General features: G+C 37.0%; 1 protein-coding gene and 1 long non-coding RNA gene across 3 annotated transcripts; both read left to right on the top strand.

Moving 5' to 3' along the window:
- The first annotated feature begins 25,693 nt into the window (after positions 1 to 25,693).
- LOC111876215 (uroporphyrinogen-III synthase, chloroplastic) lies at positions 25,694 to 28,575 on the top strand. Its single transcript, XM_023872752.3, has 10 exons — positions 25,694 to 25,950; positions 26,785 to 26,872; positions 26,971 to 27,037; positions 27,166 to 27,269; positions 27,429 to 27,524; positions 27,612 to 27,667; positions 27,747 to 27,832; positions 27,925 to 28,059; positions 28,231 to 28,314; positions 28,405 to 28,575. Exons 1-9 carry the CDS (start codon positions 25,753 to 25,755, stop codon positions 28,286 to 28,288), a joined length of 888 nt encoding a protein of 295 aa, XP_023728520.1. The 5' UTR covers positions 25,694 to 25,752; the 3' UTR covers positions 28,289 to 28,314; positions 28,405 to 28,575.
- Positions 28,576 to 32,838: 4,263 nt separating this feature from the next.
- On the top strand, positions 32,839 to 34,546 carry LOC111876285 (uncharacterized). 2 transcript variants are annotated; one of them, XR_002844960.2, is made up of 4 exons: positions 32,839 to 33,014; positions 33,119 to 33,275; positions 33,609 to 33,654; positions 34,292 to 34,546. It is a non-coding gene; the product is annotated as an uncharacterized LOC111876285 (long non-coding RNA). The 2 variants fall into 2 exon arrangements; XR_006186722.1 differs by having other exon boundaries at positions 32,839 to 33,275; positions 33,545 to 33,654.
- Positions 34,547 to 72,089: the final 37,543 nt, after the last annotated feature.

Genomic DNA, 72,089 nt, shown 5'->3' with positions numbered 1-72,089 from the left:
GGCTTGATCAGTACACACACATGAGGTTTTTTAGATGTTATGATCTTGGGATGTGATGTTATGGATTGTTATGTGATACAATGACATTTTTATAACAATTATGAATGAAAGTGTGTTTTTAAAATTTTAAAAATTGTTTTGAAATTTACGTCGTTACATTGTCGTTATTCTTCTTGAAGATCCATTTGCACCCAACTGTCTTACGACCCGGTACATTGTCAACCAAGTTCCAAACTTGATTGTCATACATGGACTGAATCTCGCTGTCCATCGCCTCTTGCCATTTAGCATCCTCGGGGCCCGCCATGGCTTCCTTGTAGTTGTTAGGTTCATCCAAATTTACCAGTGTGCTATCACTAATAAATGTATCACCTTCTGCAGTAATTGTAAGTCCCAAATCTGCTTGTGTATCAATCAGATCTGTTTGATGGTGCGGAATCCCAATCAAACGGATGATGCCATATCAAAATAGAAGAGAAGGGGAAGAAGAATAATATGAATCTTGTATGATTTGATTAGAATGAAGTTCCTTACACAAGATTCACACACTTATGCTCTTTTCTCTCTCTCTCTCTTGGCCGTAAACTCTCTTTTGTTCATCAATCACTCCTCAACCCTAACACCTATATATAATTGGGGAATATGGGTCGTAAATGGGTTTACGGTCGTAAACTTGTTTACGACCGTAAACACCCATCATGGCCGTAAACACAACTGAAAAACATATTACACGACCAAAAACTATTAACGCCTAGAAAGTAAAGTATAAACCATATTTTACCCAACAATCTCCCCCCTTGGTTTCTAGATTTCTTTTCTAATTGACCCAACAAGCTCCCCTTACAAAGTAGTTGGCTTTTCTTGTCAATCTTCAATGGGAGCTTGGCTTCAACTTTAATCTTTAATTTTCTTCACAGCGTCAAGATGAACATATGAATCTTCTATGAATGACTTCATCTTGAGCAGTTGGATTTTTCTTCAGAATTTGACATTGAACACACATTAGGTGAGGAGGCTTCTTGAAAAGATTCTGGAAAGATGGCGCTTTCAGCTTGAGAATATTCAGAGAGAATAGAGAGATCAAGTCTTCTGGATCACTTGATCAGGTTCATAGATAGCAACAAATTGATTGAGGAGGCTTCAATGCAATCTGTCACATAATCTTCAAGTGCAATTACACCTTGCTTCTGGGGTGGTTGAAAAATTGAATTTTGAAAGAATAATCTTCATTTCTTACTCCTTCGAATGAGAATTCTTCGATGATTACAGATGAAGCTTTGGCTCAGAAATTTTCAATTCAGTCTCCATGAATCTAATCTACATCTGAATTCACATTTCAAGACAAAACAAACTAAAAGAAAGCTTAGCACACAATATTTTTGATTTTTTTTTATATTTTCTGAAAAAGATAAAACATAAACAAAAATATTTTTGGATTTTTGATTTTTCTGAACAGAAAATAAAACAGAAATAACACTATTTTTGGATTTTTAAATTTTTTCTGATTTTTGTTTGATTTTTGAATTTTTTTTAATTCTCCCCCTAAATTTGTGCATAGAGGAAAAGTATAAACAAATTTAACAAAAACAAAAATATTTGGGATCAAAGTTTTGAGACAGTCTTAACTTTGTTTATCAATACCATCACCTTCATGAATTCATCTGGTCAATTGCCGATGTTGTGGTTCACTTAAACACGGAGAATATCGACAACATTTTCTAAATAAACCATTTAGCTGACGACGACCACGAGTATTGTTGTCCACTTAAATTAAGCAGCGAGATCAATAGACAACCTCTAAATGGTTCAATTTTAGTTGCATTAGAACGTGTTCCCCACTTCCCAATATACCCTGGTTATCAAGAACTTCCAAAGAACTCCTTACTTTAGGTGAGTAAACAATTATTAAGGAGGTAGATAGAATTAGATATAGGTGCATATGTTGTGTCCCAGGTCGGATCTCTTTCAATCACGCAGATGGGACAACATATGACTAACCGATATAAAGGGATTGAGAGGTAGAATGTTGCATATTTTGTGTCCCATGTCGGATCTTCTGATCACGTAGAGGGGACAACATATGGCTAACAGATAGAAAGAAATTCATATATAAGGAGGTGCGTAGAATTAGAGTTGCATACGTTGCAATCCAGGTCGGATCTCTTCCAATCACGCAGAGGAAGCAACATATGACTGACAGATAGAAAGCAAGAAAATAATTTCCTACAAACCTACTTTATCAGAACCCCCTCAGTTGCCCTATCAGAACCAGAATTAAGGACATAAGACCTTACATCAAGGAAAATTTGAACCACCGTTCTAGATGCGTATTAATTTAGTGTATCCTGTAGGTTCCCGTGTTTATCTCACTACTCAATCTACTCGACCGTCGTATGGTCAGTCCAAACGAACTGTCACACCCCAAAACCAAGAACGGCGGAAACGTTCTGGGGCGGAGGACGTCATGTACAGTATCACAACAATGAAAAGTAGTAAACAAGCAACAACATCATCCATTGCATTAATAATATAATTATTATACAAGTGTTTTGTCAAATTTTGATAAACACTAAAGCATAAATCAAAATGAAAGATGAGTCTTGAACAAGCTCCATCTTCTCTTCTCCTTGCATCGGTACCTGTCTATGATGACCTGAGGATACAAGTAATTTTGAAAGCGAGTATCAGCTTTGAAGCTGTTGAGATCATAAGTATTTAGTGTCTTAATTTGTATGTAAGAATTTGTAAGTAAATGAATTGTAAGTATTGAAAATGTATATGAACTGTAAGTATGAAAATGTTTGTAAAACAACTGTAAACGTTTGAAAAACTCTAGAAATCCCTATGATTCCTACTATTATATAAGGGTATCTTCTACCAAGACCTAACTGTTCTCAATGTAGTCTTCTACCAAGACTTAATTGTTCTATATGTTCGTCTCTTGTAAAAGTGTGTAAAATTTTTCCCAAGTGTAACTATCATTATCAAAATATAGTTTTTACATTTATAGTTTAAGTGAAAAGATCACTAAATATATGTACAGCGAAAATTAATGTAGTACTAAAACGTAGCGCTATAAGAACTACTGCTGTACTAACTACCTTAAACCGGATTTATATTAAGGCATCATGTGATTAATTGTACCATACTATCGACTGGTAACAACGACATAAGAATGGTCGTAATAAGGTATGACGTTTGGCACCCGCAGACCTGCAGGTCCCGCTGTAGCTAGCAGCAAGGTGTAGGATAGTCAATCCAGTATAGATCTATACGCAAACTCACGCTCTCCCTTCAAGAGACTCTGGCTACAACTCGGGCCATGACATTTAAGGCATGCTCCGATACAGTGGATCACAATTTTATGAACATATTAATATAAGTGTAATGTACGGAAATGTTCGACGTGTGCTAGCTGTAATGTGTGTTCTCTCTCTATCTAGCAAGTATAGTAATGTACTCGTTCTAGTATTGTTGTATATGTTCTCTTCCAAGTATAGTTGTATATGTACTCATAGTAAATAAATGTTCTAGCTGTAATGTATGTGCTCTCTATCTAGCAAGTATAGACTCATGAATGAACTGACTCATTGTATGATATCGCGTTCTAGTAATAGTTCTAGTATCTTCCTAAACTACCCATATGGTAGTTTACTAGTAATCTAACTGGGACGTATGAACATGGATGTATACGCTTGCTACCCAAGGGCATGGGATGAACTGGAAGGACCTTTTATGACTATATATGTACACATGATATATAACTAATATTTAAACGACCTTCGGACGAGTACCCGATATCCCTCCAGACCACATCTCAAGCGCGAAAAGGAAATAGGGTGGATAGCCTTCCTAAGTCTTTTAAACATTTCTTATATAACTATACATATAGAGGCATGCAATTTATAATATAAAAGCATAAATAAGTTTTGTAAAACATTTGAACATAATTATTATTTTCAGAAAAGATCGACTTGATGTCAACCAATAAAACAGTTTGAAGGCATAGGTTTGATAAAACAATTTATGTATAAGGAAACATTTGTTTGGAACACAATTGTAAATAAGTTTGAAATGTGATATACAGAGTAAAATGTACAATGTAATAAGGAGTTTAAAACATATAAAATGTTTATAAAAAATCATTTGAAGGAAACTGTTTGGTAAAACGGCTAATGTGTAGTAAATCATTTGAATGCTGCATATTAATCACATGTGATTGATATAATAACTAGCGTAATTCTACTTATTAATCACATGTGATTGATATAATAACTAGCATAATTCTACTTGTATCCCCCCCCATAAAACATTTAAAAATAGTTTAAAACATTATTTAAGGGGTATGAACTCACCTGCAGTAAGTGACTGGAATTGAACGGAATGTTATCGTAAGGAAGGATCGGATAAGTGTTGGGTGTCAAGTGGAGACTTTAGACACACACAATGATCCTAATTACATATGAAGACATATGTATATAAATAATTAGTGATTAAAACACTAATTATATAAGTATAAACATTTAAACGCGAGGAAAACACTTTTGGTCAAGTGCTAGGAGGCTAATGGGTTGCAACAAAGGAGTGCAATGCCCCTAATGGGAGTTTATGGTCTAATGGCCATATGTTTTGGAGTTTACGGCCCAGGGGAGTAAACTCCTGGCCGTAAACTCTCAACCAAGTCTCTAAATGAAGCATAGAATTATTACAACTCTAGTGGTGAATTGTTTCAAGGCTAAATCAAGTGTTTGGGCTTCCTATTAACTCCTTTGAGGAGTTTACGGCCCTGGGACCATATTCCCTTGGAGTTTACGGCCGTAAACTCCCTTGCGAGGGTGTTTATGGTGTTTTCAAGTCTCAAACATTTCAAGGTTATGATCTATGTTGGGTTCTAGGCATAAGGAAGGAGTTAGGGTGTCATTTGACCCCTTTATAGGTGTTTACGGCCCAAGAACTTGTCTTGGCCGTAAACTCCTTAATACATGTGATTCCTTATGTTTTCTAGGCTATAAACACTTTAGAGTACTTGTCCTAATTTAAGCCTAAGCCTTAGGAAGTGTTTCAAAGCATTTTGGCACCTAAACATGGAGTTCACGGCCCAAGAAGCTCCTTGGCCGTGAACTCACTTTCATCATTGTTTCTAATTGATTTTGGTGTCCTAAACATGCAATGGTGGGTTCTAGTTTTGAGTTCTAAAGCTTTGAGGGTCATTGGAACACTTTAGGACCTTAAAATGGAGTTTACTCCCCAAGTGTTCTTGGGCGGTAAACTCCCAAATCTTGGGGTCTTAATCCGATTTTGATATTTTCTAGTCATATACACACTAGCATACAAGTCTAAGGTAGTTACAAATAACGGGGAAAGGACTAGGTAGCATTTAAGCCACTTATCGGAGTTTACTCTCCAAGAACGTTCTTGGGCGGTAAACTCCCGAATCTCACAGATTTGATATGTAATTGGTGTTTCCAAACACAATCTAAGCTATATAACATAACTAGATCGAAGTACTCACAATTTGGGATAAAAACACGAAGATCCGTGAGAGAGAATTTTGACTTTTCTCTAAATGGAATTCAACAAATGAACCAATTTGGTTCAGAATTCTATTTATAGTCCTGAGATATTTTTGGCAGAAAATATTTTTATTCCTGGAATGAACTCTAATGTCCTAGAGTATTGGAATAACAGTGTTGCACAAAACCCTAGTGCATCCACTCTCCTAATATCTCCTTAAGTGTAAAATCCTGAAAACTGCCAAACTTATACTCGAAATCTGAGTTTTCACTGTAATTGTTCTACTTCTATTGGCTTCAAATGGTTTGTTCAGAATGGAAATTTCAGGTTGTCACACGAACCTATCTAAATCCACACTATCAAATCCTTCGTGCCTACCAGCACATTGAACATAGAGTCTAGACAATTCAGATTCAGTCCCTTATACATGTTTTAGACTACCCGTTATCACTTTATCTTGATATCACTTCCCAAACAATAGCTAATGACGAAAAACTATAAGAAAATAAAAAAAAAATTGTCTTCAAAATGAATTAGTTTAAGATAAACTCAGGAGTATCGAGAAGAAAAACTCAAACCGTAATTCACCGATTGAATTTGCATCCAGAAGGTCTGAGAACAACACATATAGTCTCAGAACAGATCCAAAAATTCTTCACATTGTTAAGCACAAACCCTATGTGTGATCCCTTCCTTTCTCCCCTTCCCGCAAAGGACACATACTCTCAAACAATGTTCTGAGTGTTGTACAGTTGAGAGATGCCTCCTATCATGTACCTAGAACATCCACTATCAACAAATCAAAGTCTGATGATATGCCTCCATAAATGCTCCGACACAGAGCAGGATCAGTTGGTCTTTGGAACTCAGTCCATTTCGAAAATGGGTTGACCTTTTTCATCCTTGCACGGTACTCTCTCCCATGACATATCCTGTTTATCACAAACAGAAGATGATGAAATATTAGAGTCATTAGAATATTTGGGAGTTTTCACCTTTGGTACCCATCTATATTCAGGTTTAACCCATTTCTTGTTCGATCCGATGAGAGCCTTGTCTCTTGCTTTTGAACTTGAAGTTGACCGTTGAGATGACTTTGATTCTGGCTTCACGGGAGCATCTCTTGGATTGGACTTCTTGGTCGGCATACCCTTCTTGTTGTTGGGAGTTGATTTCTTGGCCTTGGGAGTTGAACTCTTGCCCTTCATGGCATTCCAGTCGCCATTGTTTGAACGTGGCCTCGAAGGGTTTCTTTTGGAAAATCTCCCTTTTGGCACGTTCTGTCAACCTTGTGCGTAGCAGGGAATGTATGCATGATTTGGACAGTTACAGGCAATGTGTCCAGGTGTTCCACAGTGAAAACATGTCTTTTTCTTCACTGGGAAGTTGTTTCTTCCTGCCGTTGGTGGCATACCCTTGCCTTGTTTATGGTTGTTCCCACATGCACACTTGCAACAGGCACTCTGTTTAGCTTGACTTGGTGGCCTGTATTTTCCAACAATAGGTTTAGAAGTAACTGAGTTAGAAGGAACATATTCATATTTCAAGGAGTCATTGGATTGTTCAATAGTTTTCTCCTTGTTCTCATATTCCGCTACTTTACCTGCACATGAAGTAGAAACATTAGAATCTTTCATCTCAACACCCTTAGTTGGCCCAAATTGTTCAGTCTTAACTAAAGATGGTTCAGGGGTTTGGCTAAACTGAGTAGGTATTTCTTCTTCATTTGTCTCAAGGGGTGGGTTATAGTTTTCATTGAAGGGAGGTGGTACACCGTGATACCCTAACCCCTTAGTTTGATTATCTTTGAATCATCAATGCAACTACCTCACTCGACACATCAAATTTCTTAAAGTTGAATTCAACATCTTTATATTTTGCTTTTAATGCATCAAGTTCGACAGTCACAGCATCAAAATCTTTCTTAAGATATCTATAATGAATGCATTTGTCATTGTACTCTGACTGTAATTTCTTAAAGTCATTAGTCTTGGCCTTTAATTGTTCTTTCAATGGTTTTAGGTATTTCCTAAGTTGGTATCCTTCGTATTTTAGTTCCTCGTTCTCTCTACGTAGTAATTCATAATGTTCACGTAAATTCTCCAAGGAAATTTCATTGACATTGATTTTTGAAGAACCCATTGTTTACCAAAAATGTGCCCTTTGACTTAAAAGCTCAAAAGTTAACCTTAAAAGTCAAATTTTCAAACTTATAAGTCAAACTGAAAAGCTAAATTTGAAATTTTGAAAGTTAAACGAGAAAGTCGAAGTTTAAAGTCAAAGGTCAAACTTGAAAGTCAAAGTCAAAATTTTAAGTCAAAAATCAAAATTAAAGTCAAAAAATTAAAAACTAAAATTTTGGAAGAAAATGGAATTTAAAATTTTGAAAATAATTTTTTTTTTAATTTTTGGGCTGAAATGTCCATATTGCGAAATTGGGGTCGAAGGATTAATATTTGAGTTAAATTTCGAGAGCTTGTCATAAGATGAATGCTAGAAGAGATGGTAATACGCGTTGTTGATGAATCGAGTGTCCAAGGTTCGAAACTCGGTAGCCCCAAAAATCTCTCCTTTTTTTAATAAGCGCTGAACGAGACTGGAGGTTGCTGAACCAATAAGTGGGCCGTAAACTCCTGCTAGGCTGCAAACGATTGGGCCGTAAATGTCCAAGAAACCCTAGCACCAATATATATACTAACCCACATCATGGCCGTAAACACAATTACACGACTAAAAACTATTAATGCATAGAAAGTAAAGTATAAACCATATTTTTGACCCAACAGTAATATGGAAACCATAGAAGTCAGGTGTAACACTAACTCTACCGGAACGCCTCAGAGGTACAGACGTGTCGATCGGCTTAACAGAAGTTTCCTCCTCAGGTTGATCGCTAGTGTTTGAGGTTCCTTCACCGCTTGACTCTTGAATCTCTTCAAGGTCAATTTGCTTTCTATTGTCTCCTTGTCCTATGAGCTCTATCTCGCGAAAGACTCCTCTCCTCGCAATGAAGACAACATTGTCACCCGGTCTGTAGAAGAGATAACCAAAGGATTTATGTGGGTAGCCGATGAAAATACACCACTCACTCCGAGGTTCGAGCTTGTCGTGAGTCTCTCGCCTCACGAAAGCCTCGCAACCCTAAACCTTGATGTGGTCTAATGTGGGAGCCTTCCCAGTCCACATCTCGTGAGGTTTTTTTTGCAACCTTCTTAGTTGGGACTAGATTAAGGATAGGGGAGGCAGTCTTTAAGGCATACCTCCAAAATGAGATAGGTAACGAATATCGACTCATCATGGAATGAACCATGTCGAACAAGGTTCGGTTGCACCTCTCAGCCACGTCATTAAGTTGTGGTGTCCCAGGTCGCGTCAACTGTGAAACAATTTCACGCTCCTTAAGATAGTCTAGGAACTCGATACTAAGATACTCACCACCTCGATCGGATCGGAGCATCTTTATCTTCCTGCCCAGCTGATTCTCCACTTCTTGCTTAAACTCTTTGAATCTTTCAAAAGTTTCTGATTTATGCTTTATTAAGTAAACATAGCCATATCTACTATAATTATCAGTAAAAATCACATAGAAGCGGTTATCATCCCTTATGGCGGTTCTAAAGGGCCCACACACATCGGGGTGTATGAGATCCAACAAACCTTCACCTCTTTCACAAGTACCAGTGAAGAGTGATTTAGTCATCTTTCCAAGTAAGCAAGATTTGCAAGTGTCATCCGGCCTTAAGTCAAATGACTCCAAAACTCTAGCCTTTTGAAGTTGGCCTATGTGCTTCTTGCTGATATGTCCAAGACGACAATGCCACAAGCATGCTTTATCCAATTCATTGGAAGAATCGATATGCAACACATCATTTCCTAAGTTGTCTACAACATTCACAATTTCATACACACCATTACAACGTAATGCTTTAAAATAAAAAAAACACCATTATAATAAGCATTTATGACACCAATTTCATTATCAAACGAAAATGTGAAACATTGTTTGTACAAACCATGAAAGGGAATAATATTTCTCGCCATATCAGACGAGCAACAACAATTATTCAAATCTATTTCTAACCCACTACTAAGCAATAAAGAGTAAACTCCAATCTTGGTGACAGGTGAAATCTTCATATTCCCCATGATCAAGTTTATATTCCCATGCTCCACATGCACATCAGAACAGATGCGAAATCCACAACCTATGTCAAGCACCCAAGAGTTAGTATGGGGTGAGTTTTTAGATAGAATAGTATAAATACATGCATGGGTGGGTTTAACCTTCCTATCCTTGACACCCTGCAAGTATTTGGGGCAGCTTTGCTTCCAATGCCCTTTTTCATGACAGTAGAAACACTCTGCTTCTTTAGGAGTGGAAATGGGAGCTGCAGAACCAACCTTGAACCACTTGAAGAGGATCCATCAAGAGACTTTCCCTTGCGGCTCTTTGAGGGAGCCTTCCTCTTCTTCACTTTCCCTTGTACAATTTCCAGAACATAGGCAGTGGCAGGAGTAGTAACAACCGATTTTCCTTTGAGACCACTTTCGACAGTCCTCAAAAGCCCTTGAAGTTTGCCAAGTGTGACCTCCTCCTTGTTTATATGATAGGTCATTCGGAACTCATCATAACATGGAGGTAAGGAGTGTAGAATGATATCTATAGCCAACTCCTCAGGGAAGTTCATATTCAACTTTAGCAATCGGTCCACAAACCTTTGCCTTTTCTGCAAGTGGGCCGTGATGGGTTCACCATCCTTCATCCGGGTTGTTATCATGGAAGAGATGATTTCATACTTCTCTTGACGAGCACTTTGATGGTATCTTTCCATCAGGTCCTGGTGCATCTCAAAAGGGTAGAATTCCTCATAGGACTTTTGGAGTTCAGCTGACATAGTGGCAAGCATGATACAAGCTACCTTGGTGGCATCCTTCTCATGTGCCCTAAACTTAGCAATCTCCTCAGGAGTAGCAGAAGACTCGTCGATTTCTTTTAGCTCCTTGTCTAGGAGATATTCCTTGTCCTCATAGCGAGTGACCATCCTGATGTTCCTAATCCAATCATTAAAGTTGGAACCATCAAAGATGACTCTCCCACAAAGGTTCATGAGAAAGAAGGAGCCAGTAGGGTTTGATCGAGAAGCAGTGTTGGAAGACATCTGAAAAGGAAAAAAGACAAGTTTAGATTAGATAAAGAGTCCTTAATAAAACACCTAAATGAAATATTAAGGCTAGGACTCAACATAATATTTTACAAATTGGAAGAGGGATGCCGTAATCCAACTTGCAAAATATTTGAAGGTAGGTAAATGATGATCTACCAATTTCCACCATGAAAAACGAAATATTTATTAAGTTTTAATTGGATTGAAAATCCTAGATCCTTTGAGATTCATTAAACAAGTCAATTTCATGTTTAAATCTTGATTATGCCCTTCAAGTTTGTGACTAGGATACCGAGGATCACAAACAAGGTGTGAATAACCATGCAAAATATGCTTGGTACTCTCGAATTTATCACCCAATCAATGTGTCGGTTAACCACACATGATCCATTGATCTTTAGATAAACATCGAGCCACCCTTTTCCACCCTTACTAGTCCAAGTTAATGTGTCGGTTAACCACACACGCTCCATCAATGACTTGGTAAGGTGCAAAGTGCAATTTTCATGGATTAGCATCAATTTCACATTTTCCTAAAGTAACTAAGATTGAGAATTTAATAAAACAGTCAGTTACTTTATTATCATTATACTTAATGAGAATTATAGTCCTATCCTACCCGTTCGGCTAACGACCCTCCACCAGTGAAGGAAGCGGTGGGTAAGAGTGAACACCCATTAAACTGCCATTTTATAGGCAGTAAACTTATACCCCCTTATAGACCGAATTCGTGAATAAGGCCTACTAACGGTAAGACTGACTTGATCTTATACATATTATTAACTTATAATACTATAAAGTATAAGGGTTGAACTTTAAACTATTAAAATTCTAGGGTTTGGAATTAAAGTATTCTAAAGTGACTTTACAAATTCCAAAACTTGAGGGCAAGTTTTGAAACTTGTCAAAACTTTTCAAGTCCATAACCTATGAGTTTTAATGCCTCTTAAAGAAGTGAATTTTCATTTTCCATAACTTGAGGACAAGTTACAGAGCACATCAAAGGCCATTAAGATCATCAATTAAACTAACAAGCATGCCAAGTAATGTCCATTATCTAGATTAAACTCATATAAACAAGACAATTCAAATCAAACAAATTTCATGTAATTAGCCTAACCATATAAACAAAACATGAAACTTTGACAATTATCTTTTAAATTGGATTAGCATGATCATTACCACATCACAAACAAGTTTATAAGTTCAAAAACAGTGCAGGGTAATGATCCTAGTCCAATTACATCCTTAAAACTCAAAAATCTGCACTCTGGAGCACCAACTCGTCAAGTGCATGAACTAACTCGGCGAGTTGGTCAGATTTGTGAGGGGACTCGACGAGTTCCCTAGTGGAATCAACGAGTCCACTGTCCAAAAAGCAAAAAATTAATTTTTGAAGCATTTGAAAACAAGTAGCATCAAGTATATTGGAAAACAATCCGAGGCTCTGATACCACTGGTGGGTTTTGAGCATTCTAACACTCCTATGGTGTACATGTAACCCTAGATGCTTTGGATATATTTTTTCTCTAATATACATGCAAACTTTCAATTTTCCAAAGCGTCATCCTAACTTGCATACAATGGAGTATCTATACTACAAAATTCTAGTTAGATAACATATATTTTAGTGTAGTTGCAAACCGTGAAGCTTTAGGAGCCTAGCACCAATAATGTGAATGCCTAAAATGGAACCACAAATCACCACCAAAAATTTGGAGGACTTGAGCGAATATTTCTTGCTCGCGAAATTGGATATATATGCTCTTTTAAAGACTCACTAGTTCCAATTTAATGAGCTAGGGGGTTTCTTATATAGTGTGGCTACATTAGGGTTACACCATGCAAACCCTAATGTGCATGACTTTTGAAATTCCTCATGCTCCATGGGTTTTAACCTCCATGGAGTATCCATGGGTCACCACATGGGTTTAGCCCAACATAAGGAATCATGGATCATTAGCCCACTTTATAAGAATGATTGATTTACACAATCAATCCCCATATATTTAATTAGTCTCTTTTGATCACAAAGTTAATTCCAAATTAATTCTTGATCAATACTAATTAAATAATATGATTTCATATTAATATATTATAACTTATAATATATTAATAAACCATAAATAACCTCTTCTCAAAAGTCCATCCTTACAGATTGTTCCGGTGAAGTGCAACCCAAATGGACAATGCTCCTCTCGGGTCAAGTACATATCTAATATAGTTATGGACTTAGACACCTTATCCAAAAAAATTATAGCAAAACAACTTTTCAAACCCTGCATCATTGCAAATTGAAGCTTTTGTTTTCTATAATTAACATTGCTAATTCGCAACTCTTAACGTAATAATTGTCCTCCCACTAGCATAATAATTACATTCTTATTGGCATAACACTTATACTCCCATTAGCTTTGACATGTGCTTAGAAATCAGCTGGACTTCTAGAAATCAATACTTATTAACTTTCTTACCAAAGTTCAGATTTCTGATATAAGATGCTTCAATAAGACTTTATCTAGGCTTCTTAAACTCATACACCTTTCCTTAGATAGCTCACATGTGTGTCTAAACAATTTTAGAACTTACAACAATAAGTCTCAAATGTTTAGACATTAGCCATTTCTCACAATTCGAACTATGAAGAGCGATGCCGTAATCATAATCGAATTTGAGAATGCAAATATCACAATTGCTAACTCTTTAAAATCTACTTAGTGAAAGTGTTTCCTCACAATCATTTTCATGAATTGGAGAGGGACCTTATGACACTTGGATTTTTTTATGGTGTATGTGTTCCTATCCATGTGAATTTGTCAAAAGCATAATCACAAGACAAGGTTAGTGACAAATCCAAACTCATATGGACTGAACTTGTTCAATCTTAATTCTTTGCCACCTGGAAGCACAAGGGCCTACCATTGCTTCCAAGTTGTTATGCAAACAACTGACAACTCATAGAACTAACATGCATAGTCAACTTTAACTAGAATGGGCACAAAAACAAGAATATGTCAACACGATAGGTTACAAACCTCAAGTCGTGTGCTAGTGATTAACAATTGGTTTACTCTTGATTAGTTCTTGAAAATCCTCAAGATCTTTAAGACTCCCACTGACCTCTTGACATATAAGATTCTCTTTGTCAAGAAATATTATTTGACAAACAAATATTCAAGAGTTAGTGCGGTTTCTTATCAAGACAAAACACTTCAAACAATTGGTCTTAGTTGGTATTTGTCTTATCCAAGACATCACAACTTACCAATTTTAAATGTGCAGGAGTAAGAAAACATCTTTTTCTATTCCACATTTGATGACTGTGTTATAAACCTTCTTAAGATTATATCACTCAAGTTACAACCTTGGAGTATGACTCTAAGAGTTGTTTTTGGAACGAAGTATGACTCGCCTTTTGATTTAACCATTTCAACAATTCACGATTCCTCTTCTTAGCCATACAATTGCACTAAGGTGTCCTTAGAGGATCAATTGTGATATGGTTTTCATAATCATTAAGATGATCATAAAACACGATACTAAAGTACTATCCTTTCTTTTCAGATTTGAGAAACTTTTTATCTTTCTGCCTAATTGATTCTTCTTATTCGTTTTGCCATAAATTGAAACTTTTCCAATGGTTTAGAATTACACTTAATCTTGTAAGTATAACCATATTTACTAAACTTTAGTAAATCATGACAAATAGTCTTATCGTTCTTTGTGGTGGACCTGATCAGTGCATAACCAAGTGTACCCAATCCCCTAGTCCTTCACTTGACTCACATATACATATGTGAACAAGGAATTAGTCTTAATTTCCCAAAGATGAAAGTTCTCATTCATCACATAATACAAGTTGCATGATTCCAAGTTTATGGACAATTGAAACTTGGGTGATGAGAATCTTTCCTTATTTGGTAAATTATGACACTACCACAAACGAACGAATCAAATCCTTATTGCTAAAAATAGAAACATACAAACATCAATTTTCACAAATGTCATTGCAAGGAAATATAAATAAGATATAATCAAAATTTCTCTTTATTCATAAAATGCGGAACATTTTTCCTTACAATGCAAGTACATATGAAAACTATGTTTCTAAATATTCCTAAGCAATCTATCATAATTCCTAGCATCAGCTCAAAAATCTGATCATCGAACCATGCGATTAAAATCCATCTCTTCGCGATCAGACTCAACATGCTTTTCCTTCGAGCTTCCTTTGATCTTACAAAACATCAAAATGTAATCTTATCACATCATGTATTAAGAATCTACAAATTGGAACTTAATAGAGTTAGATAATGGAGTTACCTGAAGCTGCATCAAACTTTTTGACCTTACCATCCTTATGGTTCTTCAGGTAGATACGACAGCTTCAAAACCAATGCCCCTTCTCTTAGCAATAGAAACAAATGGACTCTTTGGGAATGGTACACATGACAATCTCAGACTTAGCTTTTCCCTTTCCCTTGGAAAGGGAAATTTTTTTGGACTTCCAATGTTTCCATTGTCAATGTCTATGGAAGTTTGGGAAGTAGATCTTTCAATCAAATTTGCTTTACCAGTGGGCCAAATCATTGCTGATTCAGTAGCAATTAGCAAATAGATAAGATCAATAAGGGACACATCGTAGTCTATTATATAGTAGTCTTTAACAAACTGACTATACGACTCAGGAAGTGACTGAAGAACCAAGTCTATAGCCAACTTCCTTAACACAACGACTCCTAACATTCCTAACTTGTCAATGTGTGGCTTCATCTCCAAGACATGTGCACACACAAACCTTCCATCTTGGTGTTGGCTTGCCAATAGGGCTTGAGTGACCTTGAACTTTTCAAGTCTTTGAACTTGTGGGTTAGTTAGAACTATTGGAGGAGGTGGAGGAAATGAAATTCCACTACAACACAAAGAATGGATTAATCTTTCACCTTGATTGTCTTGTGGAATATCATCTTCATGAGGAAAACTTTTTCCATAATATTTGGGAAGACCATAGTTGTCTGACCTAGACATCTATAATGGGAGATATTCAAGTTAGTTGATTTAAGTCCTTAATATAACACCCAACATGAACTATTAAGGCTAGGACCCAACACAATATTCTACAATTCGAAAGAGTGATGTTGTAATCCAATTGTAAAATATTTAAAATTAGGTAAATGACGATTTACCAATTTACACCATGAAAAACAAAATTGATTATTAAGTTTTAAATGAATTAAAATTCCTAGATCTTTTGAGATTCATTGAACTTTTCAATGACATGTTTAAATCTTGATTGTGCCCTTCAAGTTTGTGACTGGGATGCCGAGGATCACAAACAAGGTGTGAATAACCATGCAAATGTGTTTGGTACTCTTAGTGTTACAGATTACCTAATCAATGTGTCGGTTAACCACACACGCTCCATTGATCTATGATTAACATCAAGCTACCCTTTGCCAAACACTTTCAGTCCCAGATTAGTGTGTCGGTTAACCACACGCGCTCCACTAACGACTTAACAAGGTGCAAAGTGCAATTTCATGAGTTTGCACAAAATTCACATTTTTTCCTAAGTAACTACGATTGGGAATTTATAAGTGTTTAGTTACTTGGTATTTTTCATTATACTTTTAATGAGAATTAATGTCCTATCCTACCCGTTCGGCTAACGACCCTCCACCAGTCAAGGAAGCGGTAGGTGAGAATGGACACACATTAAACCATCATTTTATAGGTGGTAACCTTATAACCCCTTATAGACTAGCTTCGTGAATGAGGCCTACTAACGGTAAGATTGACTTGTCTTATACATATATATATATATATATATATATATATATATATATATATATATATATATATATAATTATTAAACTTTTAATATTATATAGTATAAGAGTGTATTTTAAACTTTTAAAATACTAGATGGTTTAATCTATTAATAAATTATACTCTTAATTTAATTAAATTTAAACCATGTCATTATGGAATTAATAATTTTCTTTTAATTAAACACTTTAACTAATTTAATAAAGTCCATAAGGTGCAATTTGAACTACTCAAATACTTGAAGGTTCTAAATATAAAATCGAAAATTAAAAATTATTTAATTAAATTTTTAATTTATGAAGCTAAGAGTTACACCTTTTTAATTACAAAAGTTTCTTAATTTGAGACTTTTAAAATAACAAAACTTGAGGGCAAGTTTTGTAACTCTTGAAAACTTTTGGTTTTCCGTAACTTATGAGTTAATATGGTTTTTATGAAAAAAATTTCATGTTTCATAACTTGAGGACAAGTTATAGAGGACTTTAAAAACATTTAAGATCAAATATTTCAATTAACAAAATAATCTTGATCAAGTTAAACTTATAAGTCAAGATAGTTCATATCAACAATTTGCAAGAAATTAGCCTAATCATATAAACTAATACAAATCTTGAAATTTTGATAATTATCTTTTAATTAGATGAGGATAATCATTACCATACCAACAAAATCAAATATTATGAACTAAAACATTTTGTGGTAATGATCCTAATCCAAAACAGGCCAAAAAATCCCGAAAATCTACCATTAGAAGCATCAACTCGTCAAGTGCATTAACATAACTCGCCAAGTTGACCTTATACTAAGTGGACTCGGCGAGTTCATCAGTTAGAGGTCAGAAAATCGATTTTTTCAACTTTGAAAATTAAGCCATGCATAAAATATAACAGAAAACAATCTTAGGCTCTGATACCACTGATGGGTTTTGTATACTACAACATCCTATGGTGCACATACAACCCTAAATGCTTTGGATCTATGTTTTCTCTAATTATACATGCAATATTGTTCCCAAAGCATAAAGTCTACAACTAGCATACAATTCACATAAACAACATAAAAATGAGTTATAGAATTACCTCTTGTTGTAGCTTGTAGTTTTAGCATTTAAGAAAGGAGGACTTGAGAGAGATTCTATGAACTCAAAATCAGTTATGGGAACTCCAAGAACACACCAGGTTAACTGATTTTAGCTATAGGGTGACATATATTGTAGGATTTTTAGAGTCATGGTTAAACCCTAATCCATACCATTGGGCTTATTATCCATGATCCATGATCCATATGGACTAACTCTTTATGGATTGTTTCATAAACTTAGTCCATCATGTATCATAAGCCCAACCAATATATATATATATATATATATATATATATATATATATATATATATATATATAACTAATTTACACAATTAGTCCCCATTAATCTAATTAATCTCTTTTGATCACTAAATTAATTCCAAATTAATTATTGATCAATACTGATTAAATAACACGATTTCATATTAATATATTAGAACTTATAATATATTAATAAATCGTAAATAACCTCTTCTCAAAAGTCTGCCTTATCAAATTGCTTTCGTGAAGGCAACCAAAATGGACCATGCTACTCTCGGGTCAAGTACATATCAATTATAGTTATGGGCTTAGACGCCTAATCCAACAATATCCGGTTGAAATAGACTGAAGGTGAGGCCAACACCCAGATATGCTCGGTAGTATCGGGTTGAAATAGACCGAAGGGGAGGCCAGTGCCCAGATATGCTCGAGAGTATCCGGTTGAAATAGACCGAAAGGGATGCTAGCACCCAAATATGCTTGGCAGTATCCGGTTGAGATTGACCGAAGGGGAGGTCGGGACCCAGATATGTTTGGCAATGTACTTGTTGTATGGTATGTGGTATGATGAGGGAACTCACTAAGCTTCGTGCTAATGATTTTTAGTTTTGGTTTTATGTACTTCTTATTTGAAAGGAAAGGAGTCGGCATGATCGCAACACATCACACCATGATTTTCGCACATGAGATCTTTGGGAGTTATACTCTAATGTTGTTTTACTATGACATGTTTTGACTATTGATATATTGGTTTTGATATGGTTTGACACTATGGATGTTTTTCAGACTATTGGTTTTATAGTTACTTAATTAAAAATGGAATTTTTGGTCTTAAATTTTGGGGTGTTACATGTGCCTTTTGGTCAACTTGTGAGGGTTTTGGTCTTGGAATAGGCAAAATGGTATTTTGCCCAAATTACAGATTAGACTTGGCTTGGGATCAATTGAGTATGGAAAAATTACCTTAATTGTTAATTAGGGATATTTGATGCAACTAATAGGCGAAATCTAGTTTCGGCAGTTCGGGTGTGAGTTCTATCAATATTCTATGCCAGGTGACTCTTCTCACTATACTTACATGTGTGGTAGTATATACGTGCTGACCAACTGTGTCTTATTTGTTGTTGCTATGATGTGTTATTGTGTCTTGAGACTTCAGATAGTCTCCAGGGTTGCTGATAACCCACAAGGCGTGTTGTTTGCCCACTGAGACTTTAGGTAATCTCTAGGGTTGTTGATAACCCATAGGTCGTGTTGTTTTCCCACTGAGACTTCGGGTAGTCTCTAAGGTTGCTGATAACTCATGGCTATTTATTTGTGCTGTGTTGTATGTGATATTTTTGGGAAAACTCACTATGTTTTGTACTTCGGTTAGTGGTTTAAACGTTTTCATGTTTTCTCATATTAAAGAAAGAGCACGACTTGATTGCATCGCATCCATGGGAGATTTGTGCACATGATAACTTTTGATGACACTCTGATAAATGTTTTGAGTTAAATAGTTTATCTAAGTTTTTCGTAAATTGTGAAATTAAATAATTACTTAATTTATTTTAAGTGAAAATTTTGAGTTGAATTCTAGGGCGTTACATATACTATAAGGCATGTTTATATACTTATGTTTTGTATCAGTTATGATATCTCAAGCCTTTTATAAATTAGTGAAAAATATTTCTTCAAAAATACTTTTACAGGACCAAATTCCACAATTATAAATAAACTATGTTTCTAAATAAACATAAATAAAAGTTTTAAAATGGTCGTGAATTTGAAGATGTCACACAATGTAATGCATGAGGGGGGGGGGGGGGGGGTTGATACTGAAATTCAAAGGTAGGATCAAGTGAAGAGAATGGGGGAATTCGAGGTCGGGGTTGCGGAAACAAGAGAATTAAGGGGTGTGAGCAAGGTAGATTTCTTTCACCCCTCTTTTGTTGACATTCCTAAACACAAATCTCTTAACCCAATTTATTGTTGCATACAAAATCAAATTAGCTTATTTAAATGTACACATCGTACCACATAATTTGTATTGAGATTGGCTCAAAATGTATTTGATTTCATATAAATCATAATTACTATTATTTTATATAATAAAAGCAAATCCTTAATGAATAAGAAACTTTTTTACTTTAGGATTTTGGCCTCAAACTTTTTATTTTTTATATTTTAACCATAAAATTTTAAATATTAATAGGTTTTGTTCTAAAAAATAAATTATAAAAATTATTCCTATAATTACAAAAAAATCCATGTGTAATTTTATTTTACAGAAATAATTCACATGTTTAAAAAAGTTACAAAAATAATCCTTGTATAATAAAAAATTCAAAAATTACATAAATTGTCCATATGTTTAAAAAAATACAAAAATTGTCTCTGCCTAATAGAAAAATAACTAATTACCTACGAAAATCGGGTTAGTTTAATATATACTAAAAGGAAATGATGGTGAATGTTTCCCCCGATAATTTGCACCATCTATTTTGTAAAATGACATCTTCTACCCCTGCAATATATAAATTTGAGTTTGTTTATGTTTGAACGTTTTTTTTGTGTTTCTTTTTATGTACATTTTCTATGTATGAGTCAGATCATATATAATGTGTTTTTTATTATTTGAACTTTCATTCGTTAACTTAAAAAATCTTACTTACTTCTTTTTGTGTACATTGTACATTCAATTTTCTTTACGTTTCGACATAAATTTTGTGTATGTATTCATGTTTATTTTATGTATGTTTCCTACGTATAAATTTGGTCACATATAATAGGTTTTCATTTGACGGTATGAACTGAAGTAAGTCATGTAAACATAAAACAATAACATGATGAACAAAAAAGTTCCCAAAACCAAACATCTATCAATAATGGACAAACACGTTTGCGTTGCTTGCGAAATTGGGAATGAGTATCTTCTATTATATATTAAAGGGATGTGATACTTCCACGGATTTTTTTAATGCATCCACTGATTTTTTTAGTAAAATGATGAATGTAACCCTCATTTATAATTAGATTATAATTAGTTATTCAAAGATTGATCTAAAGCAAAATAGTCATACCAAAAGAGTACTCCCACTCTTCCTTCTCCGGCACCGCAATCATTTTCTAGTGCAATCTCTATTTTATCAATTCTCTTTCTAGTACCAACTAATATAAGAAAATCGTCATTGTGAACCACCATTTTCTCATCCAAAATCAAGGCATTTTCTTGCCTAAATCACATTCCTTTAAAACCAAATACAAAATACAAAAAGCATAATCAAAATCCAAAAATTGAACTCTGTATATCTTTCTTAAAATCGTAGAATGTTAAACCCAAAATCGAACTCATATTTCTTGTTTAAATTGCAGAACTTTAAACCTAAATTGAACTCCAACTTTCTTGCCAAAATCGTCATAGATCCATCTCCAGATTTCTTGCTTAATTTGCCATAAATATAAAACCAGGAAAAGCTTGAACTTTAAACCCAAAAACCGAACTTGCAGAAGAAACCTAAAATCAGTGAAAATGTTGGAGGGGAAAACATCAACTCAAGTGGGGGAATGAAGGATGAAGAAACAAAGTGAGAAGGCGGTGGTTTCAATAAAGAATCGTCGATGGTTGCAGTGGATGAGATGAGAAGGTTGTTGATAGCGGTGGAGGACAGGGAGGTTGTCGCCAATGGGCTGGAAAAGGCGAGGGAGAGCCAGTTGTTGTCGACGTTTGGAATGGTGAAGGTAAGCACAAGGGTTACACTTGCGAGGCTGATACAGATGTAAAACGTGAGCAATCATGCCTTCAAGAATTTCACTACGAATACATTTTGCATCAACTGAAATAAATTTTCCGGCAATTGTTGTAGCCTCATGAAGATTTCACGGCGTACTAGCCGATGGTGACGTATGCAAGCACAAACAAAGGCTTGTGAATGATGGTTGTTGCAGCCTCAAGAAGTGACAAGGAGATCCCAGGTGGAGGTTGTCGCCTCTTCTTCTTTGACCTAGTTATGGACAGACCGATGATTTTCAATTGAAAGGAAAATTTGCGTTTGAATAGTTAACTACAAGGGCATAACTATCATTTTATCTTAAAAATCAGTGGTTGTATCAAAAAAAATCAGTGGTTGTATCAAAAAATACCGTGGATTTGTCACCTCCCTATATTAAAACCAAATCTTAGCAATAGTACACTTTTATGCTTTAGAGTTTTGCATCAATTGTTTTTGGGTCAAAGACTTTCGGCACAATATTTTTGTATGTTTGCAACAAGATTTTCATATATTAGCAGATTTTGTCCCTGGATTTTTTGGGTTTCATAAGTTGGTCATAAGATGTTTGTATATTAGCAAGTTTGGTTCTTATACTTTCATATATTGATAGGTTTAATCCCTAGATATTTTGGTTTTTAAACTTTGACAACAATACTTTTGTATATAGACATGTTTGGTCCTTAAACTTTCGTATGTTATCATATTTGGTTCCTTGCAAAGCGCAAGTAATACCACTCTAGTTATATATAATAATCGATGACCAAAAATCACTGGCATATTGAAGGAGCCAAAACTTTTTGTGATTTGATCTGGTGGATTAAAAACTTGAAGGGTGCTAGTTAGACAAAAAAAATACAAGGGGAAATTAAACAATTTTTTTTTTATAGAAAACGGAGCTAGAAGAAAATTTGGAAAAAGGGGATTGTACCAGAAAGGAAAGCATTGCTTGATTTATCAACAAGTGGCTATTCGGAAAATTAAAGTCAATCAATAAGTTCCCCAACAACCGCCATGACTTTATATTGGTTTTCTCTCTCCACCGCACTCTCTCCTCGTCTGCAGTTTCCTCACTGCCGGAGCATTCGTTTTCAGTCGTTCAACGTTACAACTTCTTCTTCCTCTCCTTCTTCGCCGACGACTTCATTTCCGAATCATCGAGTTGTTGTTACACGGGAGCATGGTAAAAAGGACAAGCTCATGAAAGCTCTTGTAATTTCCAACTCGAAACCCTATCCCCCTAGAGCAAATCATGAGCCTTTTTATGTGTTTTGGGTACATTTTAGAAGAAAGAGAAGTCCAATCTTGGTTATTGTTGAAGCTCCAACTTGTGGATTCATAGCCTACATTGCTTTTCTCAACTCAAGAAGGTATAAAGTTTGAAACTTGATGATTCATTTGTTAGATCTAGTTATTGTTAACTTTTATGAACTTTCTGTCCCAAAACCTTTGTCCTTGTGACTATGGACTACTCCAGACCATTTGATATGTCCTTTCAGTCGTTTTTAAGTGCTTGGTGTCATAAAAATGAAGCTTGATCCTTTCCTTTCATCCATGCATGAGTTATGGAGTTTTTGGATGTTAGAAGTTAGCATTTTGGGATTAAGCTCTCTTTAGCCATGAAAATGCATAAAGTTGGAGACTTTATGGATTAGAACTCCTTTTAAGGTCAACTATGAGGTTGGAGTAAAGTGTCTTAATAATTAAGAGCTTGAAATTAAGATGTGGGTTTTGGTTGAGTACGTTGAGCGTAAATCTGTTTACGCCCAACGTAGCCAGGTAAGACCCTGTTTTTAGCTTCTGTGCTCTTACGCCTAGTGTAAGGCCTTGGTACACCGCGTGTAAGGTCAAAGTTGTTGACCTTTGACTTTTTGACTTTTTAACCGAGTGTACCTTTTGGTCAACTTGTAACGGTTTTGGCATTGGAAGGGGCAAAATGGTCTTTTGTCCAAATTACGGATTAGACTTGGCCTGGGATCAATTGAGTATGGGAAAATTACCTTAATTGTTAATTAGGGTTATTTTGTGCAATTAATAGGTGGAATCTAGTTTTGGAAGTTCGGGTTTGAGTTATATCAGTATTCTATGCGAGGTGAGTTTTCTCACTATACTTGCATGTGTAGTAATATATACGTGCTGACCAACTGTGTCTTATTTGTTTTTACTGTGACGTGTTACTATGTGTTGAGAATTCAGATAGTCTCCAGGGTTGCTGATAACCCGCAGGGCGTGTTGTTTTCTCACTGAGACTTCAGGTAGTCTCCAGGGTTACTGATAACCCACATGTCGTGTTGTTTGCCCACTGAGACTTCGGGTAGTTTCCAAGGTTGCTGATAACTCATATATGTTTATTTATGTTGTGTTGTATATGATATTTTGGGGAAAATTCACTAAGATTTGTGATTCGATTTGTGGTTTAAATGTTTTCATGTTTTCTCATATTAAAGAAAGGGCGCGACTCGATTGCATCACATCCATGAGAGATTTGTGCACATGATAACATTTGATGATACTCTGATAAATGTTTTGAGTTAAATGGTTTATCTAAGTTTTTCGTAAATTATGAAATTAAATAATTACTTAATTTATTTTAAGTGAAAATTTTGGGTTGAATTTCGGGGCGTTACAGATACTACAGGGCATGTTTATATGCTTATGTTTTGTATCGGTTATGACATCTCAAACCTTTTATAAATTAATGAAAAATATTTCTTCAAAAATACTTTTATATGACAAAATCCCACAATTATAAATAAACTCTGCTTTTAAATAAGTATAAATAAAAGTTTTAAAATGGTCGTGAATTTGAAGATGTCACACACTGGAATGCAGGAGTGGGGTGATATTGAAATCAAAGGCGGGATCAGGTGAAGGGAATGGGGAAATTCACGGTCGGCGTTGGAGAAACAAGAGAATTAAGGGGTGCGGGTAAGGGAGATTTCTTTCTCCCCTCTTCAGTCCTCTTGACATTCCTAAACACAAAGCTCGCAAGCGAATTTATTGTTGTATACAAAATCAAATTAGCTTATTCAAATGTATACGTCTTACCCCGTAATTTGTATTGAGATTGGCTCAAAATGTATTCGATCTCATATAAATCCCAATTACTATTGTTTTATATAATAAAATCAAATGCTTAATTTTTTTTGCCTAATGAATAATACACTATACTTTAAGATTTTGGCCTCAAACTTCTTATTTTTTGGATTTTAACCACAAAATTTTTAAATATTAAATAAGATTGGTTCCGTATAAAAAATAAATTATAAAAATTGCCTCTATAATTACAAAAAAGTCCATATGTAATTTTATTTTCCCGAGATAATCCACATGTTAAAAAAAGTTACAAAAATAGTTCATGTATAATAAAAAATTTAAAGATTACATAAATTGTCATTATGTTTAATAAATACAAAAATTGTCTCTACCTAATAGAAAATAGCTAATCATGCCTCCGAAAAGCAGAGTAATTTAATATATATATTGAATGTTTCTCTCGATAATTTGCACCGTCTATTTTGTAAAATGACATCTTCTACCTCTTTAATATATAAATTCGAGTTTGTTTATGTTTCAACGTCATTTTTTTTATGTTTCCGTGTTTCTTTTTATGTACACTCGGGTCACATCTAATACGTCTTTTATTATTTGAACTTTAATTTGTTAACTTAAAAATACTTAACTATTTTTATGTACATTTTAAATTCCATTTTCTTTAAGTTTTAACATAAATTTGTACATTTTAAAAATACTACCTATTTTTATATACACGTTTTTATTTTATATATGTTTCCTACTTATAACTTTAGTCCTTAAACTTTCATATGTTATCATATTTGGTTCCTTGCAAAGCGGAAATAATACCACTCTAATTATATATAATAGTGGATGACCAAAGATCACCGGCATATTGAAGGAGCCAGAATTTTTGTGATTTGATCCGGTGGATTAAAAACCTGAAGGGTGCTAGTTAGACAAAGAAAAATACAAGGGGAAATTAAACAAATGTTTTATAGACAAGGGAGCTAGAAGGAAATTTTGGAAAAAGTGGATTGTATCAGAAAGGAAACTAGGAAAGCATTGCTTGATTTATCAACAGCTGGCTATTCGGAAAATTAAAGTCAATCAATACGTTCCCCAACAACCGCCATGACTTTATATCGGTTTTCTCTCTCCACCGCACTATCTCCTCATCTTCAGTTTCCTCACCGCCGGAGCATTCATTTTCAGTCGTTCAATGTTACAGCTTCTTCTTCCTCCCCTTCTTCGCCGACGACTTCTTTTTCGAATCATCGAGTTGTTGTTACACGGGAGCGTGGTAAAAATGACAAGCTCATGAAAGCTCTTGTAATTTCCTTTTCCTTGTGACTTTATGTTTTTACTCTTTCTGTTGCTCTGCTTTTATTTTGGTTTGATTGTGCGCATTGCCATAAGCTGTTTACTATTTAGGTTTTTGTGATTGTTGATGTTTAACATGTATAAACTATATATCGTTCCTAGTTATCATTAGGTTAATATACTTTAATGGTTTAGTATTCACAAATTATTGTCGGGTAGGTGTTCGATCAAATGCAAGACATAATACTGTAGTTTTTCTAATTTGTATTTTTTGCTTCCCTCCACTATCGATTACGTTCCTTTCCACATATTACTAAAATTTCAAGTTAAAACTAAATCATTTACCGGTTTTAGTCATTACAAATAATTGATGTAGTTCATTATGACATACAAGATTACATTGTGTTGTAATCAACTACTGCAATTCTAAGTATTTGACTAACAGTCAAAAACTTTGTTAATGAGATAAGGATTGCAATTCGAGACTTATTGGTGTTTGAATTACTTGGTTTACAACTCATAGGAAGTGATATCTGATTTGGCAAATATAGCATTTAGCAGTGGTTATCAATTATAAATCACCTTGTTATTTTACAATTGGAGAAACCTGTTATGTGCAAGGTTAACAAATCTATCATCACAGTTACATGTATTTATAATATATGCAAAATTTGGATAGTCCACTATGATAGAGGAACACAAGCCCTAAAAACACAGTGAGATTTTGGATATAAATTATTACCATGTTATGATGAATTTGTCATGAAATGGAAACTGCTACAACATAAAATTTGTAATATTTCTTATGGTTTTGGATGTTATATGTAATTTCTATTTAAACAGGCACCACATGGGATCAATTGTTTGGAACTTCCCCTAATTCAGCATAAACATTTATCTGATCTGGACAGAGTTTCTGCTCTATTAAGTGGTAACTTCATCTTCTTATGATTCTACTTGTAGTTTCAACTTTCAAGTATGTTATCTAGAGTTTAATTCTTTCTCTTTCTTGCACTTTTATGTTGGCAGCAACTACTTTTGATTGGATCATCATAACTTCACCTGAAGCAGCTCTTGTCTTTCTTGATGCCTGGAAGTATGCACACAACTTTCCTCCATATAATAATAATAAGCTACATTTCCTTCTATATAACTTTTTAATCAATTTTTTTAAGGTGCAAACATACAAAATCTTTATAACTTTCTACTCTTTATGATTCCTAGAGGTGCTGGTTCCCCGAGTGTGAAGATAGCTGTGGTTGGAACTGGTACAGCAAGCATATTTGATGAAGCTCAATCCATTGATGTTGCATTTGTCCCATCAAAAGGTAGTTTTTGATACGATGGATTCTGGGAAGGAATGGAATGGTTCATTCCATTCCACTATCCAACCAAACATGATTATGGAATGTAATGAATCATTCCATTCCATTCCATTCCATTACATTGTACAAGAATCAATGTTTAGTTTTGTTGGACATTTACAGCAACTGGGAAGGTTCTTGCTTCAGAGCTACCAAACCATGGGAATGAAAATTGCACTGTTCTTTATCCTGCTTCTGAAAAAGCTAGTCATGACTTAGGTATCATATCAAATTGTCAATTATCAATTATCAATTATCACCCCTATTTTATATCTAAATTTTACTTTCTCTTTTTCTTTCTTTCAGAAAATGGGCTTTCTAAACGTGGATTTCATGTCACACGATTAAATACTTACACAACGGTATATAACTATATATTAAACTCGATTATATTTACTGTTTATAATCAATAATTAATTTTTTTTTTACTTCTTTTATTAGGAAACTGTTCAACATGTGGACCAAGTTATTTTCGAACAAGCACTTTCTGCTTCTGTTGTTGCAGTTGCATCACCTTCTGCAATTAGGTAAGTTCTAGTTTCATTTCCTGATTATTTATCTTCATTTTTTTTTTTTTTTTTTTTTTAATTTGTATGATTAATTTTTGTTGTGAAAACAGAGCATGGATGAATCTTGAATCTGTGTCAGATCGGTGGCATGGTTCTGTTGCATGCATTGGTGAAACCACTGCTTCAGCTGCCAAAAGAATGGGCTTGAGAAATGTGTACTACCCATCCAGCCCTGGCCTTCAAGGGTAATCTTTCTTTTGAGTTCGAGGGTATTTACGTCTTTTACACCTACAAGTAAAACACATAAAAACAATAAGACATAAAAAATTGCAATTCTTGTGTTATTGACTTCGGTCTCAGTCTCATTCAACTTATGTTGACTTGAAGTGACATTGAAAGTACATTTCATTTTGTAGTTGGGTTGACAGCATTATTGATGCTTTAGGAGTCCATAAGCAAGTCCAAAAGGTATAAGCCCATCCACGATTCAACTTTTCTAGGTAATCTCTCTCTAAAATGTCTTTATAATAATTATTTTTTTTTAATCAAAGTTAAGATTTTAATTTTTTTCATCTATTTCTCTTTTCAAGATTTCTGCTGTCGGTGTACAAAAATAATCGAGTAGGAAAATCATGTAAAAAAAAAAATTGGTTCACATTGAAATGTCAAGAAATGATGAGAAACTTGGAAGAGATGCTTCTTTCTTGAATTTGTATATAACTCAATACTCCTATTGGGACAAGATTTTATTTTTGTTATTATTATTATTTTTTCACTTGATACAAAAAATAAATATGCTTACAAACAACAAATGATAAAAGGCCAAAATTTAGAAAGAAGGTTCTCATTTATCAACACGTACATGAGATGATAACCATTGGTCGGTTTGTTTATGCAAGTACTTGATTTGTGTCACTTGTGACTTTAAATACGGATTTGTCACCATCCAAATATCACACCATCGATACTTCAAAACAACTTATTCCAAATTATTGACATCCAACACTGGTCCCATATTTATAAATGTGACCCCTGTTAATACGCAGTGTTGTCACTTTCTACCCCCATGCCTGTGACACGACAAGAAACCAACATTAAGAAACAAAGAAAACGATGACGGTATAAATGTATGATACTGTATTTGATGTGTATTGGACGAGAAACCAACATTAAGAAACAGAGAAAACGATAATGGTATTAATGTATAATACTGTGTATGTGTATGATGTGTATTGACCTGATATCGGGACTGATACTGATATTATTGGGGATGGGACATGAAGGTGGTCATTACTCATTAGGATTTCTTGGACTATTATTGGTTAGGTAACATTTTTTTTTTAACTTGGACAAAGTCTTGTGAATAAAAGGACAGTGGGGTTATGGTTTTCTGAACAAGTATTTGACCGGTGGGTACTATGGAGATACAAACGAAGGGGCAAGAAGGTCAGTTAGTAGCATGTTGTTTCTTATACACTTTTGTGATGGTCCCATCACACGACCACCAGAATCATGAATCATGCACCATGCTCCACCACCATATCTCCGATTCAAGAACCTATGTGGATGGGATTGGACCCTCCCCCTCTCCAAAAAGATGATGGCTTTATGGTTTAATCTTTTGACTTTCTTGCATCTTGAATTATGTTATAGGATTGAGATTTGTTATTGAGTATCTCTATTTAATGTTTCTACAGTATTGATGTTTGTGCCATTTGTAATTAAGAGTTCGAATGGTTTCCTGTTTGGTAATCAATTACAGGAAAACCATAGATGTTAGGATTCCGAACGAACACAGTTAAAAATGCGAAAAAATATAAACAAACAAGGTAATAAGATATGCGTCACATGATTGCGCTAATCGTATTACATCCACATGCAAAGTACACAAAGGTTTATTGATTTTGTACTAATGTTTATAATTACATTGAGATTCCACATAAAGAGCTATGTATTGTGATTTTAATCCTAAAGCTGACACTTATTAGATTTCAACCGCAAAGCCATGTTTTTTTTTGGGGGGGAGCTACCCGCAAACCTTGTAAGGGGCGGGTTCCCCGGTCATTCACACTCTTTAAGGTCCAAAAGCAAGCAAACCCCATGACTCATCTGTAGGTGATGAACATTAAAAGCACAAGGGGCGAGTTTGTAGAATACTTTGAGAAGTGATTAAATATGTTGGAATAATTGAAATTTAATGGAGTTGGATTACGGATGAATTGCACTTTGTTGTAACGTGTGTTTGGTTGGAAGAAATGAAAAGGAATCCAAGAACAAGAATTGGATAATCATAAATCATTAGGTTCACTTATAGATAATTATACCAAGTTTTATGTGTTTTAATACGTTAAATGTGACTTGAGAATTGACGATATGAATGCATATCTACCTATCCGAGCAAAATAAGAAATATGACATCTGATATCAATGACATAAATATTTGTAGTAGGCTTATGGCTGTTAGGTCTGAAGCTATACAAGACAACATTTATTCCATAGTGTGCGGGGTCTTTAGGGGGGGGGGGGGTAGGATACCACTACCCACTAAAGTGTGGACATTTGTTAATCTGTGCAACTTGGTCGGATTTTGTTCTAGTTAAGGTTAAGTTTTATACATTGCATATATAATACGGCTGATAGTTAGAGTTTCAATGATACTATTTGTTTTCAAGCCGGTGAATAAGAATACTCCTCCTACCCTCTGGGTTGTGGATGTATGTCATATTTGATTAAACCACGTTAACTATTGTGTTTTTATATGTGTGATTTATTTTCTCCTTTATTCCTAACATAACATAAATAATGGAGGAAAGATATAATTCAATTATATTTACATCCACCACTACTAGGAATTGTGAAATCCTTCACTACGGAATTTGAAACAATAAGACTAGGAATGGAATATAGGTATATGAGACGTTTTGTATGAAGTGTGTGGACTATAAAGACATGAAAGACATCCCGTTAAAAATATATTCGTCCCGTGATTCTTGATGTTTTATTTTTGAGTCATATATGTAGTGATATTTTGGATGGAAGTGCATTTACACTTTTTATATGTATTACGAATAACTGGTATATAGGATGGAAGATACTATATAGTTAAGGTTTATTACAATCATACAAAAGGAATATTGTTGTACATTATTTGTCGTAAATGAACTCGAACTTATCTTTCAATCGACAGAGTTAATTATACTTTTGGATCATTGGATGGAACTTTTGTGTTACAATAATACATAAGAGAATATGATATGAAACTTGTTGTATACTTCGGGTTTCTGCAACTCAATGTAACATATAATTATAAGTCGTGCTACATTTGCAAACATGTAAAATCTCATGATTATTTTTTTTTAACAAATCTAAAGAGTTATTCATTTAATTTTATTTTTACAAACTAAGTTGTAAAAACTCGAGAAAATAATGAGCTTTATGTGCATCAACTTCAACATTTAAAAACATATTGATACGATGTATACGCAAACTAATGTATTTATGCCTTTGTATAAAAGAAGTTGGTTCATCATCACGTATACTATTCTAATTTTGTCTAATTAACCAATGATTCATAGCATACGTTTGCTTTTCTAACTAATAAACTATTCATCTACAAATGAATTAGCAATTTTATTAGGTATTAAACAAATTGACATGTAGTTTTTGTTTTTATTTTTTATAGCTATAAAGGGGCTAGTTTTCGCAAAGGAGAAGAGCGTTTTGTATTGCTTCTTTAAGCCGACATGGGTCATATTCAGAGATCATGATGTCTCATTTTTTTTATATTGATGACCGTTGTTTTTTTTTCTAGGAGAATAGTCGCATGAAAATGCGACTAATATCATTTGTATTTAGAATAGTTTCTAATTTATTATGGGGAATGAAAAAGAGTTTTTTTTTTGTTTTTATTTTTGAAGAAGAAATTGAGGAATTGAGGATGTATAAAGGGGAAATCCACTTTATTTACTTGGGTCTTCCAATTCATTTTAGCAAGCGGAGGGAGGGTGAAAAGTTGGAAAATTATAATCAACCGGTTTCCTAATAAATTATCTTTTTAAAGAAGAATGTGTTACTTATTGGTGGGTGTATTTTAACATATGATTGTAAGTCGGATAGATTGTCTCTTATCAAAGGACAATGCCAAAGCCAATATCAACTAATAATGTTGGCAAGCAGATCGTCTAGGATATATAGTAGTTGAAAAACTAGTTGCTAGCTGATAGCTAAAAATTAGCTAATAAGATATAACATTTGATAAAGTAGCATATAAACTAGTTGAAATATGTAAATTACATAAAAAGATATGCAGAAGAAGATTGAGTTTTTCTTTTTATAATAAATAAATGGTATATTTGAGAAGTTTTAAAATACTCAATAAACTCGTTGAAATGTTAGTCTGAATAGGATTATTTTTTTTAGAAAAGAAAACTAGCTTATAAGTTCGTGTATAAACTATTTGTTGGTTTGTCTGACAACTTAAAAAAAAAACTGTAAAAATAAGCTAATTGTAACGTGCAAAATATAGTTTAATGCTCGTTGTTGGTGGAAGTCTTTTGGCCCCCGTGTTTATGACATGATAAACATAAATACCTCATTCTTTGGTTGTATTCTCTGTTTTGACAATCTCTCTTACGCCTTGTTCCCGAGTTCTACTTAAGGAGAGAAATGGGAGGATACGGAGGGAAAGTGAGGGGTGTCGAAGGAAAATCGTGTTCCCGAGTTTCATTAATGGAAGGAAAGTGAGGGGAGGGGAAGGATTTTGGAGTCATATTTTCCTTCAAAATTGGGCGGATTTGGGAAGAAAGTGAGGGGAAGGAAAATTTTATGCTTTATTTGCTTTTTCCTCATAATTCGGGAACACAAAAACTTAAAATTTTCCTTCTATTTCCTTTCATTTCCTTCGAACTCGGGAACACGGAATAATGAATATTTTCCTTCACCTCCCTTTCTTTCCGTCAAAATTTTCCTTCCCTTTCTTTTACTGAATTTACAAAAAAAAACTCGGGAACAAGGCGTTAGGCTAAGCGGAGTCGGGATGTTAAGCCCACTCGCTACGCTCGCTAACGTGCCATGAACACCTCCCCCTAGCGCTCACTAGAGGAGTTGCTATCTGATTACCATTTTGGCGAGAAGTGAGAGAAGGTGAGGGTGAAAGCTTATTGGTGGAGACGGTTCCCTTCTTTTTCATCGTTGATTGCAGGTTCGAAGTTCTCATCGCGTTCTTCGTTTCTGCTTTGTCGCCCAAGGAGAAACATACACAGTCCCCTTCTTCTTTTTTGGTGATAATCTAGGTTTTCTGTGCAGTTGTATAATTCCAACGAGAATAAGTTTGATTAAATTCAGAATTAAAGATAACAAATTGCACAAAGAGAGAAATTGTTCAAGCATGTTTAGACATCGAGTTGTTCCCCTGCGTCTGAAAATTTGTCATTGACATTGCCTACGATTGCTCCGACGACAGGTAATAGAACCACAACTTCTCTACATCCACCATCACCTTTGAATCTAGATTCTCCCAAATCCTAACAAAATTTACATTCTATTGTTCAATTAAATTGTTCTTCCTTTAATTTTTTTGTGCATTCATGTTTTTCTAGTTGAGTTATTCTCCTCCATTGAAGTGTCAGTGTAACTAACAAGATTTTCATTCCTTCGTTCAATTAAATTGTTCTTCCTTTAATTTTTTTTGTTCGTTCATGTTTTTAATAAAGTTATTCTCTTCTATTGAAGTGTCAGTGTAACTAGCAAGATTTCCACCTTCAATACATTTTGAAGAATGACTTTTTTTCTTCAGTTTGATGACCATTCAACTTAGTGTTCATTCACTCTTCAATGTTCAGGTTAGTTTTTTTTTCTTTTTTTGCACATAAGTTAATTTTGTCATTGTTCAAACTGAAAGTTGGATTATTGTAGTGTGATTTTGGAATCATGATTGGATCCAACTTTTTATATTAGCTATAACTTGGATGCAATTTTTTTCATGATTTAGGACATTAGAACTCAAAATTTTTGGTAACAATTTTGGCTGATATGTGTTACATTTAGTTTCTAATTCCTAAACTAAGAGCCTTTGATAAAAATTAAGCTAGTAAAAAAAACTATCCTGCTTATGCCTCTGTAAGCATTTGTGCAAATTATATGACATGTATATCATAAACACTCAATTAGCTCTTCAACCTATTTAGTGATTTCACAGAACTACATGTAGAATTTGCATCAAAAGAACATGTTTGTGTGGATTGCAGAAAACGTAAAGGACAATTTGATTATATCGAATATTTTCTTTCTACACCAAGAAGCATACAATGAGAAGAAAAATATCAATAAATCAAGATTACCTCCATTTTTATAGCTTCAGCATATATGTTCATATATGAACAAATGTTGTTTATATTATGTGTAGTTATCCCTAAGCTTTGTAATCTTTTAGTTTGATGAAATTGCTGTTTTTTTTGTTTGCGGTTTATATTTAAACAGTTGAATATCATGATGGAGCAAAGTTAAAGAGAAGAATGGGATTGAAGGATTTGATAGCAATTGATTTGTAGTCATCGTATATTCTCTTTAGTTATTAGGTATAAACCGATCAAATGTTTCATCAAGGAAGCGATTGTATTTTGTTTTTATAAAAGAATGTAAGGATAAATATATTTCTAGTATTTGGTTTATTATGTAAGAATGTAGCTTAGGCAAATCGTATCTGTTAAATATACATTTAGTTTTGATCTGTAACTTTCTGTAAAAGCTTGGTAGGGAAAAATGTTTCTATATTAAACTAAAGCAGTTTAATTAAATTAGAAAAAGAAAAAGAAAAAAAATGAAGTGTTAGGAGCGTTATCATTCCTTACTAAATGTTAAGATTAGGTGCTAAATAGTAAAAAATAAGGTGACACTCCAAAATCTTACGTGACAATATGTTAGGAGTGTTACCACTCTCCTTATAAAAAGATAAATGATACTTTCAAAGAAGCTTTAAGTTTTTTAACATATGATTTTCGAGCATAAATTTGCAAATCTTTGATATTTGAAAATGTTCATGATTTTCAAAGAAAATCAGCCTATTCAAATATATAATTTAAATGATATTTAGAAGAAATACATATTTTTGCTAGCATAAAACAATTTCAAAGCCGTAATTTTTCATAGATTCTTGACTATCCATGTGAATTTAATTTTTGGATTTCATCTTAAAAAAAACTAAACATATTAATTTTTAAAAATAAAGTTAAAAAAATTAAAAATATTATGAAATGATTACATTTTCAGTACATTTGAAAATGATAGTAACACTTTCCAAGATGAGATCCACTATGAGATAATTTTTCTTATATAGATAATTAATGTCAATTAAGGGGTATGCCCACACTCTGCATGGGACAGAGGATGTTGATTTTGTTTTAGATGTGTGTCCTGTTAATTTTTTCTTTATGGATCTACTGAAGCTGTTTTCGTTTATACTACTGTACGTGACAGTATTTTTTTGATTTGGTTTTGTTTTGTTTTTCTCTTCTTTAGTATCGTGTTGTGCTGAACTGTCAAATACACAAAAATAACAACCTATTATTGCTGAATTCTTTATGTCCTTTTTTTTACACATAACTACTCTAAGAAATTCGACAGCTTCACTTGTCAAGTCAACACTCTACAAAATCAACAAAAAAACCCACTAAAATCTCAACCAATCATATGGACAAAAAAACTAATTATCACATGGTTTAATAAAACACTCATACATAAATGCACTTGTAACATCCCAAAAATTCATAGTAAAATTTTCATTTTTAAAATAATAAATCATACAAACGAGTTGTTCCAAAACTGATCAAAGTGAATAATATTATTTCAACATCAGAGTAAATATTGAAAACTACCAATTCGGAAAACTCTGGTGGATGCGGTGCAGTCACGTCATCTTATTTACGTTTTGTGTTCTTAAATCAATTCGTACTTTGATTTCATTCATATACTCGATTCATACGAACTATAGAAAGGGTAAAGTGTTTGTCTCTTTTATTGTTTATGAGAGAGTATACAATATGAAAGAGTAAAGTGTTCTATCAGCTCACCAAAATTACTCTAATATGTATACATACCCCTATTTACAGGAGTTAACAGAAGCACAAAAAAAATACATATGGGCTAAGACACTGAAGTTTCAAAAACTAAACTGCCCTTATGAAATACATATAACGAATACATCATAACAGACTTCGATACAAGACATGACCTAAGACACTTCGACATCTCACAATATATTTCGAACCCTACACATTCGTACTAGAAGTACCTGAAACCATAAACATAAAACCTCAAGCACAAATCTTTGTGAGTTCCATAAAATACCACATACCATATATAGAATAGAGATTGTTATGTGAGATCCATAGTATTATAATTGCCATTATGCCATGATCCGTATCATGATCTTTACTTTTCAGTCTCGGGGCCAAACCCAGTGTCTCATAAACAAGCGTCAAGAGCCACCTCCAGGTCTTCCATGCAAGTATAAAAAAAAACAACTAGCATCCTACATACAATTGCCAAGGTCCAAACCCTGGTCTTGCATATAATTTGTCAGGAGCCGTATCTAGGTCTTTCATGAAATTGACAGGTTCCATCACCTAGTCTTTCTACATAACTTAATCATATGGGCCAACATCGATGCCTTCGACTCCCTTAGTATAGTGAGGAGACTCACCTCAATCTGAGATAATCGAAACACACACGCGTTGCTGCTACCAGATTCCTCACACTGAACACATCCTAGATATCCTTAATTAATAATTAGGACAAATTACCCATAATTCAAGGTCCAATTTATATATCCTCATAAAAATGGGTAAAAGACTATTTTACCCTTCCTTTGCTTGGCCCAACAATGCAAGGCCCAAACCCAAAATGACTCAAGGCCCAAAAACTTCCCAAATGTCATTCAGGTGCATATGCCCAGCGTACCAACCTGGTACGCCCTGCATACGACATTGAAGCCCAAATTCATCTCCAAACCTCTTAATGCCTTAAGACAACATGTATAACTTACGAATCTGATTCTTATGGGACGTCTTAAGCCATAAAGTTCCTTCCTTTCTGACTTTGCATGACTTAATGGTGTCCAACCCAAAGCCCTAAATCTCTAACATCATCAAAAGACCACCAACTTAGACATGGAAGGAAAAGAAGGACCAAAATCACATTTTTATGGTTCCTAATAACTCCATAATGGATAAAGTTTCTAGATTTATCCATTAGAATTGTCCAAAAGACCAAGATCTAGCCTTTAAGTCTTAAAGGGACCAAAAGTGCATCTTTTTCAACTTAATCCATTAAGTCCAAGTCTCCAGCCTTTAGATCTGAATCATAATGATGTTTAGATGGATAAATGAAACATCCCAAAAATACGACCCAAAAATTTCATTTTAAATCATTAATACAACTATAGTTAACAATTCATCACATAAAAATCATAAATCATGTATCTCAAAATATCATAAACATCTGTCAAAACATATCAGAGTAAAAACATCCTAGGATAAACAAATAGTGTGTGCACTGCAGTCATCTCGAGCTCTTCCCCTTGCTACTGGAAGTACCTAAAACCAAAACTGAAAACTGTAAGCACGAAGCTTAGTGAATCTCCCCAAACTACCACATACCATACACATAATCACATAAACTGGGCCCCCTCCCCTTCCTCGGGTCCCGCCCAACATCGAATAATGTCCGACATCAGACCCCGCTCGGTATACAGATCTGTTTCTACTAGGCCCCGCCTGTCTCTCGGCCCGCCCACTATACACATACAAACAATAACATATAATCATGCTAGTACATAAAGAATCATAAACAACACTATATCTTCTAGTCTTAAGGCCCTGCCTTGCATGGGCCCCGCCCCTACTCTATTAATGGGAGATATGGAATCCCGTCCACACTCAGCTAGTGATGAGATACGGGACCCCGCCCACACTCACCTCCCTACCAGGCACATACAAGTATCATAAAGACAACAAGTATAACTACACATGCATTTCTTCATCAGATACCACCCAACATTGAACTGTAGTTTGAAAAACATACATATACACATTCCTCGGGCCTCGGACGACATCGAACTGAAGTCCAGAAATATATAAAACAAGCACATGCAGGAATCACAAAGACATCAAACATACAAACATTCCTCGGGCTTGCCCCGACATCAGAGCTTAGTCCAGAACATAATAACATACGTAAACGAGCCGACATTGGTGCCTTTTACCTGTTCCTACATGAGAAATTCACCTCACAAGCTGACTGCAGAATCCCACGAATAAACCTCTCGTTGCTAGCTGGCAGATCCCCGAACTGCTGATCTCTCGACTCCTCGAGCTATCATTACCAACATAATACTTAGTCAAAATCCAATAATCCATTAGATATCATTCCTTTCCAAAGACCCCTTCATGGGTCAAACTTGGTCAAAGTCAAAGTTAAAGTCAAAGTCAACGATTGGTCAAGGTCAAAGTCAACACTCCGAGTTGACTTAACTCGTCGAGTCATCTACCTGAATTGCTAAGTTCCCTTACTAATCGTAGTCATGATAAATTAAGTCAACCCGTCGAGTCCCTCCCCAGACTCGTCGAGTTCTACCTGGTACAAAATCGATACAAATCGACTCAACTCGTCGAGTTCCCTATCTGTTTGGTCCATCTTATAGGATTAAGCCCCTACATTTCAGATCTAAGCTTCTTGTTTCTCATACACACTGAAAACGTCCTTTTAAGGGTAAAGTTTCCAACTTTACACGTTAATACCCTCACTTGACGGGCTTGGCTCAAACCCTAACTCTCTAGAACTTAGATCTTGGTCCACAAGTCATCCATACTCCAAACTAAAGCATATAAACAGAGATCTAGGCCTTAGACATCATTTTAACACGTAAAGCTTCTGCCTTTTCCTCCATGCATGGCCTTTTGGGGCATAAAAGGCCAAGATGACGTCTTAAAGCTTGCATGGGGGCTCCAATGGCATAAAGTTTGCACCTTTATGCCCTAATAGCCCTTAATGATTCCAGATCAGATGGTTCACTGATGTGTGTAAAACCCACTAGTTTTAAACCTACTTTTAATTATCAAATAACACACAAAAGGCAGTGAACCTATCAATTGTGGTATAGTTCAAGCAAGTAGGGTATCGAACACAGGGAACGGCAAATTAAATACTAAAACCTAATTTATCTAATTTAACTAATAAGTAGGGGTTTTCTCTAGTTTTACAAGACTAGAAACTTACTAATGATTACTTGTTAAGCTAGAAAACAACGACTTGACTAGATTCAATAACGGAGAAGTACTTCTATTTAGTTCAACTTAATTGATCCTATGGTTGATTTCAAGGTAAAAGTGCAATGGATTAATTCTTTTGCTAGTTACCGATTCAATTGATTAATTCCGTATTCACTTCATTAATCCTTAGCAAATAAATCAATTTAAACAATGGCCAGTTGTCTATTTCAATTAAATTCACTAGATATATTATTCGGGTTAAGTTAGACTTGCAGTAGCTAATTAATTTATCTTTTAATTAACTTCTTGTTTAATGGTCATCTCACAAGCTTGCACATAAATTTACTTGATTTTCTTATTAATCCTAGTTTCATGTTCACTACACTAGACATATGACAAAAAGTGTTCACTAAACATATGAGATTGATAACTAATAGATGTTCATGCTAATTAATTATCTCCCTATTAACAGAAAATCAATTATCATTCATACACAAGGTTCTTTAGCAAGCTAAAATAACTAAATTAACCAACATAGAATTAATCCTACCAAGAATCAAACCATATTACCAATTTCGTATCCCCAAATAGAAGTTTAAAGAATTTAGCTCATAACTAAGGTAAATAACAACAAACAAATAAGTTCAAGTTGCTTAATCATGTTGACAAAACAAAAGAAACAAATAGAATGGTGGAATTATGCCTTAATTACTCCCGGAATTGGATTCTAGCTTCCTTGGTAGACTTCTAGGGTTCTTCTGGCTTCTTATTCGCAGCTAAGCACTTCTGAATCGTCCCAGAACTTCTGCCTCTCGATCTGTGGAACTATCTTTAAATAAGCGGTCCGACTCGTCGAGTCAAGTGGTGACTCGTCGAGTCCCTCTCACATTCTCCGTATTGCGATAACTATCCGGGATCCCGAGTCATTATCCTTCTGATTCCTCGACCGGACTCGTCGAGTAGCTATCTGACTCGACGAGTAGAAGCTTCTTTTTCAGTGTTTTCCTTCTTCATTCCACTCTCAATCTTCTAACCGCTTCTCTTGCTTCCTTTTACTTCCGAGCTTCATCTTTGGACTGAAAAACATAATTTAACACTTTTAAGTACCTTTTGTCCATAATATGCAATAATTTAGCTAATATATGAATAAAAAACTATACTAAATACACACTAAATATGCACATATCAAAATACCCCACACTTGTTTTTTGCTTGCCCTCAAGCAAAACTGAATTTTAATCACATTAGAATTACGTATAACAACTCCAATCTAACCCAGCCATTATGCCAAGACCGCAACGCATGCATTTGTGTCTAAAATTTTTCCTAAAGAACCCCCCATATTCCAAATACTCACAATCCTCATAAACATTCACCCACTCACCCCGAACTATGCTCATTTTATGCAACCCTCCGAATCCATCCGCAGAAAACCTCTTTACCCTCAAGGTGTTTTTAATTGAGCAACCCAAGCATACATATTCTAGAAAATTACAATTTTTCGATACCACTATGGAGCTCTTTGAATTCTTCACTTTCTTGATAATTTGATCTTTGATCTCTTTGAATTCACCAACTTGTATTAACTTTTGGCATCTTCAACTTTTTTGGATTTTTTCGAATTTTGATCTTTTGATCTTCACTTTGATTGCTCCAAAATTCTTACAACTTTTCTTGCAAATTTTATTTTATTTTTATTTTTTTTTCATGTATTTCTCAATATATTTTTCCTTCTAAAATCCCTACATGCTTAAGCAGGGGCGTTCAATCTCAACCTTTATTGGCTAATGATAAAAACTTTCCTGGATACATTTCAGGTTTAGGCTGCTCAACATATTGCATCCCTCAGGCCGAGCAAGGTCGTGTTTTTGTCCCATGATTTCACTGGAATAAGGAAGCCACAAATGCACTAAAACGTGTATAGGCTCAACTAAACATTTGGGTCTTCATGCAATCATTAAGACAATTCTAACATGGAATCCTAATTTTTACCAAAATTTTCTAATTAAATCCTAAATAATACTTTTGGTATGCAAAATTTTAAAATTAACCTAAATTAAGACTCTAGATTTTCTATTATGTAACCAACCCCCTACCCCACACTTATTTGATGCAATGCCCTCATTGCATATTATGCCTACTATAAACATAAAAATAAACTAAAGAGGGAATTGGAACAAACTCCCCTGGGATAGCAGTTGATAGGCTGATCATATCCATTTTAAGCTCCAACTTCAATCAACTTTAGACATGGTAACATCTCATCCATGCCTTGGGTGTCAAAACTCGTGTGGGTCGCTCCAAATACGCGAAAATCAGTGTAAGATCTTCAAGAATGGAAATGGAAGAATAAGTGAGCAAGTGGGACCAGTAGCAGCATCAAATCAGCAGTCCATCGAGATAAAAAAATGATCGACTCGTCGAGTCTTATAGTGGACTCGTCGAGTACCAGCGCACCTTCTCAGAATATGTAGAAATACAAGGCGACTCGGCGAGTCAGCTTAGTGCACTCGTCGAGTAGGCCACTGAACGAAAAAAACTTGGTATTTTGCAACTGTTTTAGCCTCTAAAAACTTCTTTAACCCTTCCTCACATTTGGACTCAATTGCTCATACCCCCTAGGACCGGACTCGACACTTTGACGTTAAAAACTCGCTTCCTTGACTCGCTCTCTCTCTAGAAAACATCCATGCTTTATATCTCTAAACCATCCTAAGCAAGCAATCATAATTCAATCCTGAAAATAACTAAAGGAAACAACCATTAAACATAACAAAATCTCAAAGCATACACACCAAATAAAAATATAAAACAAAACAAAACAAATTAAAATTGTTTGATTAAAAACACAAAAACATCAATCTTCATCTTCCTCATCATCATTAGCAGCTCCACTTCCCCCGGCTCCGCTTCGTCTAGCAACAATCCTCTCATCCCAAGACGGAATGAATGGGTAATTCCCACCATCAATATGTGGGATATTGAAGTGGTCAAAAAGTCGAATGTGGGATTGGTTGCTAAAATTCAGCCCCCTTGCCAATTGATCCTGCATCCGCCTCATCTCTACATTGTACCAATCCATTGGTACATCTTCATTTTCGACCGGAATTACTGGCGGCTCGTCCACCACATCCCGTACTCTTCTCGATCTCACCCTCCTTCCCGGTGCATCGGGACCAACAACGGGGTCATCATTTGGGATGGCATAATGGCCACCACCATAGTCTTCAATTATCCGCGCTCGTCGGAAAAGAATAGGATTAAACGGGGGTGTCGGGATTATTGTCATGAAGTTCCAGGCTCCGCGGTTCATCAACCCAAATGAATTCGCCAATCGAGTGACAAACATTCCTCCATTGATACGGGAGGTTTTGCGATCTTTGACCGCACCCTCCGAAAGGTATGAAGCAATACACCATGGAATGTTGCAAAAGACTCCGGGTGTTATTATGCTCCATAAGTAGAAAACATCAAGGTTGGAGACCTTGTCATCGTCTTTCCTTTGGTTGATGGTGGAGGAAATAAGGCGGTGAATGAGGCGGTGAGTCGGGGATCGGATGCTCCCTTCTTGTGCAGACTTTGGGATGTAGACTTTGTTTCCTATGGTATTCCACCAACCCGTGCTCGTGACTCCATCGGGGAACGCCATATGAGTGTTTGCCAAGAAAGCCCGAAAGATGTTTGTTGTCACTAAGGGTTGATCATAAATCCCTAGTCGGCAGGCAAGGTCCACCACCGAGCATTGACGATACTCGCCCCCAAGACAAAAAGTAAAGCTCGTCGGGTGATACACATCCACTCCCCCGGTGAAAGACACCGTGGAAAAGAATTCTAAACATAGTTCCAAATAAACCGGTTCTTGAATACGGAAGACCCGGCTCCACCCATCACACACCATACTGTTGCCTTCATGTTGAAACTCCTTCAAAAGGTAAGGAGCTAGTTCTTCTTCATAGCTAACACTCTGCAGCCATTCCCAATCAATTATGTTCGGTACATACACCTCCTTCTTCTTGATGTCGGAGAGCTTCTTCTTCCACTTCCTCATTGTTGAAGCGGATTCAATTTGCGGGAAGTTTAACCATGGAAACTCCCCTTGGCTACCAGTTGAAGACTGTCCTCTTCTGAACATGATTTCTTTTGAGTTTAAACCTTGAGAAATTGGAAGAAGATTTAAAGATTTCTTTGAATGCTTGAGAGTGTTTGCGAATGGGGTACCCGGCGAGTGTGGTGTGGAAACTGAATTTTTAGGGTTAAAACCCTATTTACCAGATGTAAAAGTAATTTCGAAATCATTTTTTTTTCTGTAAATAAAACCGACTCGTCGAGTCAGGGTCAGACTCGGCGAGTCTTGTCGCGCAGTCAAAGATTTTCAGTAATCAATATATACTCGTCGAGTCAGGGTCAGACTCGGCGAGTCATTTAACAAATTTGCATATTTTTCAAAATTCTTCTGTTTATTATGAATCATTTCACCCCACACTTAGGCTAGGCACACTCTCACGCAGACATGTCCGATAATTTGGAAGATTAAAATTGTGAAACGAAACAAAAACTAAAAAAAACTAAAGAGTAAAAGAAAGCAAACTCTAACGACGGGTTGCCTCCCGCCAAGCGCTTCTTTTTGAGGACCATTTACGTTTTGTCATCTTCAAGCATCGGGAATGTACGCCTCTCTTTTTGTGGTTTATACTTGGTCTTGTAGGCGTGAATCTTCTTCTTGTAAGCCTTCTTCAATTCGTCTTTTCTCCTTTTTATTGCCTCATCTCCAGCTGCTTGGTCCTTCCCTTTTCTCTTTTTCTGCTTTACCCTTTTCTTTTTCACCAATTCTTGAACATCCTTCTCTTTAAATTTAATGACTTCATATTTCATGATGGTCCGTGCTCTTGGTTTAGTGTTGAATTGGTGATCAGCTTCCTTCTTCCTTTCCTTTATTCCTGCATCCTTTCCCGTGCTTAACCCTTCTCCAAATGGTATCGTATCAATGCATGCCACATCGGCGTGTTGTACCTCCATTACTTTTACTTCTTCTGCCAATTGTTCTTCCAAAGAATCAAAAACAGTAACTGAACCCAGGGTATGTGAAGAACTATCAATAAACAGATCAGCTTTGGTCAAGTTTTTATCCAAATCGACTAGACTCGTCGAGTCCATTATGACGACTCGGCGAGTCGTATCGGGTTCCATCAATCCTGGAGTGTTTTCTGAGTTGGCTTCTTCCAGTAGTTTTTCTAGCTCCTCCAAGTCTTTGTCAGCATCTTCAACTCCTTCAGAGTGTAGTGTGAACTTACTTGGGTCTTCTTTTAGTAAAATTTCAAGCTCTTTTTGTAATACCTCATCATCCAATTGGATAAATGAGATTTCTTCTCTCTTTTCTTCTTCTTTCTTGACTTCTGGAATAGCTTTAAACATCACCGACTCATCCCCCACTCTTAATGTCAATGTAGACTCACATATGTCAATTAGGGCACACGCGGTGTTTAAGAATGATCTTCCCAAAATAATTGGTATTTCGGGGTCTTCTTCCATTTCCACCACCACGAAGTCTACTGGAAAAATAAACTTGTCCACTTTGATAAGGAGGTTTTCACAAATGCCTTGTGGATTAATTATCGTTTTGTTTGCCAAATGGATTCTCATATTTACCGGCCTTGGTGCTGGTAAATTTAGCTTCTTAAAGAATGAGTAGGGCATCAAATTAATGCTTGCACCTGAATCAGCCAATGCTCGTGTAGAAACTTCATTACCAAATTGGCACGGAATTACTATGTTACCCGGATCACCCTTCTTCTCAGGCAGCTCACTTATCAATATCTCTGCGACTTCAGCCAGATCTATCCTAGCAGCAAAAAGGCCTTTAAGCAAGTTAAAGTATTTAGGAGTTTGGAGCATTGTTTCCACAAATGGTATATTGACTTGTAAGGCTTTAACATGCTCCATGAAGGTTCTATAGGCTTGAACTTTTTCTGTAGGCATGGCACTGGTTGGGTATGGCAAAGGAGGGTTGTATGGTTTTAGGAAACTAGCAGTATCTTCATTCCCGACTGGACTCGTCGAGTCTATGAGAGTGACTCGGCGAGTCTGGTCGGGTTTTTCTGGTTCTGGTTTTTCTTCCTTTTCTGCCTTCTTCATGGGGACCCTTTGTGCTCTTGTAAATTTTTCTTCACCGCTGGAGGTTATTACGCTCACGTTCTCCTTTCTTGGATTGGGCTCGGTGTTGCTCGGAAGTTGACCCGGTCTTCTTTCATTCACTTGATGTGCAAGCTGTCCTAGCTGTTTCTCAATGTTGAGAATGGAAGCTTGCTGATTCCTCAGCATGTTTCTGGTTTCTTGCATTGCTACATCGTGATCATTATGTCTTTTCTCGGACGCGGTTATGAACCTTGTGAGTATATCTTCTAAATTTGCCTTCTTTTCCGTCACCGGCTCTTCCTTTTGATAGAATCCCCTCTCCCTCTGTTTGTATTTCTCCTCCTTAGCCTTTTTATACTCTTCGTATGGGAGCCATTCCTTCTTTGGTTTCCTCCAGTCTTCATCGTATCTATCGCCACTGGAATAAAATACTTGAGCCTTTTTATTTCCATTCTCGTCTCGATCACAATCCTTGGTAAGATGGGGGCCGCCACAATTTTCGCATCCTACCCTAATAGCATGGATCGTTTGATCCATTTTCGTCATTCTTCGGTCTAGGCTATCGAGTTTAGCTATTACCGCCGCCATGCCATCGTTCACCGAGTTTACTGTTCCACGACTCACTTCATTTCTCGGATTGTGGTATTCTCTAGAATGCTTAGAGAATTCTTCAATTAATTCTTTTATTTCCAGAGGTGGCTTTCGGGTGAGCGGGCCTTGTGAATCGAGTAGTTGCCTTGTGGTGACATTAACTCCATCATAAAAGATGGAGACCTCCTGTTGACTATTAAGATCATGGTGTGGGCAATTTCTAAGTAGGCTCTTGTACCTTTCCCAAGCTTCATAAAGAGATTCTCCGGGTTGTTGCTCGAAGTTGGCAATGGCTTTCTTTAGCTTGGCTATCTTGGAAGGTGGGCAGAAGTGGTCAATGAACTCTTCTTTCATCTTGGCCCATGTGGTGACCGATCCGGGAGGAAGTGATTTTAACCAATCTTTCGCAGCACCTTTAAACGTGACAGGGAGCATTCGAAGAAGCTGGGTCTCGCGTGGAACATTAGGCACGTTGAAGTAGTCGGCCACATCATTTACTTCGTCCAAATGCTTGTAAGCGTCTTCATGATCTCTCCCGTAAAAAGGGATCTCCTTCAGTTGAGCGAGAATATGGCCCTTTAGCTCAAACGTAGCGGTTGCGGGAATTGCGGGTTGCACAAGTCCCGGCCCGGTGTCATCACGCATCCTTTTCTTCCATTCCCCCATGGGGACTTCATCGATGTTAGCCATAGTGATAGCTAACTCTTCTTCGGAATCGGTTTTGTGCTCGGAAATATGCTCTTTTTCTTCCTCGGTCTCGTACTCACTACCTTCATGAATTGGTTCTTCAATTGTTAATGAGGCACTGGACGCTCCTGATTTGCTGCCTTTCTTCTTGCTGAAAACGGATTTCAAGTTCTTGAGTGGTGAGTTCCTTGAAGTTGCGGTTTCTCCTACGGCTTTTCCCTTGCTTCTCTTTAGTGCGGATTCCGGGTCTTCCAAAGGTGGTACTAGAGGTGTGTCCGATCCTCGGGTCATGAAACAGCTAAAAAAAACGAAACAAAAGAAACGAAACGCGTAAAAGGAATAAAAACGAAATAAAAAATAAAGACTAAAACAGCGATGGACTCGCCGAGTCTGCTCGAGTGCACTCGGCGAGTTCAAGGCAAAAACAGAAAATAAAATTTTTTTGTTATTCTAAAAACGAATTTTTATTAAAACTAAATCTACTTACTGATTTACTTTGTAAATAACTTTGTGTAAGATAAATCCCACACAAAGGATCGATTAAACTAGATTTTACTATTAATTTTAGAACCGTTCCCCGGCAACGGCGCCAAAAACTTGATGTGTGTAAAACCCACTAGTTTTAAACCTACTTTTAATTATCAAATAACACACAAAAGGCAGTGAACCTATCAATTGTGGTATAGTTCAAGCAAGTAGGGTATCGAACACAGGGAACGACAAATTAAATACTAAAACCTAATTTATCTAATTTAACTAATAAGTAGGGGTTTTCTCTAGTTTTACAAGACTAGAAACTTACTAATGATTACTTGTTAAGCTAGAAAACAACGACTTGACTAGATTCAATAACGGAGAAGTACTTCTATTTAGTTCAACTTAATTGATCCTATGGTTGATTTCAAGGTAAAAGTGCAATGGATTAATTCTTTTGCTAGTTACCGATTCAATTGATTAATTCCGTATTCACTTCATTAATCCTTAGCAAATAAATCAATTTAAACAATGGCCAGTTGTCTATTTCAATTAAATTCACGAGATATATTATTCGGGTTAAGTTAGACTTGCAGTAGCTAATTAATTTATCTTTTAATTAACTTCTTGTTTAATGGTCATCTCACAAGCTTGCACATAAATTTACTTGATTTTCTTATTAATCCTAGTTTCATGTTCACTACACTAGACATATGACGAAAAGTGTTCACTAAACATATGAGATTGATAACTAATAGATGTTCATGCTAATTAATTATCTCCCTATTAACAGAAAATCAATTATCATTCATACACAAGGTTCTTTAGCAAGCTAAAATAACTAAATTAACCAACATAGAATTAATCCTACCAAGAATCAAACCATATTACCAATTTCGTATCCCCAAATAGAAGTTTAAAGAATTTAGCTCATAACTAAGGTAAATAACAGCAAACAAATAAGTTCAAGTTGCTTAATCATGTTGACAAAACAAAAGAAACAAATAGAATGGTGGAATTATGCCTTAATTACTCCCGGAATTGGATTCTAGCTTCCTTGGTCGACTTCTAGGGTTCTTCTGGCTTCTTATTCGCAGCTAAGCACTTCTGAATCGTCCCAGAACTTCTGCCTCTCGATCTGTGGAACTATCTTTAAATAAGCGGTCCGACTCGTCGAGTCAAGTGGTGACTCGTCGAGTCCCTCTCACATTCTCCGTATTGCGATAACTATCCGGGATCCCGAGTCATTATCCTTCTGATTCCTCGACCGGACTCGTCGAGTAGCTATCTGACTCGACGAGTAGAAGCTTCTTTTTCAGTGTTTTCCTTCTTCATTCCACTCTCAATCTTCTAACCGCTTCTCTTGCTTCCTTTTACTTCCGAGCTTCATCTTTGGACTGAAAAACATAATTTAACACTTTTAAGTACCTTTTGTCCATAATATGCAATAATTTAGCTAATATATGAATAAAAAACTATACTAAATACACACTAAATATGCACATATCAAAATACCCCACACTTGTTTTTTGCTTGCCCTCAAGCAAAACTGAATTTTAATCACATTAGAATTACGTATAACAACTCCAATCTAACCCAGCCATTATGCCAAGACCGCAACGCATGCATTTGTGTCTAAAATTTTTCCTAAAGAACCCCCCATATTCCAAATACTTACAATCCTCATAAACATTCACCCACGAACTATGCTCATTTTATGCAACCCTCCGAATTCATCCGCAAAAAACCTCTTTACCCTCAAGGTGTTTTTAATTGAGCAACCCAAGCATACATATTCTAGAAAATTACAATTTTTCGATACCACTATGGAGCTCTTTGAATTCTTCACTTTCTTGATAATTTGATCTTTGATCTCTTTGAATTCACCAACTTGTATTAACTTTTGGCATCTTCAACTTTTTTGGATTTTTTCGAATTTTGATCTTTTGATCTTCACTTTGATTGCTCCAAAATTCTTACAACTTTTCTTGCAAATTTTATTTATTTTTTATTTTTTTTTTCATGTATTTCTCAATATATTTTTCCTTCTAAAATCCCTACATGCTTAAGCAGGGGCGCTCAATCTCAACCTTTATTGGCTAATGATAAAAACTTTCCTGGATACATTTCAGGTTTAGGCTGCTCAACATATTGCATCCCTCAGGCCGAGCAAGGTCGTGTTTTTGTCCCATGATTTCACTGGAATAAGGAAGCCACAAATGCACTAAAACGTGTATAGGCTCAACTAAACATTTGGGTCTTCATGCAATCATTAAGACAATTCTAACATGGAATCCTAATTTTTACCAAAATTTTCTAATTAAATCCTAAATAATACTTTTGGTATGCAAAATTTTAAAATTAACCTAAATTAAGACTCTAGATTTTCTATTATGTAACCAACCCCCTACCCCACACTTATTTGATGCAATGCCCTCATTGCATATTATGCCTACTATAAACATAAAAATAAACTAAAGAGGGAATTGGAACAAACTCCCCTGGGATAGCAGTCGATAGGCTGATCATATCCATTTTAAGCTCCAACTTCAATCAACTTTAGACATGGTAACATCTCATCCATGCCTTGGGTGTCAAAACTCGTGTGGGTCGCTCCAAATACGCGGAAATCAGTGTAAGATCTTCAAGAATGGAAATGGAAGAATAAGTGAGCAAGTGGGACCAGTAGCAGCATCAAATCAGCAGTCCATCGAGATAAAAAAATGATCGACTCGTCGAGTCTTATAGTGGACTCGTCGAGTACCAGCGCACCTTCTCAGAATATGTAGAAATACAAGGCGACTCGGCGAGTCAGCTTAGTGCACTCGTCGAGTAGGCCACTGAACGAAAAAAACTTGGTATTTTGCAACTGTTTTAGCCTCTAAAAACTTCTTTAACCCTTCCTCACATTTGGACTCAATTGCTCATACCCCCTAGGACCGGACTCGACACTTTGACTTTAAAAACTCGCTTCCTTGACTCGCTCTCTCTCTAGAAAACATCCATGCTTTATATCTCTAAACCATCCTAAGCAAGCAATCATAATTCAATCCTGAAAATAACTAAAGCAAACAACCATTAAACATAACAAAATCTCAAAGCATACACACCAAATAAAAATATAAAACAAAACAAAACAAATTAAAATTGTTTGATTAAAAACACAAAAACATCAATCTTCATCTTCCTCATCATCATTAGCAGCTCCACTTCCCCCGGCTCCGCTTCGTCTAGCAGCAATCCTCTCATCCCAAGACGGAATGAATGGGTAATTCCCACCATCAATATGTGGGATATTGAAGTGGTCAAAAAGTCGAATGTGGGATTGGTTGCTAAAATTCAGCCCCCTTGCCAATTGATCCTGCATCCGCCTCATCTCTACATTGTACCAATCCATTGGTACATCTTCATTTTCGACCGGAATTACTGGCGGCTCGTCCTCCACATCCCGTTCTCTTCTCGATCTCACCCTCCTTCCCGGTGCATCGGGACCAACAACGGGGTCATCATTTGGGATGGCATAATGGCCACCACCATAGTCTTCAATTATCCGCGCTCGTCGGAAAAGAATAGGATTAAACGGGGGTGTCGGGATTATTGTCATGAAGTTCCAGGCTCCGCGGTTCATCAACCCGAATGAATTCGCCAATCGAGTGACAAACATTCCTCCATTGATACGGGAGGTTTTGCGATCTTTGACCGCACCCTCCGAAAGGTATGAAGCAATACACCATGGAATGTTGCAAAAGACTCCGGGTGTTATTATGCTCCATAAGTAGAAAACATCAAGGTTGGAGACCTTGTCATCGTCTTTCCTTTGGTTGATGGTGGAGGAAATAAGGCGGTGAATGAGGCGGTGAGTCGGGGATCGGATGCTCCCTTCTTGTGCAGACTTTGGGATGTAGACTTTGTTTCCTATGGTATTCCACCAACCCGTGCTCGTGACTCCATCGGGGAACGCCATATGAGTGTTTGCCAAGAAAGCCCGAAAGATGTTTGTTGTCACTAAGGGTTGATCATAAATCCCTAGTCGGCAGGCAAGGTCCACCACCGAGCATTGACGATACTCGCCCCCAAGACAAAAAGTAAAGCTCGTCGGGTGATACACATCCACTCCCCCGGTGAAAGACACCGTGGAAAAGAATTCTAAACATAGTTCCAAATAAACCGGTTCTTGAATACGGAAGACCCGGCTCCACCCATCACACACCATACTGTTGCCTTCATGTTGAAACTCCTTCAAAAGGTAAGGAGCTAGTTCTTCTTCATAGCTAACACTCTGCAGCCATTCCCAATCAATTATGTTCGGTACATACACCTCCTTCTTCTTGATGTCGGAGAGCTTCTTCTTCCACTTCCTCATTGTTGAAGCGGATTCAATTTGCGGGAAGTTTAACCATGGAAACTCCCCTTGGCTACCAGTTGAAGACTGTCCTCTTCTGAACATGATTTCTTTTGAGTTTAAACCTTGAGAAATTGGAAGAAGATTTGAAGATTTCTTTGAATGCTTGAGAGTGTTTGCGAATGGGGTACCCGGCGAGTGTGGTGTGGAAACTGAATTTTTAGGGTTAAAACCCTATTTACCAGATGTAAAAGTAATTTCGAAATCATTTTTTTTTTCTGTAAATAAAACCGACTCGTCGAGTCAGGGTCAGACTCGGCGAGTCTTGTCGCGCAGTCAAAGATTTTCAGTAATCAATATATACTCGTCGAGTCAGGGTCAGACTCGGCGAGTCATTTAACAAATTTGCATATTTTTCAAAATTCTTCTGTTTATTATGAATCATTTCACCCCACACTTAGGCTAGGCACACTCTCACGCAGACATGTCCGATAATTTGGAAGATTAAAATTGTGAAACGAAACAAAAACTAAAAAAAACTAAAGAGTAAAAGAAAGCAAACTCTAACGACGGGTTGCCTCCCGCCAAGCGCTTCTTTTTTAGGACCATTTACGTTTTGTCATCTTCAAGCATCGGGAATGTACGCCTCTCTTTTTGTGGTTTATACTTGGTCTTGTAGGCGTGAATCTTCTTCTTGTAAGCCTTCTTCAATTCGTCTTTTCTCCTTTTTATTGCCTCATCTCCAGCTGCTTGGTCCTTCCCTTTTCTCTTTTTCTGCTTTACCCTTTTCTTTTTCACCAATTCTTGAACATCCTTCTCTTTAAATTTAATGACTTCATATTTCATGATGGTCCGTGCTCTAGGTTTAGTGTTGAATTGGTGATCAGCTTCCTTCTTCCTTTCCTTTATTCCTGCATCCTTTCCCGTGCTTAACCCTTCTCCAAATGGTATCGTATCAATGCATGCCACATCGGCGTGTTGTACCTCCATTACTTTTACTTCTTCTGCCAATTGTTCTTCCAAAGAATCAAAAACAGTAACTGAACCCAGGGTATGTGAAGAACTATCAATAAACAGATCAGCTTTGGTCAAGTTTTTATCCAAATCGACTAGACTCGTCGAGTCCATTATGACGACTCGGCGAGTCGTATCGGGTTCCATCAATCCTGGAGTGTTTTCTGAGTTGGCTTCTTCCAGTAGTTTTTCTAGCTCCTCCAAGTCTTTGTCAGCATCTTCAACTCCTTCAGAGTGTAGTGTGAACTTACTTGGGTCTTCTTTTAGTAAAATTTCAAGCTCTTTTTGTAATACCTCATCATCCAATTGGATAAATGAGATTTCTTCTCTCTTTTCTTCTTCTTTCTTGACTTCTGGAATAGCTTTAAACATCACCGACTCATCCCCCACTCTTAATGTCAATGTAGACTCACATATGTCAATTAGGGCACACGCGGTGTTTAAGAATGATCTTCCCAAAATAATTGGTATTTCGGGGTCTTCTTCCATTTCCACCACCACGAAGTCTACTGGAAAAATAAACTTGTCCACTTTGATAAGGAGGTTTTCACAAATGCCTTGTGGATTAATTATCGTTTTGTTTGCCAAATGGATTCTCATATTTACCGGCCTTGGTGCTGGTAAATTTAGCTTCTTAAAGAATGAGTAGGGCATCAAATTAATGCTTGCACCTGAATCAGCCAATGCTCGTGTAGAAACTTCATTACCAAATTGGCACGGAATTACTATGTTACCCGGATCACCCTTCTTCTCAGGCAGCTCACTTATCAATATCTCTGCGACTTCAGCCAGATCTATCCTAGCAGCAAAAAGGCCTTTAAGCAAGTTAAAGTATTTAGGAGTTTGGAGCATTGTTTCCACAAATGGTATATTGACTTGTAAGGCTTTAACATGCTCCATGAAGGTTCTATAGGCTTGAACTTTTTCTGTAGGCATGGCTCTGGTTGGGTATGGCAAAGGAGGGTTGTATGGTTTTAGGAAACTAGCAGTATCTTCATTCCCGACTGGACTCGTCGAGTCTATGAGAGTGACTCGGCGAGTCTGGTCGGGTTTTTCTGGTTCTGGTTTTTCTTCCTTTTCTGCCTTCTTCATGGGGACCCTTTGTGCTCTTGTAAATTTTTCTTCACCGCTGGAGGTTATTACGCTCACGTTCTCCTTTCTTGGATTGGGCTCGGTGTTGCTCGGAAGTTGACCCGGTCTTCTTTCATTCACTTGATGTGCAAGCTGTCCTAGCTGTTTCTCAATGTTGAGAATGGAAGCTTGCTGATTCCTCAGCATGTTTCTGGTTTCTTGCATTGCTACATCGTGATCATTATGTCTTTTCTCGGACGCGGTTATGAACCTTGTGAGTATATCTTCTAAATTTGCCTTCTTTTCCGTCACCGGCTCTTCCTTTTGATAGAATCCCCTCTCCCTCTGTTTGTATTTCTCCTCCTTAGCCTTTTTATACTCTTTGTATGGGAGCCATTCCTTCTTTGGTTTCCTCCAATCTTCATCGTATCTATCGCCACTGGAATAAAATACTTGAGCCTTTTTATTTCCATTCTCGTCTCGATCACAATCCTTGGTAAGATGGGGGCCGCCACAATTTTCGCATCCTACCCTAATAGCATGGATCGTTTGATCCATTTTCGTCATTCTTCGGTCTAGGCTATCGAGTTTAGCTATTACCGCCGCCATGCCATCGTTCACCGAGTTTACTGTTCCACGACTCACTTCATTCCTCGGATTGTGGTATTCTCTAGAATGCTTAGAGAATTCTTCAATTAATTCTTTTATTTCCAGAGGTGGCTTTCGGGTGAGCGGGCCTTGTGAATCGAGTAGTTGCCTTGTGGTGACATTAACTCCATCATAAAAGATGGAGACCTCCTGTTGACTATTAAGATCATGGTGTGGGCAATTTCTAAGTAGGCTCTTGTACCTTTCCCAAGCTTCATAAAGAGATTCTCCGGGTTGTTGCTCGAAGTTGGCAATGGCTTTCTTTAGCTTGGCTATCTTGGAAGGTGGGCAGAAGTGGTCAATGAACTCTTCTTTCATCTTGGCCCATGTGGTGACCGATCCGGGAGGAAGTGATTTTAACCAATCTTTCGCAGCACCTTTAAACGTGACAGGGAGCATTCGAAGAAGCTGGGTCTCGCGTGGAACATTAGGCACGTTGAAGTAGTCGGCCACATCATTTACTTCGTCCAAATGCTTGTAAGCGTCTTCATGATCTCTCCCGTAAAAAGGGATCTCCTTCAGTTGAGCGAGAATATGGCCCTTTATCTCAAACGTAGCGGTTGCGGGAATTGCGGGTTGCACAAGTCCCGGCCCGGTGTCATCACGCATCCTTTTCTTCCATTCCCCCATGGGGACTTCATCGATGTTAGCCATAGTGATAGCTAACTCTTCTTCGGAATCGGTTTTGTGCTCGGAAATATGCTCTTTTTCTTCCTCGGTCTCGTACTCGCTACCTTCATGAATTGGTTCTTCAATTGTTAATGAGGCACTGGACGCTCCTGATTTGCTGCCTTTCTTCTTGCTGAAAACGGATTTCAAGTTCTTGAGTGGTGAGTTCCTTGAAGTTGCGGTTTCTCCTACGGCTTTTCCCTTGCTTCTCTTTAGTGCGGATTCCGTGTCTTCCAAAGGTGGTACTAGAGGTGTGTCCGATCCTCGGGTCATGAAACAGCTAAAAAAAACGAAATAAAAGAAACGAAACGCGTAAAAGGAATAAAAACGAAATAAAAAATAAAGACTAAAACAACGATGGACTCGCCGAGTCTGCTCGAGTGCACTCGGCGAGTTCAAGGCAAAAACAGAAAATAAATTTTTTTTGTTATTCTAAAAACGAATTTTTATTAAAACTAAATCTACTTACTGATTTACTTTGTAAATAACTTTGTGTAAGATAAATCCCACACAAAGGATCGATTAAACTAGATTTTACTATTAATTTTAGAACCGTTCCCCGGCAACGGCGCCAAAAACTTGATGTGTGTAAAACCCACTAGTTTTAAACCTACTTTTAATTATCAAATAACACACAAAAGGCAGTGAACCTATCAATTGTGGTATAGTTCAAGCAAGTAGGGTATCGAACACAGGGAACGGCAAATTAAATACTAAAACCTAATTTATCTAATTTAACTAATAAGTAGGGGTTTTCTCTAGTTTTACAAGACTAGAAACTTACTAATGATTACTTGTTAAGCTAGAAAACAACGACTTGACTAGATTCAATAACGGAGAAGTACTTCTATTTAGTTCAACTTAATTGATCCTATGGTTGATTTCAAGGTAAAAGTGCAATGGATTAATTCTTTTGCTAGTTACCGATTCAATTGATTAATTCCGTATTCACTTCATTAATCCTTAGCAAATAAATCAATTTAAACAATGGCCAGTTGTCTATTTCAATTAAATTCACTAGATATATTATTCGGGTTAAGTTAGACTTGCAGTAGCTAATTAATTTATCTTTTAATTAACTTCTTGTTTAATGGTCATCTCACAAGCTTGCACATAAATTTACTTGATTTTCTTATTAATCCTAGTTTCATGTTCACTACACTAGACATATGACAAAAAGTGTTCACTAAACATATGAGATTGATAACTAATAGATGTTCATGCTAATTAATTATCTCCCTATTAACAGAAAATCAATTATCATTCATACACAAGGTTCTTTAGCAAGCTAAAATAACTAAATTAACCAACATAGAATTAATCCTACCAAGAATCAAACCATATTACCAATTTCGTATCCCCAAATAGAAGTTTAAAGAATTTAGCTCATAACTAAGGTAAATAACAGCAAACAAATAAGTTCAAGTTGCTTAATCATGTTGACAAAACAAAAGAAACAAATAGAATGGTGGAATTATGCCTTAATTACTCCCGGAATTGGATTCTAGCTTCCTTGGTCGACTTCTAGGGTTCTTCTGGCTTCTTATTCGCAGCTAAGCACTTCTGAATCGTCCCAGAACTTCTGCCTCTCGATCTGTGGAACTATCTTTAAATAAGCGGTCCGACTCGTCGAGTCAAGTGGTGACTCGTCGAGTCCCTCTCACATTCTCCGTATTGCGATAACTATCCGGGATCCCGAGTCATTATCCTTCTGATTCCTCGACCGGACTCGTCGAGTAGCTATCTGACTCGACGAGTAGAAGCTTCTTTTTCAGTGTTTTCCTTCTTCATTCCACTCTCAATCTTCTAACCGCTTCTCTTGCTTCCTTTTACTTCCGAGCTTCATCTTTGGACTGAAAAACATAATTTAACACTTTTAAGTACCTTTTGTCCATAATATGCAATAATTTAGCTAATATATGAATAAAAAACTATACTAAATACACACTAAATATGCACATATCATTCACTCACTTGGGACGTCCATATCCCAAAGATCAAGCTCCTTGGACGAAAACCCCAATAAAGTGAAAATAAGGAAATCTAAGAAACTACTAAGAAAGTTAGAGACTTGATTACCAGAAAATGATGAGAATGAAAGGAAATCTCTGGATCTACTATCTCCTTCTTGAATCCTCAAGCCTCTCATTCTTCCACAAACTTCAACACACACGATTTCTCTCAAGAATGGCTCACAACACTCAAACTAGCATTAGGGTTTCTGGACTCACGGTTTGGACAATGGAGGCTGGAAACCCTAGAGTTTAGGATGTATAAATAGGGTGTAAAATCTCGGATTTAGGGTTTTCACAAACCCAGTCCAACTCGTCGATTTGGTCTTCCAAAAACACGCGTGAAAACATTCCTACTTGTCGAGTTCTCACCCTTGAACTCGACGAGTTGCCTTCTTATTTGGAGATTTTCTTTCCTCGTTTGGCCTTCTGGTATCTGGGTGTTACAACTCTCCCCCACTTAAACTGGACTTCTTCCTTGAAGTCCGCTACAGTCACCTACCATGCAAATATCTCATGCGTCATGCCCACAACTTTCCTGCTACCTATCCTAGACCAACTGGTGTTTCCCACCGCCACCGACAATCGCCATCCTGGAAGTACCACTACCATCCCACACAATCAATGGCCTTCCCAAGGCAACTGAAACCAACCATTGAAACCTTAAATCCAATGAAGGATAATCCTTATTGTTGTACAGAGAACTACTTCTGTCGTTCCGAGATCTAAAATCTATAATGGTCTGTCTCCCTGACGGACTGTCTGTGCTCCAAAAACTACCATGCCAAAACCTCATCGAATAACTATTCAACCATAAAACTTCCCCTTGATTATCTTGATGCTACCATTAGAAACAAAAAACCTATCCATAACCAGTTGTAGAATACTTATACTTGACAGAAGGCTCAGATAATCCTTCGAGTAGAAGATTCATCCCTGAAATGGTTAGATTCAGATGAGAGCTGCACAACACGGTCAAATCAATTACTCTGAGATTATTTAATCCAACTGTAAGTGTCTCAGCACCTTCGATCTGCAAGCTACCCTACTCACAAGAATCCTTACATCACTACTTCTGCCCAAACATTGTGCTACCTCTTATCCACTTTTTGAATGAACCGAGACTACCCTGGTCCCAACTTATCTGTTAATTATCTGAAGTACCAGATTCCCACCTGGTTGATGAACCAAAAAGCACCCCCTCAGTCGCTCCCAGCGACTTCCAAAGAAAACTTTGGCTATCGATAACTACCCTATCCACATTGCCCCTCCCGACTCTAAAAATCCTGGCATCCCCGATCCCCTACCTTGATCCAATGGTCCCTACCCGGTCCCACCTGCATTTCTATAAGCACATGGGCCATGCCCACGGGTCCCACCCAACCATATCACGGAGTGGTCTTACCCCCAGGTCTCACCTATCTAAGGATACGTAGGTACAACTCCACCTCGAATCCTATCTACTTATCCTTTCCTAATTCTGATCACTTTAACTAGGAGATATGGGCCTCGCCCACACTCTGCTAACTAGGAGATATGGGCCCCCGCCTACACTCTGGTATATGGCCACTAATGAATGTTGCGGCTATCCCACAGTCTTACAAATTTCCCACGCTGTCTGGCTGCTAGTGAATGCTACAACTATACTGCAGTCTTACAGTACTTTCCACACTATCTGGCTGCTGGTGAATACTACGTCTATCCTGCAGTCTTATAACACTTTCCACGTCGATCATGCCCGCGACCGAACATCCTGGCTGAACTCGCATCTTGGCAGGAATTTCCTCGACTCCGAGAAATCGGTCAAGCGGGAGGCTACCCTCGACTTACCTCTCTCTATAAAACCCCCTCCCCAGAGGAGAGCATAAGCTCCAGGATGAGTGAGCGCGCTGAGGGAAATTCGTGAGATCCGGAAGTCTCCAGGTTCAATAGATGCCATGCCTCTTTATTCCTAGTTAAAGCGGGAAAACAAGGTCTATCACTCCAAGTGAGCTTACCCTGGCATCTCTATCAAGTGAATTAAAAACAATTAGAAAAATAGTCCGTCTGAGAATGTAGTAAGAAAGTTTCTATACCAGGCATCCCCGCGAAAGTCTAATTATCAAGCACTTTCAGCTATCCTTTTTCTGCCTTCCAGTTTCGAGAGCTAGACCAAACTTCCTTATCTGGCTTCCAGTCTTCCCGAAGTGAGCGAATTGCATGTAGAGATCCGTAGGGGCTTATAGTTTAATTGGTTGAAACGTACCGCTCATAACGGTGATAATGTAGGTTCGAGCCCTACTAAGCCTACCGGATTTCTGATATCTCTATCTTTTTTATCTGGATTTCGTATCTATCTTTCTCATATTTGACTGATTTTGTATGCTCATGCGTAATCCTTTTGATTAGACTATCTATTCCTATCTTTCAATCCGGATTTGATATCCCTCTCTAACCTCTTCAAGGCATGGGAACCTGATTGACCTATTATTTCCCCCAGGGCGGATGGGATTGATTCTAAACCCACTTCGACGTCTTCCCACAAATTTGCCTTATCGAGTAGGTGCCATTCAGGCAATGAAATAGGTTTTTATACGAGGAATAAGAGGAATATGCAAGAGCAGGTTGCACGAAAGGAACTGGCATCTCATCGGAATAGGAAGCGAATCCGCTCTTCTATGTGCCCCGTCAGCTCAAAAAGGATAAGTTGCCTTAGAATCGAGAAAGTTACGTGGAGTTCATAATTGCATAAAAGGAGTCAAAGTAAAGTAGTGGCTGCGGCGCGTTGAGGCACTTCTTCGACGGTTCCCGTACGCCCGGCCTGCCGGCCCGCTCTGAAGAACCTGATCCCCAAAGCCAACTATCCAACACCAAAAAGACGCGAACCTACAGGGGGAAGTTTCCTAAACTCCCAACTCACATACCCCTCAATCCAATCATCCACTTGGGCCGCCTTCCTTCCTAACGAGAATGCAAGATCATCCCAAATTCATACCTCCTTTTGTTCCTGAACCCCTGGAGAATTCTCCCCGACTTTGATTCGACTAAAATCTTACAACACACAAGACTGGAAAGGACCCCCAATCCTTCTTATCATCTAATGATCAATCAACTAGAGACCAACGCTTATTACTGTTATTGTTCTCAAGCTAACCAACACTAAAGTAGTACAACTCTTGAAGACTAACAGAACACCTCTCGAGTTCCAATCACACTTGCTACAACTACCGCATCCTGAGAACCCACTATATAAGGAGACGACCTCACACTAATACTCTAAGACTCATGGTATGCAGATGGCATATAACCCGAAGATAAGCAAGAAGTATAACCCCAAGATACAATTACTCATATGGATGCAGGGCAATAGCAATAAAATCATAAATAAAAACTGATAGGAAAGCAAAAGATACGCACCTGCAACATCGGAAGTTGCTCGTGTCTCCTCTGTAGTCAACTTGAAAGCCCTGCTCCTTGCCGCAGGCACCTCTGCCCAGCCATGACGGCCGTCGGTGATCCTGAATGTCGCAGGGGCAGGTGCGATCACCTAAATTCATACTTCCTTCTGTTCCTGAACCCCTGGAGAATTCTCCCCCACTTTGATTCAACTAAAATCCTACAACACACAAGACTGGAAAGGACCCCCAATCCTTCTTATCATCCAATGATCAATCAACTAGAGAGCAACGCTTACTACTGTTAGCGTTCTCAAGCTAACCACCACGAAAGCAGTACAACTCTTGAAGACTCACGGAACACCTCCCGAGTTCCAATCACACTTGCTACAACTACCGCATCTTGAGAACCCACTATATAAGGAGACAACCTCATACTAATACTCTAAGACTCATGGTATGTAGGTGGCATATAACCTGAAAATAAGCAGGAAGTATAACCCCAAGATACAATTACTCATATGGATGCGGGGAAATAGCAATAAAATCATAAAAAAAAACCTAATAGGAAAGCAAAAGATACGCACCTGCAACATCGGAACCTACTCGTGTCTCCTTTGTAGTTAACTGGAAAGCCCTGCTCCTTGCTGCAGGCGCCTCTGCCCGGCCCTGATGGCCATCGGTGATCCTGAATGTCGTAGGGGCAGGTGCCATCACCTGTCCCGCTGCAGCCAAACTTGGGCATTGGTCCTTCTTGTGTCCCCTCTTACTGCAATGAAAGCATATCCTGTCTAATCCCTAGGTGGTGGTAGCAATACAATCCCTGCTATAGTGACCGATCCGGCCGCACTTGAAGTAGCCAAATTCACCACCACTACTGCTCATACACGTACCCTTGTGTGTCATGCCGCACTTGTCACAGCAGCTACGGCCCTGATGACCTCTAAGTCTAGAATCCGATACCATGGGCCTCTTGCCCGACCCAACAGATGTTTGCACCCTGTCTGGTTTCCTCTTCATCTCTGCCTCTAAGTCGATCTCCCTCTCCCTGGCTCAAGTGATCATATCCTCTAGCGTCTTGCAGCTGGACCGACTCATAAACTGTCTAATATCACTCCTCAGCATCTCGTGGTACCGGGCCTTCTTTATCTCCTTGTTTGCCACATACTGCGGAACAAGAAGGGCCCTCTCCCTAAACTTGGTAGTGATCTCCGCCACCGTCTCTGTAGTCTGCTGGAGATCCTGGAAATCTCGTGCCAACTGCTGCACTCAATCACTGGAGCAAACTCGGCCCTGAACCTGGCCGAGAAGTCACCCCATGTCATCGCGTTCAATGCGGCATCATCCCGAATAGCATGTCCAACCTCCTCCCACCAATCACTTGCTCTGTCCTAAATAGGACAGGAAGCGATTCAGACCTTGTCCCCCTCGGGATATCGGCTAGAATGAAAGGTGTTAGCGACATCTACCAACCACCGGCTACTACCAATGGGGTCCTTAGCCCCATAATAGTCTAGAGCTCCACAAGCTCTGAACTCCCTGAATGTCAACGTGTGCGCCCCCATCATGGCCGCCATCTCGGTGCGGAACACACCCAACCTCTCGTCCAAAATCTCCAAAATGCCTTCCTTGACCGTACCGAAGACCACAGGAGTCTGGTCCATAATACCGCGTGTAATCTCAGATGATATAAACTCTTTTTTGTACTCATCCAGTTGCCCGACTCCAGAGCCTGAACCTGATCCCTCACTGGTGCCTGAACCGCCAACTAGTCTAGTACATAGCGTCACCATACTGCAACATAACATAACAACCATCAGAATACTTATCACTATCGAGGGATCACACACACTACAAGCAGGGGAGACCCTAGGGGTGTTCAAAAGGTACCCATGAACATGGCCCACTAAGATAAACGACCCAAAAAATTTGGTTAAAGTATTAGACTTGATTCTGATTTTGGCCCAAATGAGATTAGGTTTTGTGTTATCAACTTTCAATATGGCGCGACGCATGAGAGTAGTAGAGTGGGAAAGCCAAAATTTTGGGGAAAAACGATTTGGTTCCTTCCTTGTCGCTTATTACGATTTATGCATGGAGAAAAAAGTAATTATGGCTATTGGGTAGTGAATCATTTACGATCCTTGGCACCAACGATCTCATTATTTATTCAAAGTAAGAAGAAATCAATTTGGTCCTAATCACCTCTATCTTGAAAATCATAAGCAAATTAGAAAGTTTGAGTTCTTACTTCTTTCTTATTTCTTATTTTTTTTGTTACTTCTTAAATCTCAAAAACTAGAAACATTTATTCGGCTCTAGTATGAGGTGAGAAGTTGGGAAGCAAAATCACAAAAGAAAACATGGAATAAAAAATTTCAGGAAGTGAATACATATTATATCCGACTTCTGATTTTTTGTGACAACTGTCAATTTCTAGTCGAGTCAAAGTCAAATAAAGTCAAGAAGTCAAACCGGTCAACTCAACTAACCCTTGTATACTAGGGTTTACGTTATGTAATGATTATTCAACTCGCTATTTTAATAAGAAGTCATCACTTGGAAAGTTCATAAGTTTAGGATTCTTGAACCCTAATCGGGGTAAGAGATGTAACAAAACGATAAAACATTATTGCATACCCTTCGGAGGTGTGTAAGATCCTTAAACATGGCTTATTGGGGATTACGAACCTTGCATTTCGAAGTTAAACACTCGCAGAGGATACAAACTAAGTCTCTCTCGATCTCTCTCACTCTATCTCTCTCTCTCTCTATCTTAAATCACTCCCACATCTCTCTCTGTATAAGAAATCTCTCCCAAATCTCTCTCTGAATGAGAAATCTCTCCAAGTATGTGAAATCTCTCCAAGTATGTGAAATCTCTCTCTGAATGATAAATCTCTCCAAGTATGTGAAATCTCTCCCAAATCTCTCTTCGAATGAGAAATCTCTCCAAGTATGTGAAATCTCTCCCAAATCTCTCTTCGAATGAGAAATCTCTCCAAGTATGTGAAATCTCTCCCAAATCTCTCTCAAAATCTCTCTCAACTTCTTATAATCACTCGGGGCATCCCGACCCTTTATTTAGACGAAAACCGCTCGAAAACGGAAGTTTACACGAAAAACAGCCTTAAGGAGCTGAATCCTTCTATTAGAACCCAAACTAAGAAGAACCGAAGGTAAGAGGACGGAAGCTACCCTGTGAGAACCGAACTTAGCCCTTCTGAACCGTACCTCGCTTGAACCAATCCTCGCCTAGGACCGAGCCTCACCTTCACTCCCTTCCCTTCGCATACGAGACTTCTCAGGGACCGAACCCTCCTCTCGGTTCTCATCCACTTTCGGTTCTATGAGCTGGAATCGAACCTTCGGCCCTGAACTTCGGAATTTCTCTTTCCTTTCCCGGTTTTCAATATTTTTAGCGTTTTGAGCCCGTTTTTCATGATTTTAACGTGGGATTTTCACCCAAACTCGTATTTTAACATAGTAAACCCTAAATATTCATATTTTAACTATATTTTGGGGAAAATCCTTGCCTAAGAATAAAATCTACTTGGCAAGATATTTAGGTGGAGTGTTGACTTATCCTTTGGACAAGGACACAAGCAACCTCCCCATACTTTCATAGTACAACCCTCAGTCACTATTCCTCCATGCTTAGTCAATTAATTTTCCTTTCACACTATTTAACCAGCCCATAATCAGATCAACGGGCTGGAAAATCTTCACTTCACTTCCCTCAATATTCACTCTTTCTCAAGAAGGATCAAACCCATTTCTCTCTCGTTTCCTCTTCCTAAAATACGAGATTCAAAGGCTGGTCTTGGGTTTTTCCCCCACATTTGGTAGGTATCTTCCTCCTACACTTAGATATTCTACTATCCTTCATCCAAATCATAGATTGCTTACACAAATATCATCATATTTGTGTTAGATCTTCAAATCTTTAAGCATTTCCCAATTGTTATTGAGTTGAACACTTCTTTTCTCTATCATCCATCTACTGAAATCACTCAAGGTGAGTTCATACCCCTGTCTTTTCATGTTTTTCTAAACTCAAACATCAGCTTTCAACAAAAAAGTTAATGTTCATTCACGAACTGTTTTGGGCAACTTAAACATTTTAGTTTTCAAAACTATATTAGATGAAAATAGCTCAGTTTTATACCTTTAAAATGACTAGTTGCACATGTCCATACGATTTTCCTACTATTTATGGTGATTTTTACAAAACTGCTTATCACTGTAGTTACGAATTCGGACCAGTCAATGAATATGAATGTTTTCACACCAGTTAGAGACTTTTAAAAATCACAATAAAATTTATGGACAAATTAGACACATTTTCTAAACTCTCAGAGTTTACGGATTTAGTTTTTGACTCCATATGATTTTTCTATAATTATTCCAAGAACAAGAACAAAAAAGATAACACTAGCAAATTATTGATAACTCATTTACACCTTGTAACTTGCTGAGCAAGGTGTGTATTATCATATATATAAATACATGTTGGTTATATTACTAGTCTTTTACCTCATTACAGAGGCTTACATCATATGTAAAAAGGATTTCTACCATTACAAAATGTTTTTGATAAGCGATAATAGGTATAGTTTATGTTTCGTATACATTGCAAACATTTATGATAAACTATGGTAAGTATAGTTTATGTTTCATATACATTATAAACATGTTTCCATTAACATAACAAACACATTTCGGAAGGTTTATTCCCACGGAAAAAGGTTTTTTTACACTCACGCACACTACACGTAAACTTGTTAGCGTAAATTGTGAGACATTCTTCTCAGTACTCCTAGAGTACAGGTTAAAATTCTTGGTAGTTATAACCAGGGTCTCTTGTAGGGAGAACGTGATAGTTGTGTATAGATCTATATTAGGTCTGACAAACCCAGACCTGAGCTGCATGCAACAGCTAGACCAGCAGGTCTGAGGTGACAAGTGTCATTATCTTTTTCGACGCATAGGGAGTTAACAACACATAAAGTTTACGGGGATGTTCTCAAATCAAAAAGGGTTTTATGTCGATTTAAAATCACTTTTTATATCAATAAGTATGGATATTACTTGTACATTTCGGTCTTGGTATTTAAGACTACACATCACTCTTTTAAGGAAAATATTCGATTTGTCTTGGTAACACACAACTCGTTACAAAGATCGGTTTCCAAACTCTTCATCTAAAAATATTATGAACTCACCAACGCAATTGTTGACACTTTTTCAAAACTACTTGTATTCTCAGGGAATCAACGAAATCAGGAAATCACAAGCTTTTGAGGATGGTACGCTACGGCGTTGAACAACTATTTTTATATCATGTTGTAATCAATCATTGAAATATGTAATACTTGAAACCATGTAATTCTTTTCTGATTATATTTATGATTGGTTGTATTTACTTTGAGCACTATTATACTCGTTGTTGTGATACTATACATGAAGTCCGCCACCCCCGGACGTTTCCGCCATCCTTGGTTTGGGGGTGTGACATTTATGTTGACCTAAAAACTATGCAAACATGTTTGTGTTGTATTATTTTGATTCCTTCTATTTTTCTTATCAGTTTCCCTTTTTTGTTATAATATCTATTGATGTAATCATCTCAGTGCAAAAAACTAAATGTTGTTTCTAATATTGTGTTGTATTTACTTTTAGTAATGGATGCTAGTATTTTGTTCTGCATTTACTTTTTTACAATAACTTGCCAATTGTTCACCAAGTGTTTTTATAAATTTAGTATCTGTAATTACCTTTTGAGTTCTAAATGTCTATTTTATGTTGAATTACCATTACCATTCATAAATTGGAATTTGATATTTATTATATGATTTCAATTTCCTTTAATTTCTTTATTTCATACTTTTTATATAGTTTGATATGCTATTTGTAATTGGAAAAGTATGAATCTAAAAGACATCACTTGATAACTCTTTCTACATTGAAATATTTAAAGTCATACTTTTATTTGCCGTGTACAATAAAAAAACTGTTTGTTTGAATAAAAGGTACGAGCTTTGTTTATATTCTACTTGACTTAAAAACATATATATATATATATATATATATATATATATATATATATATATATATATATATATATATATATATATAATGAAAAATTTAAGACCCAAACTATATAAATCGTACAGGACCTCCAAAATGTCGGGGCCGACCCTGACTACAAGTTTCCTGGTTTTATCTTAGCCCTCCTTGACTTTAGTACGAATCCTATGCTTTCAATTACGAGCCGATACTACCTTCCACATTTATCCGTACTTTCCTCAAGGATTGCCTCGACTCCACCAAGTCTTTTTTTTTTCACTACTACTACTCCCAGTACTAATCTTATCCTAGGCTTGCCCTAGGGTAATCTCCACCCCACCCAGTCCTCAGTTGTTGAAGGATTTCCTATCAATGTCAACTAGCTACCTCATGAATATAACCACATGCAACAGAGATCAGATAATCCTTCAAGTAAAAGACTCATCCCTTGAATGGTTGGGCTTAGAGGAGAGTTGTGCAATAGGGTCAAATCCATCATTCTCAGATTATCCGGCATGTGCCTCATGTTACTTAGCATATTCACTTAGTAGCTAACCCACACCGCCAGGAGTCCCACAAAGCACAAAACAAGCAACATTCAGACATTGGAAAAATCTAACCAACGTACTACAGTTAAGCCATTTTGTCCTCTAATCAGGAATCTATACTAGCATGAAATTCAAAGACTCGCTCAATCAGGCATAACCTAAACAAGCTATCTTACCACTGGCTGATCAATTCTAGCATGCAAATCTATAAGCTCATAAAAGCATACACATATAACAGGCACATAAGGCATCCTTCCTAGATCCTTAACCCTTATGTAGCATGCAGTTCTCATAAACATATCATAACATAACTTGTATGGGTAATTTGGGAGTACTTACTTGAGCTTGACTGATTGCATGCACCAAACCCTTTTCTCATTTCAAAATTCCTTTCTCTTTTCAAAATTATTTTCTCTTTTCAAAGTTCTTTTTGTAAAAAAAATGGTTTTCTTTTGAAAATTTTCATACCAAGTCCTTATTTTGAGTTCAGACACACCCGAAAGTGTGCCCAAATCCCTCAAACCAAGGCTCTGATACCAACTTAAAACATCCCAAAAATACGGTCCAAAAATTTCATTTTAAATCATTAATAAAACTATAGTTAACAATTCATCACATAAAATCAAAAACCATGTATCTCAAAATATCATAAACATCTATCAAAACATATCATAGTAAAAACATCCCAGGCTAAACAAATGGTGTGTGCACTACAGTCATCCCGAGCTCTTCCCCTTGCTAGCGGAAGTACCTAAAACCAAAACTGAAAATTATAAGCACGAAGCTTAGTGAGTCTCCCCAAGCTACCTCATACCATACACATAATCACATAGACTGGGCCCCCGCCCCTTCCTCAGGCCCCACCCGGCACCGGACAGTGTCCGGCATCAGGACCCACCTGGCATCGAGCCCCGCTCGGTATATTGATATGTTTCTACCAGGCCCTTCCTGTCTCTGCCCCCCCACCCCCTGCGGCTATGCACATACAAACAATAACATATAATCATGCTTGTACATAAACAATCATACACAACACTATACCTTCTAGTCTTAAGGCCTCGCCTATCATGGGCCCCGCACCTACTCTGCTAATGGGAGATATGGAACCCTATCCACACTCAGCTAGTGATGAGATACGGGACCCCGCCCACATTCACCTCCCTACCAGGCACATACAAGTATCACAAAGACAACAAGTATAACTAAACATGCATTTCTTCATCGGGTACCACCTGACATTGAACCGTAGTTCCGAAAACATACATATCCACATTCGTCGGGACTCACCCGACATCGGACCGAAGTCTGGAAACATATAAAACAAGCACATGCAGGAATCACGAAGACATCAAACATACAAACATTCCTCGGGCTTCCCCCGACATCAGACCTTAGTCTGGAACATACTAACATACGTAAACGGGCCAACATTGGTTCCTTCGACCCATTCCTACAGGAGAAAACTCACCTCACAAGTTGACTGCAGAATCCCACGAATAAACCTCTCGCTACTAGCTGGCAGATCCCCGAACTGCTGATCTCTCAACTCCCCGAGCTATCATCATCATCATCATCATAATACTTAGTCAAAATCTAATAATCCCTTAGATATCATTCCTTTTCCAATACCCCTTCACGGGTCAAACTTGGTCAAAGTCAAAGTCAAAATCAATGCTTGGTAAAGGTCAAAGTCAACACTCTAAGTTAACTCAACTCGTCGAGTCATCCTCCTGACTTGCCGAGTTCCCTTACTACTCGTAGTTATGATAAAGTGAGTCAACTCGTCGAGTCCCTCTTGGTATATAATCAGGACAAATCGACTCTACTCGTCGAGTTCCTCTATGAACTAAACGAGTTCCTCTTTCTGTTTGGGCCATCTTAACGGATTAAGCCCCTGCACTTCATATATAAGCTTCTTGTTTCTCATACACACTGAAAACGTCCTTTTAAGGGTAAAACTCCCAACTTTACCCGTTAATACCCTCATGTGACGGGCTTGGTTCAAATCCTAACTCTCTAGAACTTAGATCTTGGTCCACAAGTCATCCATACTCCAAACTAAAGCATATAAATAGTGATCTAGGCCTTAGACATCATTTGAACACATAAAGCTTCTGTCTTTACCTCCATGCATGGCCTTTTGGGGCATAAAAGGCCAAGATGACGTCTTATAGCTTGCATGGGGGCTCCAATGGCATAAAGTTTGCAGCTTTATGCCCTAACTGTCGTTAATGATTCCAGATATGATGGTTCACTCACTTGGGATGTCTATATCCCAAAGATCAAGCTCCTTGGACCAAAAACTCAATAAAGTGAAAATAAGGAGATCTAAGAAACTACTAAGCAAGTTAGAGACTTGATTACCAGAAAATGATGAGGATGAAAGGAAGTCTCTGGATCTACTATCCCTTTCTTGAATACAAAAGCCTCTCCTTCTTCCACAAACTTCAACACACAAGATTTCTCTCAAGAATGGCTCACAACACTAAAACTAGCATTAGGGTTTCTGGACTCAAGGTTTGGACAATGGAGGCTGGAAACCCTAGAGTTTAGGATGTATAAATAGGGTGTAAAATCTCGGATTTAGTGTTTTCCCAAACCCAGTCCAGCTCGTCGAGTTGGTCCCCTCCAAATCGTCAATTTGGTCTTCCAAAAATACGCGTGACAACATTCCTACTCGTTGAGTTCTCACCCTTAAAATCGACGAGGGTCCTTCTTGTTTGCAGATTTTCTTTCCTCCTTTGGCTTTCTGGTTTCCGGGTGTTACAATAAAGTTTCCAACTTCATCCATAACAAGGTCATAAACTTTCAAGATCTAAAATTTATGCACTAAAGTGATCAAAAGCTCATAATACCCAAAACTAGCTAGATCTAACAAATGCATCATCAAGATTCAAGATTTATACCTCCAGAAGAAAGATCAATGTGAACAAAGTATGTATCTACAAGCTCCAATGCAACCAACACTTCTCCAATGAGCTCCTTATTCACCAAGATGCATAAGAACACTATAAAGAACTCAAGAAAATTCTCTTTTGCTTACAAGGCTCAAAATAGGGGTAGGGTTTCAAAGGAGGTTGTTGGAGAGCTAGAGGCTAAGAATGGAATGGGTTTGAGGCTATGAATGGAATGGGTTTGGGAAGTTAAGGAGCTTAAATAGGACTCAAACCACGAAAATAGGGTTTGGTGTGTAATCGCATATGCCCCGTGTACCTGGGATGCCTAGTACGACCATCGTACTTCTTGTACGCCCAACGTACTAGACTAAGCCCAAAACCTTCCTAACTTCTAACGGTCATAACTTCTTCATTCCAACTTCGTTTTCGACGATATTTATATCCACATAAAGGTATTGAGGATCTCTACAACCCTATCTAATTACTTCTGATTTAAAACACGTTGAAATAAAATCCTTAATTCATAAAAGAAGTCTAAAACACCACTTTTCCCACTTTACCCTTTGACTCCAAAGCACAAACCGTACTCTTGGATCACATAATCTACATCACCCACATCTAAATGGGTCTAAACCTCTCTTTATCGTTGGGTCATGACCCCAAATTATGAAACGACTTGAAACAGGGTGTTACAACACTTATAAAACAACATCTGATCAGGGGATCTTGTAATAGGAGGCAGAAGTTGATCATCACAAAAACTTATATCAGTATTGTACCCGAAATTCTTTAAAATGGTCCATGTGGTCACCAGACATGTAGAAAAAGGAAGCTTGTCACTGTGAGACCATTCTCATTGACTCCTTTATACATCTTGTAACATCTCGATTTTCAAAGGCAAAATTTTCATTTTTATTTATTTAAAACGTAAGTCTTACACATTTATATTACAAACCATTGTCATATATTTAATTATAAAAGAGTGCTTTAGCAGAATATTTTAAAACATTATTGATGGCTTCAATGCAGAAACAGTCATGCATGAGCCTTTCCCCGACTTGAAAAACAGTTATTCAACAATTGTAAGCCGATGCTTAGTGAATTCCCTCAAGATACCACATACCACAACATATACACAATTCATACACATAATGTCCTTTCAGCTTAATTGTTGGTCTGCACCTTGGCTTTCAACATATAGTTGGTATTCCCTATATAGCCTTCAACATGTAGTTGAGACAAATTCGTCTCATTGCTGTTCAAATGATAAGTTAAAATAAACTTATCATAACAACTAGGTAGAGAGTGCAAGATTATATCAATAGCCAATTCCTTATCAAAGTTCACATTGAGCTTGATCAACCTATCCATGTATTGTTGCATCCTATGCACGTGTCTGCTCACAAACTCTCCATCTTTCATCTTGCTTGTTATGAGGGACTTTACCACCTCATACTTTTCTTGACAAGCTCACTTATGGTTCTTTTCCATAAGGTCCTTTTTCATATCGTATGGCTATTAATCATCATAGTGTCTCTGTAATTCTGGAGTCATTGTGGCCACCATGATGTAAGCAACTTTTGTTACATCATGGTAGTGCTTCTTGAATTCAACAAGTTGTTCAGGAGTGGCCTTTTCTTCGTCTATTTCTTCTAATGGTTTCTCTAGGACATACTCTTTGTCCACAAAACGAAGGTCCATTTTTATGTTGCGCATCCAATCATTATAGTTGGTGCTATCCAATTACCCATTAGAGCAGATGTTCAACAGGGAGAAGTTGTTGTTGTTGTTGTTGTTGTTGCAGGAGGAGGAACCAGAAGCATCGATTGGAGTAGACATCTATAAAAGAAAGATAGTTTTAGTTAGATAAGAATAATTCTTAATCTAACAACCAAAATGAAATATCAAGGCTAGGATCCAACTAAATAATTCACAACTTAGAAAAGGGATGTCGTAATCTAATTGGAAATTATATAAAGGTAGGTAAATGACGATTTACCAATTTCACCATCGAAAAACGAGATTTGAATGAATTAGGTTTCTAATGAAATTCCTAGATCTTTGAGATTCATTGAAACTCTTCAATGTCATATTTAATCTTGATTATGCTCTTCCATTTTTTATTGGGATACCGATCACAAACAAGATGTGAATAACCATGTAAATTAGCTTGGTACTCTCGATGTCATTTATTATCTCATTTTAATGTATGGGTTAGCCACATGAGCTCCATTAATCAATGATAATTTTCGAGACAGCCATTGTCACTCTTTATTTCTCCATATTGGTGTGTCGGTTAACCACACGCACTCCACTAACGACTTATAAAGTGCAATGTGTAATTTCATAAGTTAGTATACAAATTCACATTTTTCCTAAAGTAACTAAGATTGGGAATATTTCAAAAATGTTTAGTTACTTTATAATTCATTATACTTATTAAGGAGAATTAATTTTCCTATCAAACCCGTTCGGCTAACGAC

The sequence above is a fragment of the Lactuca sativa genome, chromosome 1, assembly GCF_002870075.4.
Source record: "Lactuca sativa cultivar Salinas chromosome 1, Lsat_Salinas_v11, whole genome shotgun sequence".
Classification (NCBI taxonomy): Eukaryota; Viridiplantae; Streptophyta; class Magnoliopsida; order Asterales; family Asteraceae; genus Lactuca; species Lactuca sativa.
Note: the sequence above shows the minus strand (reverse complement) of the source record. Positions and strands in the feature narration are given on the sequence as shown.

Excerpts from the sequence above, each read along its gene's own strand:
- LOC111876215 (XM_023872752.3), top strand. The coding sequence starts at position 25,753 with ATGACTTTATATCGGTTTTCTCTCTCCACCGCACTATCTCCTCATCTT. Across the intron at positions 27,038-27,165 it reads GTCTTTCTTGATGCCTGGAA|AGGTGCTGGTTCCCCGAGTG; the intron begins GTATGCACACAA and ends TATGATTCCTAG. Across the intron at positions 28,060-28,230 it reads TCCAGCCCTGGCCTTCAAGG|TTGGGTTGACAGCATTATTG; the intron begins GTAATCTTTCTT and ends TTCATTTTGTAG.